Below are 72,089 nucleotides of genomic sequence, written 5' to 3' on the forward strand. Positions count from 1 at the left end.
GCAACAAATGTCCCAGCTCTCGAATCTCCACCAGATGGATCACGTCAGGCAGGCCCCGTAACACCTCTTCTCTCTATCCTCGTATGACTATGTACAGATCAAGTGGATGCCACTGCAACATAGCTAGGAGCTCTGTGATCTCAAGGAACCATCTCCTCGTATCAACGCCTATAATACTCAGCCTCCTTGGCCAAGAACTGTATCTCTGTCAATGTGTCCCAGAGTGGGGCACTAATTGAGGCTCTCTCTAACATGTTAGCAAGGGCCTCTGCTCAGCCTTGATGTTCTACTATTGTATCTTGCTCTGCCTGTAGTTGTGTAATCTGTCGTTGTTGTTCTAACACATGTGCTTGAAGCTCCTACACTGAGACCTGTAACACTCTGATCTGAGAATCATGTCAGTGGGTGGGCACCCTGATCTGAATGAGTACCTATGTCATGGTCCCTCTTAAACCTGTCCTTGTCCAAGGTGCTGGTGGAGGTAGAACATCAAATCTCCTCCTATGGGAAGGTTTCCTATCCTCCCCTATCCCTCCCATAACAACTAGCACTACACCTACCCTACCACCCCCACCTGCACCAAGAACGAGACCTCCTATGCCACCTACACCTCTACCATCCCCTCCACCTCTATCTCCACCTTTAGCTCAGCCTCTATCTCCACCACCACCTCCACCTCCATCTCCTCCGCCACCACCTCCACCCCCCTCTCCTACCTCCTCTCCCTCATCCTCCTCTCTTTGTCTTGGACCCCCTCGCCTTTGTGGCTACTCCTCCTCATCATCGTTAAAAGTTGGCAATAGCTCTGCCAAATTAGATATGCGTGCCATGACATGTGCCATAAATTAGGCTGAGAACTCCTCTGTCATCCCAACATACACTACCCCGACCCCATAATCCTAGATCTGTCCTGTTAGGGACATGTACTCATTTACAATTGCTCCACTATCTAGGGTAGGCCCCCACTCTGACACATCCTATCGCTGACGAGCATAAAAATAGGCTCCCTGTGGTATCCCCTGTTGTCTACCATACTGCCGATGAATGCGACTGTGCAATAATCGCTCAATAATAAAGGGTGTCTTCCCAATCAAGTACATCGACATATATACATAGAGCATCTCTAGCCCATCCTCTGCCCACACCTCACAATTCATATATGGTCTCCAGATGACCGTATCAATATCATCCAATGCCCTCCGCCAGTGCTCTAGTTTTCTCAACTTACACTGGACAACTACACTTGTATACCCATAAACATATTCCCAACCAACTGGCCTATCCTTATTTGCAAGCGGTCTCGACACAGGTATATTCTCCCAGGCCCACAATCGTAACAATGTCACACCAGCTGATAGACTAGTATATCCCAGATATACTACCTAGTGAAGCTCTCTGTATAGATGGGCCAACATGCAAGGCCCCCATGCAAACCTGTGTCCCTATGTCACCATATCCTACAGAATGAATCCCCATCCAACAACTAGTCCCTTCGATCTGTGGTTGGGACATAAAAACCCACCAATGAAACTTGCTAATACTGAAGGTAGTGGAGCGTAACCCAAATCCAAAAACTCTTGCCATGAGATCTCATAGCTACTAATCTCATCATGCTGAAAGATACGACAAAGATCCTTTGTGCCACCCTCCTTGGTCTGCTCATCAAGTAGCAAAGCCCCAACCACTGGAATCTATTGAATCTAATAATAGTCCTTCAGTGTGACTGTCATCTCACCAATCACCAGATGAAAGGTGTTCGCATCACTATGCCACCTCTTTGTCAAAGCTGTCAGTAACCCCCGGTTAATGATATACCGAGGCATGTCTAGCAAAGATGACAACCCACATCTCTCAATCATATCTCTGTGAGCTTGTGACAAGCATAGGATAAGTGTCCATGACCTTGGAAATTGCTCTTGAGATTGTAGTACACCAAGCTCTGCTTGCAAATCAACACATATCCAACATCAGTTCTCAATTCATTCACATCTATTAAAAACACAAATCACCTTACAAATGAGAATCACATCAAAAAGAACATCAGAAACATATTCACATCATGTCAGTGAATCAATCGATGCATCATATCAGAATCCATATCGAAATCAGACTCAAAGATCCATATTGAAATCAAACCCATATCAAAATCAGACTCAAAGATCCATATTGAAATCAGACCCATATCAAAATCAGACTCAAAGATCCATATCGAAATCAAACCCATATCAAAATCAGACTCAAAGATCCATATCAAAATAAGAATCCATATCAAAATCAAACCCATATAAAAATCAGACAAAGATCCATATCGAAACCATACCCATATCAAAATTAGACTCAAAGATCCATATCAAAATCAGACCCATATCAAAATCAGACTCAAAGATCCATATCGAAATAAGACTCAAAAATCCATATCGACATCAGGACCCATATCAAAATTAGACCCATATCGAAATCAAGACCCATATCGAAATCAAGACTCATATCAAAATCAAGACTGATAACACAATCAAGACTCATATCGAAATCAAGAATCAAATCAACTCAAAAATCTATATCAAAATCAAGACTCATATCGAAATCAAAATCCATATCGAACACGGACTCATATTGTCATCTGACAACATATCAGAATTAGACATCATCACAAAACAAGACTCACATCGGATCATGAACCATATCAGACCAATCAACACACCCATATCGGCATCTACACAACCTATCCAATCCATTTGATTCACAATGCATTTTTCACAACACTTTTTTTCCAACTTTTTACCCTATGCACTAAATCAGGGCTCGAAAGCACTAAGCTTCCACATATGCGCTAAACTTTTCCACAAATGCACTATCATACATACCCTATGTGCCATCTTTCTATCATGCGCTAACTGACCTACCCATTGTACTACCCTATTTACCCAACGCGCTAAGCTATCTTATGCGCTAATTAGCCTACCCATTGCGCTGCTGTTAATACCCTATGTGCTAACCTACCCCCCGACTGCGCTACAATGTGTCACTCAGACACTAAACCTACCTAGGGTTTGCTATGTGCTAAAACTCCTATCGTATGCGCTAGAAAACCTACCCTACGTGCTAAACCGACATAATCCGATCCAAAATTGAAAAATGTGACCAAAATAAATATAATTAATAAAAAATGAAGATGGATTTTGGTCACTTACTGGTGGGCCATATGCAGCGGGTCTTTGGTATCGCCTAACACACTCAAATTGGTGCGAGGAGTATGGAATCAACATCATCGTCAGAGCTCCAAATGTCGCAATAAAAAAGAGACAAGTGTGCAAATGATTTTTCAAAGTCACTTTTTACCTTTTTATAGGGTAAAATCAAAGGGTTAATAGGTGGGGCATGTATTTTACTCCCACTTTTTCATTTTTAACCTTATCAACATCATTTTTTTGAGAGATGAATCAATAATGTGCATACAACGCAATCAGTATTCTCATATCACAATTAATTTAAAAACTCTCATCAACTTGACAAATTTTCACTAGATCCTCGATTCATCTCTCGAGGGGGCATCATCAATATCGTTCATCAAATCTAAATCTAGGGCATCATATCAACAACTTTGGTACACATCATATCGATCAAATTTTGGCAGCATATCCAACAAATTTTCTTTGAATCAACATGTGCACACACATCACTTCAAAGAGGGGAAAAATGTAGACGTATAAATCTGACCACTTTCCTAAATAAATATTTAATATTTATTTTAACTCCATTCCTCCTATTAATTAAATTCTATTTAATTAATTTCTTAGTTTTCATCTATTTGATTAAATGAATTACTAAATTTATTTAATTAAATTCACCTAAACCTTTTCTAGCCTTTAATTAAATAAATCACTTTATTTAATAAACTCCCCTTTCTCCCTTTTTAATTAAATCTACATTTAATTAAATTGATCCTTGCAAATAAATAAATCCAATCTATTTATTAAATCCCCCACTTGTACTTATGCAAGTTGCATCTATTTTAGTTGAAATAAAGTAATTTTATTTTAATTAAAATCCTTTTCCCTCATCCACTTGCATTTTCCTATATCTCCCACTTGCCTCCTAAACCCCTTCTAGATTCTTCTAATCACTTCCAATTTAGCCTAATTCATCTCCTAATTATTATCACATTCCTAAGCAAAGGGAAGTCACTTCTCAAAGCCTCCAAAGTCTTCAATAACCATTAAAGGCTTTGTGTCTTCAAATGGTTAACCTCTAAAGTCTTCCAAACCATTAAAGGGTCTTACATAACCATTTATGGTTAACTCATCTTTGACCTTTGGTTAGAGACTTTCCTCTAACTTAACCATCCTTTTGACTCAAGGGTCTCACCAAGAATTCATGGCTTTAACCTTGGTTATCCTATTAACCCTTGCACAAGATTTTACCCCTTGGGTAAAAGCTTTATCTATTGAGTAATCCTAACCTAACCTTAACCCTTACCTCCTAGGGTAACCTTCATGTATCCTCAGGCATTTAATGCTTCTTGCATCTCCTCTCAAGCAACATCTTGTTGATAATTGTCACCATTTCATTGGTGAAAATTGTAAACATGGATTGATTAACTTTCAATCCTAGCCCTTGTTAAGATTATTCAATCTTAACCATCCATTGCCCTATTTTCCCTATAAATAGAGCTCTCATTCTTCATTTTTGATATATCCAAGTTTCATAGATCTACATTATAGTCTAATTTACTAAGCATTTTAGCCTCTCTTTGTTAAAATATCATCATAAACATTTAAAAGCATTTCATTTTCATATCAATAGTATATCCATGTTAGTATATCATAATTAGGATAATTTAGCAATATCTTTATCATATCACTATCTTCATACTAGCTTAAACATCATAAGTTTTACCACATCATATAGATATTAGAATGCATTTATGCATATAGATCACAATATCACTCATTCTTGGAGTTGTCATTCCTAAGTCATTTGCTCAATGATCTGAGAGAAAAACATTGGCTTTAGGGATCCTGTGAGATAGAGAACAATGGGACACCCCTTGAGAAGTTGAACTAATTTAATTAGCTCATATACTTGCACCAAGAGTCTCATTGGTGTGTGGGTCTTATGATATCGAATTATTCATTTTGGTCACTGCATTTTCCCGCATACAATAGATACAAACATTTGTGTTCTCAAATCTCTTTTCCAGTGCCTGATAGTGACATTCAAAGAATTTTAATTTCTAATTTGCAAAAAGACATTAGGGAAAAACTTCTCTTTTCTACATTTACTTCCTTTTCACAATTGTACATTACACTTCACAATTATCAACTAATTCTGAGTGAAATGGACCAATCTACTCCTATGGATCCAAGTGATAAGGGTGAGAGTGCTCAACAACCATTTGCAAAGTTCAAACCAACCAAAGGCTTCATTAAATTCAATGACACCATCAACAACAACATTGTGAATGCTACAACAAGTGTGCCTCCTATTTCTAATTTTTTCAAAAGAGAGAAATAATTTACTCCTTTGAATGAATCTTTTTATAGTATCATGTCTCAGTTGTTACAAATAAATATTATCAACTTCCTCCAATAAAACCAGTTGATCCTTCTAAAGAAACTTCACCTAACTTTGATAATAATTCTTTTTGTCAATTTCATCATCAAACTGGTCATGATACTGCAAAAAGTTTTTCATTAAAATGTAAGATTCAAGACTTGAGTGATAATAATACTATATCTGTGGCAGGTGTGAATGATAAGGGAAACAAATCAGTAGCTCCTCCTAATCAAAATCTTAAGATTTTCACTGATCATTTACCCTGTCATAGCTCTAACCTGATTGAGACTAAACACACTTATTTCTCTACCACTGATTTCACTTTCACAGTTCAAAATGTTGTTAATTTGGTAGAGAAACAATAAACACCTAAGGATCCATGTATGACATTTTATCCTAGTGAGACCATTAAGGCACCTGATGGCCCTTTATACATAGTTGCAAAGATCCAAGGCAAACCTTGTCGTGGTGTGCTTATTGATCCCTTTTGCATGGTTAATGTCATCACTAAAGAATATCTTTATACTTTACATTTGCATCAAATCTATGATGATACTAATATGGTTGTTAAGTTATTTGATGGATTTTCGTGTCCTACTATTGGTTTTATCATACTTCCTATTGAGGTTCATACTAAATCTATAGATGTCAACTTTGTTATCATTCCTTCATCTGAACAATTCCATGTGAAGTTAGGCTATCCTTGGCTATCTTCCATGAAGGCTATTTCTTCTCCAATACATAAGTGTTTGAAATTTACCTACAATGGAGAAATCATAACTGTTAAACATAGCTTATTTCGACCAACTAAAAGAAGCCCAGGTGTTCCTATTGATTACTTTTGGCCTCAACAATTTGGATCTCTCCCACCAAGAAGTGATGCTCTCTTTCAATATTATCAAAAATGAAAGAAAGATATGATCTTATGATTAAGCCAACCTAGAACTCCAACATTTGATATTCCCATTAGTCTTGAAGATGAAGTTCTTCCCCTAATGGATAGAATTAATCTTCCCCCTAAGGAAAATTCCCAACCTATTCCTATGGATGAAACCACACATTCTCCTAAGAAGAACACTAATATTCCTCCTAAGGTTAGATTTATACCTCCTCCTCATGATGGACTTGGTCTCCTTCCTACACCAAAAATTCCTCCTTTATATGGTGTAGTTCCACCTCCTTCCTCTTATAGAGAGAAGAGACCTGCCTCTCCTCTTGTCCAACCTGAAAGACCTCAACCTAACCATCCAACTACCAAAGATGATAACATTCCTCCTTCAACAAATATACCTCAATCTTCTCAGCTTTCGCTAAGACTAGACAGAATCGTTGTGCGAGAGAACGCTGATGAGAACATCGTGCTAGAGCTCGTGAAGTTGTTTCTCAAATCATTCAATCTCCCAAAACACCAACAATTGGCATGATTCTATTTTGTCCTAAGAAAGATGTTGAACCTAAATCTCTAAATCATAAGCTACAAAAAACATGTGATGGTTTTACTTCTATTCATGTTAGAGCTCCTCTTTTTATAAATCTTGATGAAGAAATAGGTGAAAATGTTATTCATAATGGCAATACAACTCCTAATGCTTCTAATAGAGAATATGAATATTTTGATGTTGCCAAACATTTATCTACAAAATTTTCAAAAGCCTTAATCCAATCTCCTAGAAAGGAACAAAGTGACTTAGCACATGAGCATAGTCCTTGTTTGGATCTTGTGATAGCTCCATCTGCTGTGCTTGATGTTGCTCCTCTGGCGTGTTTCCTGCCTTCTTGGAAATATTGATCAATAAGATCGGGAGGTGGATGTCATGCTATAATAGATGCATTAGTACCATAGATCCTCCACCTCTCTCCTTTCTTGCTCTTTTGTGACCATTCCTCTATGTGTATCCCTAGTCTTCTATTTGTTGTCCCTAGTGATGTCTACTTGAGGATGATGCAAATCATTGAGATCTTTTTTGGTCTCTTTCATGTTCACTCAAAAGACACACATGTTCCATTTCTTTGGGGAATGAGGACTATTAAATGCATATATATACATGATATACATGAGTTATCATACAACATACTAACCCCAAGGAAAGAGAAGCCACCTTGTGCTTGGTGTTTTGTGTTCATTATCCCTGGGTTTATTCCTCGATTGGGGGATAAATCCTTGCGATAACATGCTCCCTCTCTTTCTCTCTCTGAGGTGTACCCTACCTTAAAGAAATCTCTCTTGATAAGGCATGCACAATTGCTTTAACATGGGGGAATACACTCCACTTATATTTTCCTTCTTGATACTTAAAGTTACTTAGTAGACTTTGGCTTTGCTTTGTCATTTTTGGTATCCTTTCTTTTTATGACTCATAGTGAGGGGAACTTTACTATTTGCAGTCATGGTTCTCCCTCTTTATCTTCCATTTTACTTTCTCAATCAAAGTCGTAAGATCCTTAGTCCACTGGGGGCTTGGTGTATCTTGCCTCCTTGACGTGGTGAAAGTCTTTTGATCTTGTCTCCTTGTACTTTACCAGTAGTATTGGCATACACTTATGCTCCCGCTAAAGTGGGGGCTAAATGTAGCATCATAAAATTGCAACCCTTGCAATTTTCGACCGCATTTGGGTCTTTGCATTAGCAGACGACTCCCTAAGCCTGATTGGAGACTCGAAACATGCTCATTCCATCAAAAACTTGCATTTTCTATCATTTTGTACTCCCTTTTGCTGCTGCCTGTACTAAATCAGAACAGGATAGGGGTGTGGCACCCCTTTCCTCTCAAGATAGGGTCATGGCGCCCTTGTCCTGGCCCTATTTTGGGCCCCCTTTGGTCCCCCCTTGCATTGAGGTTGTGAATTGTTGAGCGGGAAAAGTTCTCCTATGTCAGCCTAAGACATGAAATTATATGAACACCCCCAATTAGCAAGTATATAAGGAGCACTTCCCCTCCTATTTTCATAAGCGAAGATAAGCGAAAAGAAGTGAAGTTGATCATAAGCAAAAATAAGCAATAAGCGAAATCAAGTGCAAGCATTCAAGCATTGAGAAATTCAAATCTCCTTTCCAGGCTAGGTGTTTCATTCAAGACAAGGATTCAACCATTGAAGAGGAGGTTTCTATCAACATTCAAGACATCCTATTTCACATATCCATTCAAGCAAATTCATCTACAAAGGTATCAACTTTTCAATTACATCTGCTCCTTGAGGTGGATTTACTTTAGACATTTCCTTTCATTTACTTGCAACATTTTTCAACCACTTGGTTAATTCTAAAATGGGGTTTGACCTAAAGGGAAACCCCCAATCCCAACAACATTTCCCTCTCTTTTCTATGTGTAGGTTGCAAGTGCGTGGCTTTAATTGCAGGTTTAGGCTTCAATTTGAGAGATGAAAAAACCCTTTTCGGCGCACGGTTTTTTTGGAGGACCGTGCACGGTTTCTGTAAATTTTTCTTAGATTTGCAAGGAAGCTTCATCTCAACATTCTACTGCTAATTCTAGGTGCACAACTTCATCCCGCATCTCTATCTCAAGCTATAATCGTTTCTTTGTCATTTTTGCACTTAGTCTCAATTTTCTTAATTCAACTATTGTATTACAAAAGAAGGTTAATTTACTTTCCTAATACCTTCCAAATTTACAACAATTTACTTAGTATTCAATCTCTTACCATTGGGGATTGGATCTAGTGAATTCAACCCCTCTTTTGAATGTAATGTGTGAAAAATTGAAGGGAATCCTTTGTGAAAATTTCATCCCTCTTTTGAGAGGAGTAAATCTTTCCACTTGATATCCCCTCATCATTTTTTCATATTACAAAGATTTACACCCAAGGATGTATACCAGATACCGCGCATCGTATTAATGGGAGAGTTGGTATATTATGATCTTAGTGAGCAGGGTGGTACTGATGTACTTCGTAGAGTTTTTGACGATGATGAGGTTAATGGATATAACATTGCATACCAGGAGATGTTAGATCTAGGTTATGCCACATTACCTACCGTGCTTGCCTAATTCATAAAGGGTTTCCTTTGTCCTGACCATAGGTCAAAGGGATTATCCATTGGATGGAGTCATATCCTTGAGTAGTTGGTTATACAGGGGACTTGATTTGCATGGGGATCTTTCATGTTGGCCCACCTATATTATGATTTGCATCGAGTACTGTATCAGAGATCAACTCATTATTGACAAGGGTGACAGTTCTCCAGATATGGGCCTAGGAGAATCTTCACATCACATGACCATTGGCAGATAGAGAGATACCTATAGGTAAGCCTTACGCACATGGATATTTAGGCATTATTGTCCAACAAAAGCTGAGCAAATTTGAGTATTGGCGACGAGTGCTAGATGACCTGGATATAGTGATATGGAGACCTTATAGAGATTGTGAGGTCTGGCCATAGGATGCAGTTAAGACTCCTTATGCATTCTTGACTCGAAACCTAATTGGATCTACACCATATGTTATTGAGCGATTCCTTTGTACGAGAGTGTTGAGACAATACAATAGGATACAAGGGATTCCATAGGGTACAACCCACTATGTGTGCATGAGACTTGATGTGTCTACTTGGGGGCCCACTATTTCATATGAGAAGGCATGCACAAAGTACCTATCATTAGGGCTGCAGGATTGGAACTATTTCATAGGTATCATAGATAGTGGGATGAATGGTGAGTATGCTACATATTTTTCCTAGATTGACTTGTCTTGATGAGTCAGAGCCAGCCTTTGATGAGGACAATGAGAGGCCACAACGCAGAGCTCTGAGATGGCTGAGGGATGGTGGGGGGAGAGGAGGTGGGGGTGGAGATGATGGGAGAGATGGATATGGAGGAGATGCAAGAGATTATCATGGTAGAGATGGAGATGGAGGAGATGATGATGAGGGAGATGGCAGAGTGGTGGCAGTGGTATCGACAAGAATGCTAGGAGCCAACAGTTCTAGACATGTTAGAGAGATACCTATGGATTGGGTGACCCAAGTGGTCAAACACAGGAGATCAGGAGGTTCCCCAGGTTGAGAAGGTATACATAGGGGTACCATAGGTTGAGAAGCCACAGGAAGAGGTACCACAACAAATCCTTATTAGGATGTTGTCTCATCAGTAACAGGCTCAGATTAGTGACCTGCGAGGTTAGGTTCAACAACTAGAGGATCAGCTGATAGAGAGAGACTCTCAGATAACCCAACTATAGGTCCAGATGGCATAGATATAAGTACAGGCACATGCACAGATGGACCAGGGACAGACATAGGCACAAACACAAATTTCCTAGGTAGAGGCTTGGATGGAATCTCTCATGACAGAGAGAGATGCAACTAGGAATAGGTGTCGGCAGGCCGAGGAACAGGTACATATGTTAGGAGGATCTAGTTCAGGGAAGGTTGCCCTGAAGATGATGCACCAAGAAATCCGGGAGGTTGAGTATTACAGAACCTTATACTACGCTGTTGTTCTTGCTGATCGAAGGGCTCCAAGATTTTCACAGATGAGCAGGAGATCGGGACGTAGCCAGTTTGAGAGCCGAGGAGTGATAGGTCCACTTTATAGAGATCCCCCAGGTGGGGACCCAGGTACATGGGTATCAATTGGTGTTACTAGACCTGTCACATCAGGACAAAGTTTCTCTCCACGTCCTAGTGGTCACACTGATATGGGACATTGATCCATTGATGTACACACCTTTTTGTAATGAGATATTGATGACTCCCATGATTTATTATTATGATGTATCTCATATATTTTTGTGATTTCATTATACGTCCGACATTGATTATTTTTTATGATATGATATGCAGTCGATTCTACTTGCTCTATATGACCTATGAGATTATGAATGTATTTTACTTGCTATATGATTATGTTGTGCATCTATTTACATGATGTATTCTTTACTTTCTATATGGTTATGGATTCTATATGATGGATGTATGATTCTCATATGATGATGTAGTATTTACATGATGTATAGGTATGTCCTATGTGATGCATGTAACATGCTTTCTATTTTTATGATGTTTTATGATTTTTCCCATGCATACTTATATGAGTTGGATGCAATGCAATGAAATGATGATGTCATTATGATACATGATTGATATAAGATGGATGTAATGCAATGATCTAACTGAATGAATGAATTATTGAATGATCTATATGAATGATATCTTATTATGAAATTCTTACATGTGATGAAATGAACTGACTTATCATGCAGGATGGATGAATTGATTATTTTTGTTAATGTCCAATGTACTCAATCACTTAATAAGAGAGATAACACCATGTTGAAGCTTTTGGCCTTGGAAAAGATGAGCTCTTGTGATCCCATGCAAAATTAAATGCAATCTAATTTAAATATGTGAATGTGAATGAAATGCAATGTTGTGATCGGACTGATCATTTGGTAATTTCTTTTTATCATCATTGAGCCTTTAAAATGTGGGAAGTGACTGCAAACATCAATGAAATAATTGAACCATGATGAACTAAGCACTACTTTCTTGGGTTTTGATATTGCAAGTTAGCACAAGCATCGTGGTATAATTGAACCTAGATGACCTGAGTATTGCTTGTGTAAAACAAGTAGTATTAACCATTCCTATGTGCAAATCCAAAATGTCCTCGATGATACTCAGATGATCATGTCCTGAGACAAATTTCACATTATTAATGATTAATTTACAAACAATAGACAAGAAAATATCATGTTCTTTCTTTGTTACTCTATTTAGAGACATCCTTGAGTCACTCAGGAATTATGATAGCGAAAATCAAGATAAAACAGTTGAACCATTATTGTCAAAGTGTTAAAATTATTAGTCAAAAGATATCATCCATTGATATGCATTTTCCATGTTTAAATCATAGTTGATAGTTGATGATTTGATCTTCTGTTCAACGTTGGATGTGTCTCAGTTCTCGCTTGACAAGTGTTTCCTAATTGTTGTTCTGCCTATTTGATTAAGCTTAATGAAAATTTTCCCCTAGCTAGGTTCAAGATTTTGCCCCCAATCTAGAAACAAACTTTATTATGGAAATACAATAATGATCCAAACTATGGTGAGATGGTGCTGCTTGATTATGTACAAAAAGCTTTATGATGGGTATATACAAATGCAACAGACGAATGCAGAAAGAAAGCATGAACTCATAGATGGAAGAGCTAGCTGACAGATAGCGCCTATTGCCAGGTTTTCACCATCTATTTTATTGCATTTTTCGTCATATTTAATTTTTTTCACTGTTTTCATTGTTTTTGGATTTTCTTCTTTTTCATTGTTTTTGGATTTTCTTCTTTTTCATTGTTTTTGGATTTTCTACTTTTTCACTGTTTTTGGATTTTTTGCCTTTATACTGTTTTTTGAATTTTATACTTTTTCACTATTTTTTGGATTTTCTACTTTTAGACATAAATTTTTTTCAAATGCATTGTGTTGATAGGTTCTTCAAACCACTCGCTTTCTAGTGTTGACAATTTATAAGCTCCGGATTCATATTTAGCAACCACGACAAAAGGACCTAACTAGTTTGGTTCAAATTTTCCCTTTTTCTCTCAATCTTGTTGGTTAAATGGATTTTATTTTAAGACAAGATCTCCCAACTGAAATATTCTTAGCTTGACCCAATGATTGTAGCTTCTTGCCATCCTTTGCAAATATTCTTTTAAGTGATCAGAATCATTTTGGTGACGCTCTTGTAGCAACTCTAGTTCTTGTAACTTGGATACTCTTTGTTCCTCATCTGAAATGAGTCCCTTTAGTGACACTCATAGAGAAGGTATCTCTACTTCAATTGGTAATATTTTTTCTAACCATACACAAGGCAATATGGAGTTGCCCTAGTGGGTGTACGGATGCTAGTGCGATAAGCCCATAGATTAGGATTCAATTGAATGTGCCAGTCCTTACCAACTTCATTGACTGTCTTCTTGAAAAAAATTCAAGATTGTTTTATTGGATGCCTAAGATTGACCATTCCCTTGAGGATATTAGGGTGTTGAGAATCTATGTTGGATTTGGAATCACTCACATAGTTTTTTCACATCTTGATTCTTAAAGGGTCTTCCATTATCAGTGATAATGGAGATGGGAATGCCATAGCGACATTTGATATAATTAAGGATAAAAGAAGCTATTTATTTCCTTGTCACTGTTGTTAAAGGAACTTCTTCAATCCATTTAGTAAAGTATTATGTGGAATTTGGGATGAACTTGTGTCCATTTGAAGATGAAGGGTGAATCTTTCCTACCAGGTCTAGACCCCATGCAGAAATGGCCATGATCTCGCCAAAGGATGCAACTCTTGTGCTGGTGCATGTATTAGATTGTCGTGAATCTGACATTGTTTACATTTCTTAGCATATGTGAAGGAATCACTTTCCATAGTGCACCAATAATAACCCAAGCGTATGAGTTTCTTGGCCAGCATAAGACCACTTTAATGTGTGGCACAAATACCTTCATGGAATTTGTTTAAGGCTTTTTTCAGATTCGTCACATTTGAGGCACTTGAGGAGAGTGTTATGCAGACCTCGTCTATAAAGGGTGTCAACGATAATGCTATAGTGAGAAGATTGACGAATAAAGTTTCATTTCTGGTTTCGTGAGAGATCTGGGGGAAGGATATTATTTTTCAAGTAAAGATATGTTGGGCCATAATGTGAGGATTTAGTTCCAGATATATTGCAGATGATTTGTGTGTCAGGGGAATCATGGGCTGGATAAAAGAGTTCTTCCACTAGGAATTCATAACGCTCTTGATTCTCTTGAGTTTGTAAAAGAGATGCCATTGTTTCCATGGCATTTGCTGCTTTATTTTCATTCTTTGGGATTTGATCAAAAGTGATCTCAACAAAGTATTTCTTGAAATCATCAACTATTTTCTTGTAGGGCATCAGTTTATCATCCTTGGTTTGATACTCATCATTTATCTGGTTGATAAATAGTTGTGAATTACCATAGATATGCAACTTTTTGAGATTCCATTCAATGGCCATCTTCAGACCAATAAATAGTGCTTCATACTCTGCAGTATTATTTGTACATGGGAGCTCTGCCTATATGATTTAGGAATAGTGTGGCCCTTAGGTGTTATGAATAGGATTCCTGCACCTGATCCAGGTTGTGTGTAAGAGCCATAGAAATACAGTTCCCAAGTCTTCTTGCTGACAGTGATGACATCTGGATCAGGAAATTCAATGTTTAATGGTGTATCATCATGCAAGGGCACTTCATCTAGTTGATCTATAATTACTTGTCCTTTTATAGCTTTTCGATCAACATACTCAATGTCAAATTCACTCAGCACCATGACCCATTTAGCTAGTCGACCTGTTAGTGTTTCTTTGCTTAGCAAATACTTTAGAGGATCGATCTTGGCAATCAGCTTCACTGAATGTGTGAGCATATAATGTCGCAACTTATGGATTGCGAACACTACTGCTAGGAATATTTCTCCTTAGTTGTGTAGTTCAACTCATATCCCACTAGAGTTATGCTGATATAGTAGATTGCTCGTTCTTTTCCTTCGTTGCTGTGTTGCACCAGGAGAGATCCTAGCGATACTTTTGTAGCTTAGATGTAAAGCAATAATGGTTTTCCTTCAATCAATGATGTGATGAAGTCAAGGTAGGGAGATCCAATGAAGGACATCTCCACCTTGAAGCCTATAACACAAAACACCATGCAAGATACCAGCAACCGGTAGATACAACAAGAGATAACCTGTAAACAGAAAGAGTAATCCTAACTAGTAGAAGTAACACATGATATAACCGATAAAAAAATAAAAATGAAAGCAATCTTTATGATATTTGATAAATTATATGAGCCCGTAGGATTTACACATGTTGGACCGCAACCCAGGATTATAAAATAATGCTTACAACATAAATCTAAGATCCACATATTACCTGCTCAGAAATTCGGCCTCTGGTAATAGTCTACACTATTCTGCACTAATCTAGACCTCAATCCTTCCAGACTTCAGTCCCCTCGAACCAAAATCTCTCTAGAAACTACATCTTTTCTTGATCTCTTCTTCCTACAACCTCCGTCCTCTAAGATTATTCTCAAAACTTTTCTTTATACCAACCGCAAGCAATAACAACTCGATCAAGTCGGTCAAAGACCAACCGGTTCATGATGAAACATGTAAACGATAACATGTCGGCCTAAATCACTGAGAAAATATTCAAAATGCATTGAACCTCACACAGACCTCTGGAAACATTGGTCAAGGCCCAAAACAACACCTCTCAATGATCTGCAAGTTACGGAAACCACCCGCAACCCGATTCATCTTTGCTCCACACTCTGAAGACCAACCGGTAAGAACACACCAACACCAGACCAATACTAGAATCAATATCTCACCAGAATCAAATCTAAAATCCATGAATCTCAAATATGATAAAGATAATGAACTCAAGGTGATAAATCCAAATCCATAATGCTAAAATCTCAAACATGAAGAAATGCAACGATCTCCAGGTAATTCCACTATGAACTGCTCCAACCGGTTTGAACTACTCTAGTGCTCCTGTTCCAATCGGATGAAATACTCCAGTGCTCATGCATTATGATACTAGTACTAGTGGAGTTACAAAATATTCCTTAATTTGAGTGAAGGCTTCCTCAAATTTGTCATTCCATCTGAATGGAACATTCTTGTGCAATAAGTGAGTGAATGGATGACAACGATCAACCAATTGTTCTATGAACCTTCTTATTGACTACAATCTCCCTTGTAGAGATCACAACTGGCTGATGTTCTTTGGGGATTCCATTTCTATTATATCTTTTACCTTTTCTGGATCAACTTCTATTCCTCGAGCCTATATGATATATCCTAAAAGATTGTCTGATGTGACCCAGAAAGCACACTTCTTTGGATTCAATCTTAACTTGTATTTCTCTAACCTGTCAAATATTTTGTCTTGAATTTATAGGTGTTCTTATTGGTGTAGGAGAACCCTTCCAAAATATTTCTCTTTCTTTTTTGTTGTTGGTGTCATGCTTCTTTAGAAGCCATTGTACATGAATAAGAGCTATGAGCTCATGTGTGCTAGACTAGGTCCTAGTTAGGGTCCTAGTGGAGATCTTAGGGGTCATAAGTGAAGATTGTGTTTTTCTTGAAAATGGAGGGTATGTGTGTCCTTGAAGTGTTTAGGGGTCCTTTCTAACATGGTTGTGTCCTTAGGTTGGCCCAATGTGGGTCTAGGAGTCATAAAAAGCAACATTGGGAAAGTTGCTCAAAAGTTGCATGACAACTTTTAAAAGTTGTCAAGCAACTTTTCCACCATGATGTCAAGTTCTTTAGCTTAGCATGGAAAACCCTAGTTTGGGCACATAGACTGAGGTATAGGTAGTATAAGTACTTGCAAACCCTAAATGAAAGGGTTGGATGTCAGACTTTGTACGACCCTAGCAAAAAGATCAGACTGAGACTGTAAAATTGTTACCAGTCAGTTTGAATGAAGAAAACAAGAAAGTTAATGGATTGAGAAATGTCCAAATCTATGTGAAAATTTTGTCATGGTGTAAATACTTTCATTTCAAGTAATTAGTTTAGGTTTTTATTTGCAGATTGAGTGTGTTTGTAAATAGTCTGTAAATTGTCTTCTTACTGTCCAGTTTTGGACAGGATTGTGTAAATGGCTGCTTAACTCCATTCCCCATTGTGGAACCACCATGAAACCATGGAGAATGAGAGTGAAGACCTTGTACAATACTACAAAATAAGAAGGGCCCTTGAAAATGCAGGAAGGCCAAGCAAAGACCTACTCCTAGGCAAGACTGGACAGTGCCCGGTTAGGAGAGGTTAGATTGCAGAGGTCTTGGAGAGCAAGGTTGGATAGAGGAGAGTAAATCCTTTGGAGGAAGTGTAGAGGAGTGTTATAAGAAACATTGGTGTGAAGGAGGAGCCTCCACAAATCCAAACAAGGTGGATAACACACAAAATCTTCAATGTGACCCAGACAGACTACAAAACCCTCACAAAAACCCTTAAAAACCCCAAAATTCGCCCTAGGCACTGTACGACCACTTGGAGGCCCAAAACCTAGGAAATCCTTGAGCGCTTGCCAATTGAATGGTAGTCCATTTTGGGAGTTAGGGTTGTTTATGCATCATTTGTGAGAGAAATCCCTAAAGGACCAGTTAGGAGGCCTAATTGGTCCTAATCCTTGTAGCCCTATTTTGTAAGCAAAAACACAAAATAGAGAAATCGGTAGAAAGGATGAAGGTAGAAACTTCTTGGGAGCACATGGAGGGATGTAAAACATGGTTTGAGACCTAATTTAACCTTGCTAAGACCTTTGAAAGTGTGAAGCAAACCTTAGCCCTTATTAGCCATAGTAAGGGGTTTGAGTCTCATGAGTAGGTGAGACCTTAGGAGCAGCAAAGAAACTCATTGGTGGGTGGATTGGGCAAGGTCAGGGGATTCCTCAAGCAAAGGAAGTCCTAGAGACCCTAGGGTGTGAGGAGAACACCAAGTGATCCAGGAAAGGATCCAAGAGCATAGACTAGGCTAGTCTATCCCAAACCCTATCCCATCAAATTGGTATCAGAGCAAGTGAAAGACTTGTTGGACTGTGTATGTCTCTATATACTGGTGAATCAGTAGGGGAGAGTAGAATGGTTACTAATGCAAAGTTGGCTAGAGAAGTAGAAGAGCAGAAGGAGAGGAATAGACTCCTTGAAGCAACTATGAGTGAGATAAGGGATAAACTGGAGGAAGTGGTGGATCAGAGAACACATGAACCCTGGGATGAAGACACCAAGGGTAAAAGCAAGAGAACTATAGACATAGATGACATAATTCCTGAACTAGATCCCTTGTTCAATGAAGAACCTTTTGCAAAGGCTATTAAGGCCTTGAACACCAAAGCCTTTGAAGGATTGCCACATTTCAGTGGAAGAATGGACATAGACACTATTATGGAATGGATTGAGGGCATGGAAAACCACTTTGAGTACGAAGGAGTGATAGAGGCACAGAAGGTTAAAGTTGCCAAATCAATATTAAGGGGAGAAACTTTGACATGGTGGAAGTACCTGCAAGAAGAAAGGGTTCGCATGAGAAAGCTACCTATTGCAAATTGGAAAGCCATGGTGAGTAAGATTAAGGAGAACTACTTACCAAAGGATTATGAAATCCAGCTTCATAAGAAGAGACAAGGATTGAAGCAAAAAGATCTTGATGTAACTTCCTACACCGAAGAGTTTCAAAAACTTTGTCTTAGATCAAAGGTTCAAGAAGATGAATCTATTAAGGTGGCTAGGTATCTAAGCGGCCTAAAGTGGAACATTCAGGAGGAGATAAGCCTATGGACTCCTACTACTATTCAGAAATGCCATCAACTTGCTGTCAAGGTAGAAGAGAGGAACAAAAGGAAAGGAGACTCTAATAACAGGGGTAGATGCAAAGGTAGAGATCAAGTGAATCACCGAGGTGGTTACCAAAGCAAGACAAATGAGCAGAGAAACCAAGGAGAAGCCAAGTTGACTGAGCATGGTAGTGAAACCAATCTCAGAGGAGGACATTCTAGAGGAAGAGGTGCACAAGGTGGTCCAAATAGGGGTAGAGGTACTGGCAGAGGTAACTCCTATTTTGCAACTATGAAGTGTTACAATTGTGGACAATTGGGACACCCGACATATAGATGCCCTGACAAGCCTACCACATCAAACAGTGGAAAGAGGGTTGTTTATGCACAAGAAGACTCTTCAAGTAGCAAGACACCAGATGTGGACCAGATTGAATCAGAAGTTGGTGAGAATCTGATGTTCAATAGGATTTTGATCAGACAACTGGTTAAGGAGGAACCCAAACATAGGAGAGCATTGTTTAGGGTGAGATGCAAGATTCTTGGTAAAGTGTGCAAGGTGATAGTTGATACAGGCTCAACTGACAACATCATCTCAGAAGAGGCAGTTAGGAAGTTGAAACTCACAAGAATACCCCACACCAATCCTTACAAAGTGACTTGGTTGAACAAAGGACAGAGTGTGCTAGTTAATGAGTAGACTTGGGTAGAGTTTTCTATTGGAGGATACGAGGACAAGATCCTTTGTGATGTGTTGCCTATGGATGCATGTCACTTATTGCTAGGAAGACCCTGGCAATTTGATAGGAAGGTGATTTATGATGGAGAGGAGAACTCCATATCCTTTAAGAAGGACAACAAGACCTTCAAGATTCAGTCTTTGACAGAGGATGAAGAGGGCACTTCAAAAACACCTAGTGTTTTAATGGCTACTGGTAAAGAGTTACTAAATTTGCTACATGAGGAGGAGATGGTGAAGTGTGACATCTTTGTGAAGCCAAGTGAGAAAGCAGACAAGTTGTAGGTAGAAGTACCCAAGGAGGTGAAGCAAATGTTGCAAGAGTATAAGGATATAGTGAGTGATGGAGCACCTGCAACACTCCCACCAAGAGGTCCATAAGTCATCAAATAGACTTTGTTCTTGGTGCATCCTTACCTAACAAGGCTGCATATAAGCTCACACCTGATCAGAATAAGGAAGTAGCAAGGCAAGTGCAGGAGTTATTGGAACAAGGACTAATTAAGAAGAGCATCAGCCCATGTGCAGTCCCGGTAGTGCTAGAATCAAAAAAAGGAGGTAAGTGGAGACTATGCACTGACTCAAGAGCAATCAATAGGATTACCATAAGGTATAGGTTTCCTATTCCTAGGATAGAGGATCTAATGGACTGTTTAGGAGGGGCTATGTATTTTACCAAGCTAGACCTTACAAGTGGTTATCACCAGATAAGAATTAAGGAGGGTGATGAGTGGAAGACTGCTTTTAAAACCACAGATGGATTGTATGAATGGCTTGTGATGCCATTTGGGCTTACTAATGCTCCAAGCACCTTCATGAGGTTGATGAATGAGGTGTTGAAAGAATTCATAGGTAGATTTGTGGTGGTGTACCTAGATGACATTCTCATCTATAGCAGAACCAAGGAAGAACACCTTGAGAATTTGAGGTTAGTTTTAGAAAGGTTGCATGAGGAGAAGCTATCCATCAACCTTGAGAAGTGTGACTTCTTGAAGAAAGAGATGGTTTACTTAGGATTTGTGGTGTCTAAAGGAACCTTGAAGATGGATCCAAGCAAAGTGGAGGCAATCTTGAATTGGCCTACACCTAAAATAGGGACTGAGGTAATAAGTTTCCATGGATTGGCTCAATTCTATAGGAAATTTGTGAGGAATTTTAGTGGTATATGTGCACCAGTCCATGACACCATAAAAGGAGGTCTTAAAACTAAGTTTAAATGGACTGAGTAGGCAGACAAAGCATTTCAATTGTTGAAACAGGAAGTAGCCACAAAACCCATCCTTATCCTACCTATGTTTGATAAGATATTCACCTTGGAGTGTGATGCAAGTGGAGTTGTAGTAGGTGGTGTGTTGAGTCAAGAGGGAAGACCTATGGCATTTTTCAGTGAGAAGCTTAATGAAGAAAAGAAGAATTACTCAGCCTATGACCTAGAGTTGTATGCATTAGTGCAGTCTCTTAAAAAATGGAGACATTACCTACTTCCAAAAGAATTTGTAGTGTTCACAGACAATCAGGCATTGAGTTACATAAACACTCAAGAGAAGCTAAGCAATAGGCATTTGAAATGGATGGAATACCTCCAATCCTTCTCCCTCACCATCAAGCATAAGAAGGGGCAGCTTAATAAGGTGGCAGATGCATTAAGCAGGAAGTTGTTGACAGTTCAAGAGTTACAGTTGTAGAGCATAGGAATAGAAGGTTTCAAAGACCTCTATGAAGGAGATGAAGACTTCTCAACAACTTACAAGGTTTGCAAAGAGTTTGAGAACCATTTCCATGGTGAGTATGCAGATTACACTCTCCAAAATGGTCTCTTGTTCAAGGGTAACCAGTTGTGTGTACCAAGAGGATCCATGAGGGAGAACCTCATCCAAGAGAAACATAATGGCAGTTTAAGTGGACACTTTGGAGTTAACAAAACCTTGGATTTAGTGCAGAGATACTACTATTGGCCAAAGTTGCCAAGAGATGTGAAAAGATATGTAGAATAGTGTGGTGTATGATAAAGAGCCAAAGGTGGATCAAGCAATGCTGATTTATATCAACCATTACCTTTTCCTAAGAGACCTTGGGAATGTATAAGCATGGAATTTGTAGTAGGACTTCCCAAGACTAAAATAGGTATGGACATCATCTATGTGGTAGTAGATAGATTTTCCAAAATGAGTCATTTTATCCCATGTAAGACTACACATGATGCAAGCTATCTTGCACATCTCTTCTTCAAAGAGATTGTTAGGATTCATGGATTCCCTTTAAACATTGTTTCAGAAAGGGACAACAAGTTCATGGGTCATTTTTGGCAGACATTATGGAGGAGACTAGGAACCAACTTGTCATTTAGCTCAGCTTACCATCCACAAATAGATGGTCAAACTGAAGTCATAAATAGGGTGTTAGGTAACTTGTTGAGGTGTTTAAATAAGGAGTATGGCCAAACATGGGACCTAATCATTTCTCAAGCAGAGTATGCATATAATGATAGTGTGAATAGAACCACTAGTAGAAGTCCTTTTGAGGTTGTCTATGGCAGACATCCAAGAGGAGTATGTGAGTTGAGAGACCTTGGTAGTTTGGAGATGAAGAGTGGGCAAGCAAAAGACTTCACTTAAACCATCAAGGAAGTTCAAGAGTAGGTTAAGAAGGCAATCCTTGAATCCACTCAAAAACTGAAAGCCAAAGTGGATGAGAAAAGGAGAGAAGTTCAGTTCAAGGTGGGTGACTATGTGATGGTCCATTTGAGCAAAGCTAGGATGCAAGGAGGCAAGCCTACCAAACTGCAGATGAGAAGGGTAGGACCTTGTAGAATCTTGTCATAATATGGTAAGAATGCCTACAAAGTTGACCTGCCTTCAGATTTAGCTATATCACCAGTTTTTAATGTAGTTGACCTGATCATATACAAGGGTGAGATAGCAGGGCAGACTGAGAACCAAGCCAAGATACTGCAGGACCTTGATGTTAATGTCTTACCACAGGTGAAGAAGCCTAAAGTAGAGGAGATCTTGGAATCAAGGGTGAAGAAGACATCTAGACACTAGGTCTACATGGAGCACTTAGTGAAATGGGCAGATCAACCAGTATCTGAAGCTACATGGGTGGAGGAGAGCAGGTTCAAGGCACTTGGAATAGACCCGACTCTCATCTCTTCTTCTATTTCTTAAGTTTTGTGCAGAGGGGGAGTATGGTGTAGGAGAACCCTTACAAACTCTTTCTCTTTCTTTGTTTTGTTTGTTTCATGCTTCTTTAGAAGCCATTGTACATGAATAAGAGCTATGAGCTCGTGTGCGCTAGACTAGGTCCTAGTTAGGGTCCTAGTGGAGATCTTAGGGGTCATGAGTCAAGATTGTGTTTTTCTTGAAAATGGAGGGTATGTGTGTCCTTGAAGTGTTTAGGGGTCCTTTATAACATTGTGGTATCCTTAGGTTGGCCCAATGTGGGTCTAGGAGTCATAAAAAGCAACATTGGGAAATTTGCTTAAAAGTTGCATGACAACTTTAAAAAGTTGTCAAGCAACTTTTCCACCATGATGTCAAGTTCTTTAGGTTAGCATGGAAAACACTAGTTTGGGAACATAGACTGATGTATAGGGAGTATAAGTACTTGCAAACCCTAAATGAGAGGGTTGGATGTCAGACTTTGTACGATCCTAGCAAAAAGATCAGACTGAGACAGTAAAACTGTTACCAGTCAGTTTGAATGAAGAAAACAAGAAAGTTAATGGATTAAGAAACGTCCAAATCTATGTGGAAAGTTTTTCATGGTGTAAATAATTTCATTTCAAGAAATTAGTTTAGGTTTTTATTTACAGATTGAGTGTGTTTGTAAATAGTCTGTAAATTGTCTTCTTACTATCCAGTTTTGGACAGGATTGTGTAAATGGCTGCTTAACTCCATTCCCTATTGTGGAACCACCATGAAACCATGGGGAATGAGAGTGTAGACCTTGTATCATACTAAAAAAAAAGAAGGGCCCTTGAAAATGTAGGAAGGCCAAGCAAAGACCTACTCCTAGGCGAGACTGGACAGTGCCCGGTTAGGAGAGGTTAGATTGCAGAGGTCTTGGAGAGAAAGGTTGGATAGAGGAGAGTACATCCTTTGGAGGAAGTGTAGAGGAGTGTTAGAAGCAACAGTGGTAGGAAGGAGGAGCCTCCACCAATCCAAACAAGGTGGCTAACACACAAAATCTTCAATGTGACCCAGACAGACTACAAAACCCTCACAAAAACCCTTAAAAAACCCAAAATTCGCCCTAGGCACTGTACGACCACTTGGAGGCCCAAAACCTAGGAAATCCTTGAGCCCTTGCCAATTGAATGGTAGTCCATTTTGGGAGTTAGGGTTGTGTATGCATCGTTTGTGAGAGAAATCCCTAAAGGACCGGTTAGGAGGCCTAATTGGTCCTAATCCTTGTAGCCCTATTTTGTAAGCAAAAACACAAAATAGAGAAATCGGTAGAAAGGATGAAGGTAGCAACTTCTTGGGAGCACATGGAGGGATGTAGAACATGGTTTGAGACCTGATTTAACCTTTCTAAGACCTTGGAAAGTGTGAAGCAAACCTTAGCCCTTATTAGCCATAGTAAGGGGTTCGAGTCTCATGAGTAGGTGAGACCTTAGGAGCAACAAAGCAACTCATTGGTGGGTGGATTGGGAAAGGTCAAGGGATTCCTCAAGAAAAGGAAGTCCTAGAGACCCTAGGGTGTGAGGAGAACACCAAGTGTTCCAGGAAAGGATCTAAGAGCATAGACTAGGCTAGTCTATCGCAAACCCCATCCCATCACTTCTATAGTGTACGATTTTGCTATTATATCATCCACATAATCTTCCATGCAGGTATGAATCATATTATGGAAAATGGTGGTCATTGCAATATGATAAGTAGCCATGACATTATTGAGCTTGATGAGCCTAAACAATGGCTCTATTTTTATAGATTTCTGATATAATACTCCTACCTAGGTCTTATGATTAGATGACATTTGGATATAATGTTTTCTTAAGATGATACCTTTCAAGTGTTTTTGAAACTGGTTTAATCTATACCTAAGGATGTCATATAGTTGTTTGAAATGATCTGTCTATGCAAATATCTAAAGTTAATTATAAATATGGTTTATGTTATATCATGTTAGCATTAGTGTATACACATGTTGTTGTGCGTGTTAATATCTTAATACAGGGTCAACAAAGGTGAAGTAAAGACAAATGGTGGTTCAAAAGATCATCAAGTATATAACCGCAATGCAGACCCAATCAAAAGAATGCAGTTATGATCGAGATCAATTGACTGGTTCTTCTACAGATTGATTTATGAAAACATTTATAAATGTCCCTAGTGGATCTCAGATATAGGAGGCAGTCATGCTATATTTTCTCAGTTGCAGGACAGATGTTGTTTTGCTATCCTATGCAAACTTCTTCTTCTTCTTTTGTTGATAATTCCTGTTCACCTATTCCGTAGGAATATGGACAGTTAGTTAGAAGTTTTCTATCAGCTTTCCTATAAATAAAAGGATCTCTCTCCTCTCGGGGATAGCAGAGAAAAAGATAGTATTTTGCAATACACAGTTTTCTGGTGTTATCTATGCATTTTTCAGTCAAGATAAAATAAAGAGATCGATGTGATTTTGGATAATTAGATAAATGTAATCTAAAGTTCTGGAAATACTCACTCAAGGGGGCCCACTTGGTGAGTAATCCTTTGTATGTTTTAACTAGTTTTCATACTTCTATAATAGTTGTTTCTGCAATTGTCTATTCCCGTAGCCATAGGAAACAGTTCCTGTGTCTGTTCCTGCAACCACGAAAACAAAGTAGTTCCTGCTTCTCACCAAAAATTTATCTTTTAACAACAATCGTTTAAAGAAATTTCCAATTTTAGGATTAAGAATTAGTTTATTATTGATTCCATGTGTTTACTTTAGGAATAATTTCCTTTCCTGCAGTTATATAAAATGGTTGCAATATGAACTTGGTGCACATATAGTGCTGGCCCATTTCAAATTTACATCCCTGGTTGATAACTAAATGAGCCTTTTCCATAGGAAAATTTAGCTATTCAAGGATATTCAATCTCTGAATTGTGTTTTATCACCTAGTTGCCATTCTAGTTGTGAGGACCAACATTTTTGGCACTGTTACTAGGGATGGTGCCAAGCTAAGAATCTATTGTAAACTATTATTTTCAAGTTTTTTAATTAGATTTTTGAATTTATTTCATTAATCTATGTGCATAGGAGGAGAAGAGATGCATTAGGAAGATTTCTTCCCTCACATTCTACTCAAGATATAAGATCAGATCAAGTACCTGAAGTAAACCCTTTTGTAGAAACCTATGTGCTAAATGGTAGTGTCTTTAATTTGTCAGAAGGAGACCTATACTTCTTGAATGAACCCCCTAAATAAAACATTTTACCTTTAGTTATTTATCAGGGACCAATGGCAACAAATCCTCCACCTCCACCTTTAAATCCAACATTTGAGTTTCCCATTCCTGACTTGCATGATAATGCAAATTTGAAAAACATACCAGCCTCTTCACTTCCAAAATTTAATGGGATGGTAACAGAGGATCCATACACCTTTTTGTTTGAATTTGATATCCTGTGTAGGAGTTATGATTATACCACTAATGCTCATAAACTCAAGTTATTCCCTGCTACTTTGAAAGAAGCTGCTTTGAGATGGTTTATGAGTTTAGGAAGAAATGTAATCACTACCTAGGAAGGAATGAAGACAAACTTCTTGGATAAATATAAAGAGTATTGCAGAGGAATGGACTAACATGGTGATGATATCTTCGGAATGACACAAAAAGAAGATGAAAGCCTAGAAGACTATTTGGAAAGGTTTTTTATTTAGTGTCAGCAAATCTAAACATAGTAACTTAAGTGAAGACTCTATGAAGCTGATCTTTCTGAGGGGCATCAATGATGACTGTATTGACTCCTTAGATCTAATGGGAAGAGGAGATATTACTCAAGTTCAATGGGATGACATCAAACAAATCTGTTAAAAATATTCAAGAGCTGTAGCAAAAAGGGGAAGATACTATAGGTCTGGTTCTTCAATTGCCAAGTCAACTTCAACAGTCTCAAGAATGGAAATAACTCATCTGTTGAAGGATTTTAAAGAAGATATAATTAATAATATGTCTGCCCAATTGGATACACTGCAGGAAAAGAAGAAGCATGAGGAGGTAGAGGCTATGCTTGCTGAATTTTGTCCTCACTGTTGGAAAAAGAAGAAGGACTATAGATGCAAACTGTTAGCTAAAATTGATAGCCAACAGAGTTCCCTAGATTTCAAGCCTGTCTATGGAGATGATGAATAACTTCTCTATGTTGCACAACGGAGGTCTTGGCCTCCAAGACAAGGTATGCCACATGATCCATTGTCATTTTCTAATCCTTATATGAATTTCAATGCACAAAAAATTCAGTGGCAACCTCCATATTCCCAAAATTTTGGAAATTATACTCCTCAAAACCCTTCACTTAATTATCAGAATTCCTCATCTCAATGGTAGTAGCCACAAGGGAATTGGTCTCCTCCTCAAGGTAACTAGCAAGAGTCACCACAATGGAGGGGAGGACAACAATGGGCAAACCAGTCACCAGGTTTCCTGTAGCCACAACAATAGTCCCAACAACCAGCTTTAATGCCACCAGCTCCTAATGCTACTCCATCCAAGCCAACCCAATCGCCAACTCAGCCTGTTCCAAATCCAAATAATAAACCACAACAACAACAAGTCTTTTCAATTGATCCTAATAACTATCCTGCATATTCTCTCAATATAAGTGATATTCATTTGAGACCAGGGACAACATTGCGTACTCCATCTCCTCCAGTCATAACAAAGTTACTAGCAGAGGAGACTGCTCAAGAAAGTATGCCTGATAAATCTAGAAATCTTGAGCAAGTTTAGCAGTCAGAAACCCTGGACTCCCCCATTTCCTCAAAGATTGCAATTAGAAGTATCTAGGCAACAAGATGATATAGACTTTGATCTTATTGATAAACTAAAACATATATGTGTTAAAATTCCATTGTTTCAAGCTATTAAAGATATTCCCATATATGGAAAAGCTATTAAAGAAGCATGTTTGAAGAAACCTGGAAGGAAGAAAAAGGATCCAAAAATAGTGCATGTAGTAGGACAGTTGGTTGATATTGTGTTGGGAAAAATAGCAGTCCCTAAATATTCTGATCCAGGTAGCCCTATCATAAATGCATTGATAGACCTGGGAGTAACAATAAATGTGATGACTAAGGATGTCATGCAACAACTCAACATTACTAATCTTAGATCAACTCCAACAGTCCTGCAGCTTGCTGATAGCTCAACTATTTGGCTTGAAGGAATGTTTGAAGATATTGTTGTCACATTAGATTCTTGGGAATATCCTGTTGATTTCACAATCCTCTCTCCCAAGGAAACATTAGGAGGATATCCAATTATTTTGGGAAGACCTTGGTTGACAACAGCTAATGCATATATAGGTTGTAGATCTAGAGATATGACAATTTCAGATGGTATTACTACTAAAACACTTGCACTCTATTCTCCAGCACAACCTCAACTTGATCAAGAATGAGTAGTGTGGCCAGACATAGGAGAAGAAGTAGAGGAAATTAAATATGTTCAACAACTAATGATGTTATCAAGGGACCCATTCATTGCACTTCAAGAGGATGATACATTACTTTCTAACATCATAAGGAATCATTATGGAGAAGCTCCAGAGTCAGTGGGTATACCATTAAGTCCTCGACATACCCTTCTTCCATCTGCAAGCTTATTAAATTCTCCTGCAACCACATATATGTTTCACACATTGCTACCACAGGAGATTCAAACCTCTTGTCTATCTGAAATATCTAATGCAGAATCAATAATTCCAATAGAAGTTGTTGTAGGGAGAAATTTGAATATCAATGGTCAATTGCTAGCAAATCAAAGATTTTCATTAATAGAACTACTCAAAGCCCAACAACAAGCTTTTGTATGGGATTATCAAGACATGAAAGGATTAAATCCTACATTGTGTACCCATAAAATTTATATCAAAGAGGATTGTAAACCAATTAGACAACCTCAACGAAGGATTAATCCTTCTTTAAGGGAAATAGTTAAAGAAGAACTACAAAAAATGCTTCATGTGGGATTCATCTACCCTATTTCAGATAGTCAATGGGTTTCTCCTCTGGTTATAGTTCCCAAGAAAGGAGGAAAATGGAGAGTTTGTGTGGGCTATAGGGAGCTCAACACTGCTACTAAAATGGATCATTTCCCACTACCATTTATAGATCGACTATTAGACTCTCTAGCAGGTAAGCAATACTTTTCATTTTTGGATGGATTTAGTGGTTATAACTAGATCATAATAGCTCTAGAAGATCAGGAGAAGACCACCTTTACCTGCCCTCGGGGCACATATGCGTATTCAGTCCTCCCTTTTGGTTTATGTAATGCTCCTGCAACCTTTCAAAGGGCAGTTCTAGTATATTTTCAGACATATCCCATAATTGTATTGAAACTTACATGGATGACTTCACTACATATGGAGCTAGATTTAAGGAGGCATTACAAAAGCTGACAAAAGTATTGCAATGATGTGAAGATCATAATCTATCCCTCAAAAGTGAAAAATGTTTTATGATGATGCAAGAAGGAATAGTGTTGGGGCATCAAATCTATCAATCAGGAATTCAAGTAGATCCAGCTAAAATTGAGGTAATACTTAATATTCCTACCCTTGTTAAACAAAAGGATGTGATAAGTTTTCTAGGCCATGTAGGGTACTATAGGAGATTTATCAAGAACTTTAGTCAAATAGCAAGGCCATTGTATTCTTTATTGATAAAGGATGCTGAGTTTGAATGGAGAGTTAAATGTGAAGATGCATTTTCTAAACTAAAAGAAGCCTTAACTCAGGCCCCTGAACTTAAAGGACCTAATTCGTTAGTTCCTTTTCACATTCATACTGATGCATCGGATTTTATAATAGGAGCAGTTTTGGGGTAGAAGCAAGGAGTTTTGGAAAATGCAATTTATTACATTAGTAAAAATTTGCGAGGACTAGAACTGAATTATACTGTTACTGAAAAGGAGATGTTAGCTGTCATCTATGCCCTTAATAAGTTTAGGCACTATATAACAGGATATCAAATATTTGTACATACTGATCATGCAACCATCAGGTACCTCATGAACTAAAGCTCCATTACCAGTAGATTAGCAAGATGGTTGTTATTAATGCAAGAATTTGATATTACTATCATTGATAAGCCTGGAAAAGAAAATGTGGTGGCAAATTTTCTATCAAGGATTCAAACACCAGACAATAGTGAAGTCATTAATGACGCTTTTTCAGATGAGCATCTATTTTCTATCATTTCTAATAGTCCATGGTATGCTGACATAGCCAACTACCTCACAGATAACAAGACACCCCCATATTTCTCACCCAAAGAAAAGAGATTGCTGGTAGAAAAGAGTTTCAACTTCTCTTGGATTTCAGATTGCTTTTTTTACACAAGTCTAGATCAGGTTATGAGGCACTATGTAAGGGAAGATGAGACATATGACATCCTTCATGCCTATCATGATGAACCTTATGGAGGTCATTTTGCAGCCAAAAGAACAACTTTTAAGATATTAACTACAGGGTACTATTAACCTTGCACAAGGATGCAACTCAATACACCAAGAAATGTGACAAGTGTCAAAGAATGAGCATACCAACTCAGTCTAATGAAATGCCTCTACACCCTCAGTTGGTTGTTAAGCCATTTGACAAAGGTGGACTGGACTTTGTTGGGCCAATCGATCCACCATCCAATGGTCGCTCCTATATTCTTATTTGTATTGATTATGTTACTAAATGGGTAGAGGTTAAATCCTTCAAGCATGCCCGAGGTGGCCGAGTTCTTATATGAGGAAATATTCACTCGGTATGGAGTTCCTAGAGAAATAGTAACAGATCAAGGGGCACAATTTACTTCTACTCTGATCAGAGCCCTGGTTAATGAATACAATGTCAGGCACAGGAAATCCACTCTTTATCATCCACAAGCTAATGGACAAGAAGAGGTTACTAACAAGGAGCTTGAATCAATATTGACAAAAACCATAGCACTCAAGAAGAAAGATTGTTGTAGCAGACTCTTTGAGGTTGTATGGGCTTATAGAACCACCTGGAAAACTACAATAGGGTTTACACCATTTCAAATGGTGTATGTAATAAAAGAAATGATTCCTATTGAGTTTGAACATAAAACTTTAAGAACAACTATTTCCTTAGATATGACACTTTTTGCAGCACAAGAAGAAATGATCCTACAGCTTAATGCTTTGGATGAAATAAGGAAACCTGCCCTATAGCATATTGAATCTGTTTAGAATCAGTGCATGAAATGGCATGATCGCTATATCAAGGATAAATCATTCAAGTCGGGTGATTGGGCTCTTCTCTATGATTCCATGTATAAAGATAACTTAGGCAAATTGCAGACCAGATGGTTAGGCCCTTATGAGATAGTTGACACATTTTCTAATGGTGTTGTTAGATTATCTACCATAGATCCTGTTAAGTTTAAATTATTAGTCAATGGTCATCTTCTATGCCTATACCATAAACCTTTGAGCGAAGATGACTTCCTATGACAATTTTCCACTGCCCAGCATGCCGAGATTCCTGCAGCCACTAATGATGGCTTGGCTGTCACGACTCTATCTTAATCTTTGTCACATGATCCTGATAAATACTTCTGCATCTTGAGGGAGTACTTTTTTGCATAATAAATATCTCATTCTGTATTCACTCATTCCTTTCCTTTCACTTCATCCATTATCGCATTGTTTTCCATGTATGGCGACATCATCTCTTTCAATTGTAGTCATTCTTGCATGATATAAGGTATGCTCGCGTGTCATTATTTTTGCTACATGTGTATAACTAAACTATATTACTTCTCATTATGATATTTTACATACGGTCATTTGTATTAATCCTCCTCTGCATGTGTGGACACCTATCAAACCTTAGGTTGGGGTGGGGGGAAGTACACTGACAATTACTCTAGCAGTTAATTGTGATGTCCTCTCGGATTGCGTTTTATTTTTCAAAATTTCTAGTTTGAGGTGATATCTTGTGTTCTGCTTGTCTGTTTGTTTAGAGTTATTTTTAAGATTGCAGCTAGGTTTCGACCAAGTAAAAACATTGAGTATGCTATAGTATAGAACATAGTGCAAAAACTGAGAAGATTTATGCCATTTTAAAAGTTGAAAGTGTTATTACTATAATGGGTGGTCCACCTATTCGACATGAGATGACAGTCCATGAAGTTCTCCTTCAGGACCAGGATTGTGAACCAGTATTTAGGAACAGTGGATGGCTGGATTATTTCTTAAAGTTTACAGAGTTTAATGAAGAAATTGCAAGGGAATTCACCCGCACACTATCAAATGGAGAAGCTTAGGTAAAAGGTTTAAGAGTAGTGGCTACAAAGGAAGGTATAGCAGAGGTACTTAGAGTCCAAGGATGCACATAGTATCAGGGCAAAATTTACATGTCCAGGAGATCCCCATTGGTAATAGATAGGCGAGGAGCTAGGCGAGAATCCCTTCTGCTTGAATGGAGAGCAGTGGTATTGTATGTCTTAAAATATTTAACTTGCGAAGGAAGGTTTTCATGTTTGCATTCTCATCACTTCAAGCTCCTAAGTCATCTGTGCCATAGAAGAAGGATGAATGTTCCAAGATTATTATACAACCTTCTTTCTATAAGTGCAATAGAGACTCAAAAAGGTAGGCCTCACTTTGTTTCTCACCATTGTCTAATTAAGCTTTTAGTTGAAAAATCCTTGAGAGATATTTCTGCAATGCCCTGGAATGAATTTTTTGAAACCAAAATGTTTAGGGTAGAGCACATAGTTATAGAGGAACCGCTTCCATCTCAAGAACAAGAAAACCTTATAGAATCTAGTTCCCCTCTTTAACCCTCATCCTTGTTGAAACCCTCAGAACAAAATCTTCTGGTAGTAGAGGAACCATTACAAAAAGAAGCTGAAGCAGGGGTTCCTCCTCAAGGTTCAAGAAAAACTAGGGCTACCACATGAAAGGAAAAGGGCAAAGAAAAACAAGTTGATATAGAGCATAAGGACAAGAAAAGTAGAAATGAGAATGTACCCCTTCTTGCGGCCAAGAAGAGAAAAATTGTAAAACCAGAGCCTGCAGTAACTGTTGAGGTAGTTGAAGAGGTGGCTATAGGAAGTAGCCCTGCAGTCGAAAAAGGGAAAGTTTGAAGAAGTAGTGGTAGGATCCGTAAAAAGCATAAAAGACAAGACCAATCAACCAAGCCAAAAATTACCATCTTGATTGACTCCCCAGAACGAGATCAATACAACCCTCTTCATCGTGATATCCCTCCTTCTCCATCTAATGAACCTCAAATTGAACATGAAGAGGAGGAAGATCTACAAAATATGGGGGAAGAGCAAGAACTGCAGCTTCAGAAAGAAGAGAAGCTTCCGCATAGAGAGCAACCATAGGAAGAAGTAGATTTTGAGAGACTAAAAAGTTTAGCATCTATTGTAGAGCAGGTTATTGAAGTAGGAAGTAAAGTAGAAATGAAGAAACCCAAGGCACTTGTTCATAGAGCACCTACCTCTCTTACTAGTCATGTGGTGGGACTTGCTCTTTATGAGGATTGGAAACTAGAGAAAGTAAAAATGCAGATGATAATCGACTGGCAGAAGAAGGTTATTGAGCAAAAGAATGAGGAAATAGCCCAGCTTAAAGCTAAGGTAGAAACAATAGCCACCATGGTTCCACAACTGATGCAATGCTGAGATCCTCCTCATGTCTACTCTCTATATTTGAAAGAACAACACATCAATTTCCAAATGATGAGGATTGTTAGGGATTTCTCATTGCAAACACCAGAAGAATTTTACAGTTCTTTTCAGACGTCTCCTACGACAATCAAAAACTTACTCTGTGAATTGTATGTCCACAACTATGTTGTCCATAATGATGTTAATTGGAACCCTCTCCTTTAAATTGGAGATATTTAGTTGAGGGATCTTATGTCATGGATGGAGAATGAAATATCAAGGGGAGAGAAGTTTTAGGTGCATCATAGGGAAGAACTTGAGCTTTCATTGCCCTTAAGGGTTGAATCAAGAGAACCCGAGTGATTTTACTTTGATTGGTAAAAGATTGTTTATGAACTAGACTATGCAAACCAGACTATGCAAAGGAAATCCTACCCCTGAGGGAAGAAGTGTATAAAGAATATGAACAAATGGCTCCAAGGGAAGGACATGAAGCAAAAGAATATATAGTTCAGTATTGGGATAGCCTAATAGATGAATTAAAGAAATTTGAACCACACTCTGTTTAAAATTACCACGCAGCATTAAACAAAGCACCCAAGTACATGCACTTGGGAAGAACAAAGAGACAACATTGGCTTCCCCTCAGTTTTTAGCCTCCAATCCTCCTATGGCCACTGATGGGCTGTAAGGATAGTGACCCACCATACAATGAAGTAGAAAAATGTACCAGGTGGAAGAGATTGGAGAAAATGAAAGGATTCTACTGGAGCTTAAAGAATGACAGTTATGGGCAGGTTACTCCAGACAATTTCTGAATTAATGCCAGAATTCAAAATTTTCTCATTGCTAGAGGATCATCAAGAAGTTAGGTTAGGGGGAGATGATAAACCTAAACGATGGCTCTATTTTTATATATTTATGATATAATACTCCTACCTAGGTCTTATGATTAGATGACCTTTGGATTATAATATTTTCCTAAGATGATACCTTTCAAGTATTTTTGAAATTGGTTTAACCTATACCTAAGGATGTCATATAGTGGTTTCAAATGATCTGTCTATGCAAATATCTAAAGTTAATTATAAATATGGTTTATGTTATATCATGTTAGCATTAGTATATGAACATGTTGTTGTGCGTGTTTATATCTTAATGCAGGGTCAACAAAGGTGAAGTAAAGACAAATGGCGGTTCAAAAGATCATCAAGTATATAACCGCAATGCAGACCTAGTCAAAAGAATGCAGTTATGATCAGGATCATTTGACTGGTTCTTCAACAGATTGATTTATGAAAACATTTAAATATGCTCCTAGTGGATCTCATATCTAGGAGGCAGTCATGCTATATTTTCTCAGCTACAGGACAAATGTTGTTCTACTGTCCTATGCAGACTTCTTCTTCTTCTTTTGTTAATAATTCTTGTTCACCTATTTCGTAGGAATGTGGGCCGTTAGTTAGAAGTTTGTTATTAGCTTTCCTATAAATAAAAGGATCTCTCTCTTCTCGGGATAGCAGAGAAAAATATAGTATTTTGTAATACACAGTTTTCTGGTGTTATGTATTCATTTTTCAGTCAAGATGAAATAAAGAGATCAACGTGATTTTGGATAATTAGATAAATGTAATATGAAGTTATAGAAATACTCACTCAAGGGGGCCCACTTGGTGAGTAATCCTTTGTATGTTTTAACTAGTTTTCATGCTTCAGTAATAGTTGTTTCTACAGTTGTCTGTTCCTACAGCCATAGGAAATAGTTCCCGTGTCTGTTCTTGCAGCCACGACAACAGAGTAGTTCTTGCTGCTCGCTATAACTTTATCTTTTAACAACAATTGTTTAAAGCAATTTTCAATTGTAGGATTAAGTATTAGTTTGTAAGAGATTCTGTGTGTTTACTTTAAGAAGAATTTCCTTTCCTGCAGTTATATAAAATGGTTGCAATATGAACTTGGTGCACATACAGTGCTGGCCCATTTCAAGTTTACATCCCTAGTTGATAACTAAATGAGCCTTTGCCATAGGAAAAGTTATCTATTTAAGGATATTCAATCTCTGAATTGTGTTTTTATCACCTAGTTACCATTCCAATTGTGAGGACCAATAGAGCCCAAAAGGCATGACGTTCCAATGAAAAGTACCCCAAGGGCACATGAATGCTGTTTTCTCTTGATCTTCAAGGGATATCTTGATTTTCTTGTACCCTGAGAAACCATCCATTAAAGAGAAAATTTCATGATCTGTTGTAAGATCTACAATGATGTCAATGCTTGGTAGTGGAAAATCATCATTTGGGCATGCCTTATTTAGGTCCCTAAATTCTGTGCACACTCTGATACTCTTATCCAGTTTTGATACATGTACAATATTTGACACCTAGTCTGGATATGCGGTTGGTCTTATGAATCCTACATCCCATAGTTTCTTCAACTCTGCTTTGACTAGAAGAGCAATGTGTGGGTGCATCTTCCTTAGTTTTTGCTTGATTGCCTTATCTTTTGGAGCGACATTGAGGTGATGCATGATGAGATCTAGATCTAGTCCTGACATATCTGTTTATGACCAGGAAAAGTTGATTTTCTTTCTCTTGAAGAAATCATTGTAGTCTTTTCTCCCTTGTTCCAATAAAGATGCTACAGGATGAAGAATCTTAGGATTCTCTAGAGTACTAATGTTGATTGCTTCTATAGGTTCAATCAGGATAGCTGATCTCTCTTGAAAATATTTTAGGATGGTGTCAAATCTTCCATCTTTGGGGACCTCAAGGAGGTTTTCACCCTCAGATACACCCTTTATTTTATCTTTTGATTGATCTAATGTTGCCATAAAATGGTTTTCAACATTAGACCCTCTTTTTAATTCTTTAGTTTCACTTTTGCAACTGGAAGATTTGGCACCCCCCTGACTAGAAGATGCGTTATTAGATTTATTGGTTGAAGCTCTTTTGGGTGTTACGGGTTCAACAACATTGAGATATATGGCTATAGCATGGTCATTTGGGAAGGTTTCAACTTTACTAATTCTGGTGGTGTTCAGTCAATAAATTGTAGGTTTACTAAGGGTAAAGGATTGTCTGATTGGTTAATTTAAAAAAAATCAATGGTCATGGAGTAATTGTTAAAGTTTGTTGTTGTTTCAGTCGAGTTAAGGATATCACTCTCCTCAGGATATGTTCTCCCGATCACCCTCTGATTGGTCTCAGTGAAGTTAGAATCATTAGTTTGTGACTCCCATTCAACTGGCCTATATTCTGATGTTTGGCCTGCATACACATGGACTAAATTGATATATATATCTTTTGTATCACAAGATTCTTTAGAAGATATTTCAGAATATGTATCAAATTCCCACTCATGTGAGTCAGTTTCACTGCTAGCTTGTAATCTATAGATTTGTTCACATAGATTGTGGGTTGCTTCTTCTATTTTCTTTTCCATTGCTTTTCTTCTCTCATATTCAACTTCATCTGGATTGATGGTTTCTTCTACTAGTCTGGCTATTAGATCTTCTTGCCTTACATCAGTTTCTTATCATTATTTTTCTGGCCTACTAGATATTTTCTCTTCTTGTGATCTTATGTCCTCTTATTTTTATTTTTGATTTGCGACTAATTCCACCCTTTGAATTTTCAACTCCTCTTGTTTTATTTTGTTCTCTTCTTCTTGTTTTCTAGCAAATGTTTCCTCTCTTTAGATTGCAAGTTCCTCTTGCCTTCTTTCATCCTCATCTTTTTGTTATCTAGAATGTGTTTCTTCTTCTTGAGTAACTTGTACATACCCTAATCCCAATTTGTCTTTAGCCATTTGAGATTTAGGTCTTATGGGTTCTAGAAGACCTTCTTTTCTTTTTCCTACAGGACATGTTCCAGTGTATCCCATTTTCTGTAGGATGGTGAATCCTTTTCCATATTTTTCCATGGGTATACTGACATTATTGATTTTCTGCTGAACTTCTTCATCCTTATATAAACATTGTAGCACATCTTTGTCCTCAGTTTCTATAGATAATGTCCCTACTCTAACAAAGGCTCCATCAAATATCTGAAGAGATTTTTGTGGGATTTGTGATTGTGAACTTGTTGGTTTTCTATAAGATCTTAGGGAAAGTAGCATAGATTGTAGAGAATACTCTCCCATTCCTTTGTCATTTAGTTTCAGTTTCTTATCAAAACTTTCTAAGGTTGATGCCAACAGTTTTTCTTGGGATGATGAGATAGGAGAGATTGCTTCTTTGTTATGAGGAATTGTGGCATCCTGAGCTAACCTCAGATTGTTGCAATACTGAGTCGAATCTATTAAAATTATTACCTCTTGTCCATTATAGGGGAATTTAACACATTGGTGATATGTTGAAAGAACTGCATGCATATCATGGATCCATGGTCTTCCTAGAAGAATGTTATAGGATAGATTCAAGTCCAAGACTTGACAGACTATATCTTTTTGAACTGGTCCTATCCTAAGTGGTAATATCATTGTTCCATTAGAGGATCGCTCTTCTTCATCATATGCTTTGATAATTATTTTCTTTCTAGGATCCACTACTTCTTCTAAAAAACCTAGGGCATGCACTAAACTCGATGCAAAAATATTTAAGCTTGCTCCTCCATATAAGAGAACACATTTGACACGCGTTTTGTGAATGAGAACTTTAATGTGTAGTGGAGCATTGTGGGGATGTTGTAGTGACACGTCGTCATGTTCTGTGAATGATAGGCAATGAGGAGCTATGAGGTGTCCCACCATGGTTTGGAATTGATCAACATCCAAGTCTTTAGAGACTCTGGTTTCAATTAGAGCCTTTTCTAATATTTCCTTATGCGTTGGTGAGAGTTTTAGTAGCTCTAGGATTGATATCTATGCGGGAGTCTTTAGCAATTGATCTACTATGTTATACTGCCTCAAGTTAGATGTTGCATTATTTGTCACAGCAGGGAAGGTTACCTTAGCCTTACTTCGAGTAATGACATGTGTTGGATCTGCTGGCATTTTCTCTTTGACGATAATGACATTTACTACATTATTGTAGGCGTGAGCATAGTTAACTTTTTCTTTCCCTTTGTCATTTTAAGTATTTGATGTTTCACCTTTTTCATAATTGGGCAGTGGAGTTTTGAAGGCCATATGCGATTCATTTGTTTTGTGCCCATCCACTATGATGATGTCTATTAAATCTTGAATAACATGTTTGAGTCTTTGACAATCATTGGTTTGATTCCCTTTGTTCCTATGAAACTCACATAAATGACTATCATTCCACTAACTTAGTTTAATTTTGGGCTCAAAATATCTTGCTTCTGGTAATGTGATTAATTTGTTTGCAACAAGAGTTTTTAAGGCTGATTGCAATGGTTTACCAATGTTCATAAATTTTCTGCGTATATTAGGAAAGAATGATTTTGGTTTAGCATTGTTGTCCTGATTACTCACTGGTGCTCTACTTGATAGATTGAAAATAGTTTGTTATTGTTTAACGTTATTGTCACCTACTCCATCATTCACAACTTTTTTATTTGTTGTCCAAAATTTTGGTTTATCATTATTATGATTGTTATTGTTGAAGGAGTTTGAGGAATTATTTCCTTCTTTATAGAGTTTCAATTCTCCTTTTTTAACCATAGCATCCTCAATTTTGAGGCCATTTTCAATCATATTTGCAAAACTAGGATGACATTGTAACTTTAGTGCATAACTCATTTCAATTGTGAGATTATCGATGAATATGTCCATCTTTTCATGATCTGGCATTGGTCTAGGATATCTATTGAATAAACATCTCCATCTCTATAAGAAGGTCATGAAAGACTCTCCACTCTTTTATTTAATATTGCACAAATCCAACATAGTTATCTCATGTTGTATGTTATAAGAGTATTGTGAAATGAATTTGTTTACCATCTCTTCAAATGATCTAATCCCAAGTGGTAATTTAGAAAAGCATTCCATTCATTGTCCACTCAAACTTCCGGGGAATAATCTCACGAGATATGTTTCATTATGAGAAAATTCCAAGCTCATTGTGCAAAACTCTCTGATGTGATCTTGTGGATCCATTTTTGCATCATATTTATCATATATTAGGATCTCACAATGTTGTGGAAATGGCTCCATGTTCAAACTTCTATCAAAAGGATATAGACAAATGTCTTCTAAAGAATATCTTTTGGCACTTGTTCCATTTTGCATATCCTGGATCTATTGTTGTAGGGTTTGTATTTTTTGAGTGAGGTTTAAAAGAGGATCATCGACTCAATTTCTCCTCGTATCATCATGAGTTCTTGTGTCATCATGATTTCTTCTTATATCATCATGAGTCCTTCTTGTGTCATCGTTAGTTCTTCGTGCATCTTCATGAGTTCTTCTTGTGTCCTCAGGAGTTCTTGTGTCATCCTTCTTGTGATTGAGAGTTTCCTCATTTTTCTCATTGTCATTGTGAGTGTCATTTTATCCTCCCCTTTGTCTTAAATTGTTTATGTCAAAATCTTGGGAAGTTTATCACTAGATTTTGCTAACATTAGGAAGTATTTCTCTTTTTCGCCCTCCAATACTTTCTCCATGAATTTGTCAAATTTAGGATCTTGTTGGATTTATCTGATGTGTTGATCAGCTATCTCTTCTTCTATTTCATTTCCTTGTTCCATTTCCTCGTGATCTTCTGCCATTTTAGGTGTTTCTATATTTGTTTCTTTGGGTTTTTGTCTCTAAGCCCTAGTTTTTAACAAGCATACACATGTTTTGAATACTTTGTGAGGTTTCAATTTTCTACAATGTGTCTCAATAAGTGATCGATTATTGAGGTAAATATGATAAATTGATACGTGCTTCTATTTAGAGATTGGGATAATCCTAATCTTTGTTGCAAGGCCTTCATTCTTAGAGGTTCGTTATCGAACTCGTTTCCATGATCATGTAGATAATGATGATAGCAGGGTAAGAATACGCGATGTTCCAATAAGAGTTTGCGATTGATGTGGAGAAATCTTCTCCTTTCAAGATCGCTTTTAGACTAAGCTTCCTCTTTTTTTTATACGACACAAAATGGTCATTCAAGTATTTGTGAGTTTGTAAGTTTTTCAATCCTAGTTTGGAGTACAAATTTTGTGGTTTTGATATGGCCAATTTTAATAGGAACGATATATCCTATGATAGAGAACGAGGTTAGTTTGATCAAGCATTGTAGTTTCGTGATAAAGGATGATAGATCTTGTTGATAAACTATGTTTGAGAGATCAATTTATCAAAAAAATGTGATGATACACTTTGAGATGTTGGATCTTGAACTTGTTGGAGATGAATACTTGAAAACCTTAGTGTGTCAATTTTTAATTTGCTTTGATAGAAGTTAACCTAATTGAGTACCCCGAGAAGATGACCTAATCACTATGTTTGACTACCTGAGAAATGGGTTGTTTTTGTTTTCTTATTTTGATGGAATTTACCAGAAACACTGACAAAATGATGAGCAACATTGCTATACTGACTAGGAACGCTTCTATAATGTCTAGAAATGCTAAGAAATGGACCAAAAACATTGAGGAACAAACCAAGAATGCTAAGATAGAGACCAAAAATGCTATCAGACATACCAGGAACGCTGAGACAGAGACTAGAAACACTATAAGACAAACCAGGAACTCTAAGATAGAGACCAAAAACACTATTCTACAATTTAGTGAATCTAAAGTTCAAAAAAGTGAAGTTTAGAATCATAAAATGGTTGTTTGAACTTAGAAAGTTGTTGTTTTTGCCCCAAATATTTGATTTTCAGAATCAAACAACTGATGTTTAGACCTAACAAGTGAAAAATGGGAGATCTAGTGTTGAAACATGAGCAAGTTGACATTAAAACCAAGAGAGTTGTAGTTTTGACCAAGAGAGCTAAAATTTGAACCAGGAGAGCTGACATTTGGACCAAGAGAGCTAAAGTTTGAACCAAGACAGTTGAAGTTTGGACCAGAAGAGCTAAAGTTTGAACCAAGAACTTTGAAGTTTAAAATATTGATGTTGGAACTCAAACAATGGTTGTTTTAACTCCAAGAGTTGATGTGCAGACTCAGACAAGTGACGTTTAAACTTAGAAAGCTCAACCTTAGAGAAATAATGTTGAAATATGAAAAAGCTAACATTCACACCAAGAGAGCTGAAGTTTAGACCAAAAGAGCTGATGTTTGAAATAGAAGAGTTGACGTTAGGATTGAGAGAGCTATTGTTTGGACTGAGAGAGCTACTATTTGGACTGAAAGAGCTGATGTTTGGACTAAAAGAGCTACTGTTTGGACCAAAAGAGCTATTGTTTGGACCGAGAGAGCTACTGTTTGGACCAAAAGAGCTATTGTTTGGACTAAGAGAGCTACTATTTGGATTGAAAGAGCTATTGTTTGGACCGAAAGAGCTACTGTTTGGACCGAGAGAGCTATTGTTTGTACTAAAAGAGCTAATGTTTGGACTGAGAGAGCTATTGTTTGGACTGAAAGTGCTAATGTTTGGATTGAGAGAGCTACTGTTTGGATTGAAAGTGCTAATCTGTTGTAAAATGTGTAAATTTGACAGTTTGAAGTTTTTGTTTGCAATTTTTGTTGATTTTGAATGGATGATATCTTGACATGATTCACAAACACATAATCCAGATTGTCTTTTTTCCCAAAGGACACATAAAGTGTATGTTCAAGAAGCTTTAAAGAAAGCCCAAGTTTTCACGAGTTTTGAATAATTGAAAACACACCATTCAGTCTATCCTAAGGAGATTGGCTTCATTATTAGTTCTCAACCCACACTTGGTACCCAATTAGCTCACACAAGCTTATCACCCCCTAAAGGGTGCCCATGTTTTTACCTTTTTGAGAGCTAGTGGAGTCCCATTATGAGCCTAGCAATAAGGTCTCAAAATGGGAGTTTACACATACACTCAAGAGGGACATATGGTGAGTGTCTTCGGGAGAGATTCTTCCCCCTCCCTGAACTGAGAAGATAATAATGTTCGGAGGTAAACCGGGTAGCTTCTAATTTTAATTGGAACTAGTAAGGGATCCTTCGGTGCATCAGGGTATAACTCAATTAAGAGGTCTCCCAGCCTTGAAAACCAAGGTTTGATATACCCGAAGGTATGGAGGAGAGCTATTCCTAAGCACTATCGTTGACTTGATTTTCATTAAATCACATTTATTTTATAATGGGTTAGAATACTTGGTGTTAGCCATTCCCACTTAGGTTGTTCCCCTCTCACTAGCCTTATGAGCTTCTTGAGAGGGTGGGCCCGCTAAAGATATGCACTATTGAAAAGAAAAGATGAGTCTAGCTTTCTGATCACCTAAGAAAGGTGAGAGCATACTCGCCTATCATCAAAACACATAGGACATATTTGTTCATTTCCATTGTAATTAATCTATGTGCCTAATTTATCAAAAACAAGTGCAAATCCCGTGGATACAAACAAAGTTAGTAGTTTATATTGCATGCTTTGACGACGAAATGGTTTATAACTCCATTTTTTTAAAGCGAAATAGGTACCTGCAAAATCAACAAACTGCAAATTAGGTTCAGGAAAATGACAATCCAAATGCAAAAATGTAGAATAAGAAATTGAAATTAAAATTAAAACTAAGAACATTGTCAAATTAACCAAAAACACCATCCAATTAACCAAAAATGCTGCTTGGTTGACCATAAATGCTGCTCTGAACCCTAGGAACACTGTAAAACAGACCAGGAATGCTACAAAATAGACCATGAATGTTGTAAAACATACCAAGAACGCTAAGACATAGACTGAAAATGATGAAGTATAGACAACACAAAATCAAAGTTGAAAAAGTTCCCCTGAACGCCATTTAAGGTGATGGGACGCTAAAACAGAGACCGAGAACATGAACTTGGAACTCATAAGAGCCAGTCTGTGCGTTGAAAGAGCTAATCAACCTATCAATGAGATTTCCTACAAGCAAACTTATTAAAGATCAAAGGGGCTAGGCCCCATGGTGGGTGCCAATTAATGTGTTGCTAAAATTAGGGTAAATTTCAATAAACAAGCACAATTAATGAGACAATATAAATGAAATTATGAAGCACATTGAAAGCTAAATAAAAGAAAGCCAAAAGCTCCTTTGAGATGTCCCATCTTCCTCTATTTTTGATGACCTTGAAGGTATTGGATTGTTGGCTCTCAACAAAGAAATGACCTCCAAAGTGGTACTTCAAAAGTTGAGTAGCTACTTCATGATAATGAAAGTGATTTCTTGCATGATTGATTGATGTATGATTAGCTAAAATGATGATTTATGCTACATGATTGATAAATGGAAACTAAATTAACATGCTAAAAGATAATCTAAACATTCTAATATTGATCTAATTGTCAAATTATGCTAAATGATTAAGATATAAAATTCCTATAGTAATGATGATAAAATATAGGATGCAAGGGATATTTTTTGCTCCAAAATGAGGGGTATTTATAAGATTTCCAAGGCCAAAGCTAAGGTGGCAGGAATCAGCGGTCTGGATTCAATTTGAAGTTACCAAGGGATAGGTTTGAGGAAGTTGGAGAAGAGGTTGGGAATGGACACATGTCATCTCTATGGTGACAAGTGTCAAAGAACCTTGCTCATGAGAGGGCAAGTGTCCAAGGGACAAGACATGTGGCAAAAGTGCCATGTGTCTCAAGGAGGGGATATCCAACCCATAATAAGTTAAAATAAAAGAGGTTAGGATGTGTAAGATAGGATAGGGTTAGTTAGACCCAGGATTAGATGGAATGGGTTAGGTTAGGGGGTGATTAGAAGTTAGGATCCATGTGCTCATTTGAAATTAGAAATTCAAATAATTAAGAAAATGGATAATTAATTTCAACAAACTTGGATTCGTTAATCTTAATTATAGCATTAGAAGAATTGATTTAAATGAGGGGAGGATTAATTAATTTAGATTAATTAATCAAAGGGGATTATTGAAATTAACAATATAATTAAATCATTTATATTTATTTACAAGTAGATGAATATGGAAATTAATCAAAATACTTGCGAATTTAATTAATTTAGAAGGGGGATTAATTAAATAATCATGTATTTAATTAATTATCTTCAAACCATTTTTAGGTGTATACACATATTAATACATTTGTAACCATTCCCAACTATTCCAACCACCACATAATCATATTTTTAACAAATACAACCAATTTGACAAATATGTCAAAGTTGTTTGACAACTATTTGAGCAACATTGACAATTTTTTCATTTTTGTCATCTAATCACCCAAATCTTTTGATAATGGTCCTAAATGACCCACAATAGCCTTATATGACCTTATTGACTCAATAAAACCAAAAGAAACCAAAATTGGACAAATGACAATAATTTGACTCAAAGGGTGCATTCAGGATGCCCCTGCATCATTAAAGGATCAATATAGATCTACGTGGTCTTGGATAATATGTCTCAGACCTAGATCTATATCTGACCTAGATGGTATTGTTGTCTATGTGATCTTAGACAATATGTCTCAAACACATACAATACTTACTATCATGCCCAAGCACACGGTGATACTTACAAAACTTAGATCCATCATACCAATGAGGGTACAGTTTATTGTCTAGGAGTAGTCAGATCTCAGGAAGGGTTACCAGGTTATCTTTTAGAAACTTTTGCGACACTTAGATAAGAATCGAATAATTTATTAAACCCCTGATCTTAGTAATGCCTCTATGTGCTCTTCTCCATTGCTTGAGGAATTATTATTACATTGCTAACTGATTTGTTTGTCCTGTACCCACTTGAGGAAGATGCATATCAAATTTATCAACACGAGAATTCAAAGAAGAAACCTTGAATTGAGGCAACATGTGCTAGTAATCTGTGAGTGTGTTGTAGATATTAGAGAAAGACAGATACTTGTTAAAGTAAACTTTCTCCCTAAGTGTCAACTACAAACTATCAATAAACATCCTCTTAAGATCACCATCGGACAATACATAAGGGATATTGGAATATACATGTTGATTTCAAGAAATGAAATCTGTGAGCTTCTCACTAGGTTGTTGCTTATATAGTAAACAATGTCAACGATAGTTATCCTACTACCAATATTTTCCTAAAACCTCTAAAGAAACAAATCCATTGATTGATCAAAAGAATGAATGTAATGATCAAGGGGAGATCCATACTATTTTAGTGTGGTACCTTTGAGAGGCTAGGAGAAACTATTAACAAAAATATGATCTTGGTGATTAAAAACATTACAAATACTAATGAAAGAGATGATATGCAATTGCGGATCACCATCACCATTAAATTAGTTGATTTTTGGAATATCAATCCCTTGGAGTAGGGGTGCATTAAGGATATGGGGCAGGTGATGATTAATTCATAACATTGATTGCTAGCAAAGATCTATGTAACAAAAATAACAACCGAAGTTGAAGGTGTGCTAATTGCAGCAACATGAATAGTGGAAGTAGAAACAATAGAGTTAGGTAGTAGAATGGTACACCCAAAGAAGTTTGAGAAACATTAATACTCAAAATAAGATTACCAAATATAGGATCAAGGGTAGGGCCTACATCTATCATGTGAACTAATACCCAAACAATGTGATGCCCAATTAGGGACATGCAATATCAGATTGACTATCCCGAGGTTTAGGAACAATAAAAGTTACACGTGCCTCTACAATCATTGTCAATGCCCTACACACCTTAAGGTCCCTATAATCTAAGATTAGCATGCCTCCTAGATTGTTAATACCAGAATTGGACTGAGGGAGAACATTCGCTCAATCAAGGAATCCTTTGAATTCCATAGGTTCTCTTGTAGGGACTGAATCTGATCAAATGAAGTTGATAGAGAAGACTCATGATAAATAGTAGGAGACCTAGGAGGGGTATTTATTGGAGTGTTATACTGAGAGCTACGTTGAGCATTATATGGAGAAGAGGCTCCTATAACTATAGGAAACGATCAAAGAGAAAAAGGATATATGGGATCTACATTCCCTAAGAATATTAGAATAGGTTTTGTGGGATAATAATGAATAGGGGGAATGTTGGTTCTTGAGATTCATCTCATCATAATTCAAGAGGCTGTTTGGGTCCTAAAAATCATAGACGAGCTCTACAACACCTGAATGACCTCAAGAATGAGCAAGAGAAAGAAAAATATAAAAAAATGTTTTTTTAAGTTTAAAAAGTTTTGAATTAGGGGGAAAGTTTCATGTCAGGTTCACCAAAATGTAGAGGAGGAAAATTGAAACACTACGAAGCATGGTCAAACCTTATGAGGACTTGAAATCCAACTCTCCACTTTGAGAAAACCTCCAATGTACTACAACCTCTAAGTTTTCTCACTAAAGGGGAAAATGTGTATGCAACTGATGTATGCTAACTAATAAAAATATTTAGACAATAGAAGATGGAAACATAGGTTATGAGGACCACCTAGACAAATTAGTATGCTCTCTTCCCAGGATGCACATGCGAATCAAGGATGACAGTACAACGTACAAATTTCAACAGGTCCATGATATGAATCCCATAGCCCAAACAACAATGTCCTTTGCTAATACTATCACACATAAGACCAAGGATAAAATGTTTGGGGTTTTTGTGTTTAGAGGTTTGCCACGATCAAAACCTTGTTTAGGTGTTTCCAGCTCCATAGACAACCTAGAGACAAGATTGTGATAAAAATGATAATGGAAATGAATCAAGAAAAATGAAAAAAATGATGTGTTATATTAAAGATGATGAAACAAGAAACTAGATAACCCCTTGAATAACAAGAAGTGTAGCAACTTGGAGTGAGGAAGGTAGTGATATCCAAATTAATAGAGCTTCAATACATAAAAATTGGTGAAAAGTGGTGAACTAGCGTGCTATGAAAATGGTGTGGATAATGCAAGAGAGCTTCATGAATGCCAAAGGTAGTCAATACATTAAGCTAGAGCATGAAAATGAATTGCAAAAAGGAAATATTAAGGGAATGGAATTTATCCTCACACTGATGCAAGTGTAGAGAGGCATTACACTACCTAAATCAGTGGATCCGCTCTATAGATTAGAGAAAACGCTTTGTTCTTTAGTGGATTTTTTCAAGTTCAGTGAATTTGCATTGCATTCAATAGATTCACATTGTGTTCTAGTGAATTTACAACCAGGTATAAAATCCATTTTAAATCAATTTATGTGCAATTTTTCCTTATAATTTTGGGGGTTTAATAAAAATTTCTTCAAGAGCTATGCCCCCCGAACCCCAACAAGTGGGGGATCAGACAACCCCCCCACACCCCCCTTATCATTGCGTTAAGTGACCCAACCCCCTTGGGTTAACTTGCTGATATCTTTTTGAGATTTTTTGGCATCCAATCATTGTTGTGCAACTTGAAATTGATTGCCAAAGAAAAAATCTAAAACTACTAACATATCTTTTGCAGGTTTGTAGCCAGAGACAATATTTTTTATCACTAATCTAAGAACACTTTAATTTCTTAAGGGAAAGAATGACTATCTTCCGTCTTTCGTGCACTTGCAATTTTTTTTTTCTTGACTTAGTGTGTGCATATCCTCTTGTTGGATATTGGTTGATATGTTTTCATTGATGTCAATATATGTGGAGATTGTTGGGAAGTTTTGTTAACATATTCTTCTGTGTATTCCAATATTGCAGTTTGATGGAATGAGTTGATTTAGCCTGTGTGTTGCAGTTGAGATGATGTGGTTTAAAGGGTTTCTAGTATGTTGTTTGTAGATGGTTCATTCCCATTTGTAGAGGTCTGCATGATGATTTGATCGAGCTATGAGATCTGGTATTGGGGATGTTATGTAGTTGTTCATGTTATTTGATATTCTGGTTTGTGCTTCATATTGCTCTAAAATTGCTATATCTTTAGTTGCAGATGCATGGGATGTGTTTTGGACGTTGATGTGTGTCCTCAGTTCTATTGGTTCATGATTTGGAAATCCACAAGAAAATTTTCAGGTTGACAATCAGTTATGTTGATATTCTTGAGCTTCAATAATATGATGATGATGATGATCTTAGTTGTTGCAGTTGTTGTGGTGCAATTCACATTGCTTGTGAATATCTCTAGATAGTTTTCTATGCGTATTGGTGGTCCGCATTGATTATTGTGTGTGTTATTGAAGATCTTCTTTGTTCGGTGGTATTCTTAATGTTATGTGACATTCTTGGTGGTTGTAGCGCGTTACAAATGATTGAGGCGTAATTGTTGGAAGTGTTGCGTATTTGCGGTATTGATTTGGGTCTAGACTATGTCTTAGCTGACATTGTTTTGGTCTACATGTATTGTTGTAGCATGTGAGGATATTATTTTGTTATTTGTATTGAGGGTTTAGCCGACCCATATTTTATGGGTTGAGGGTTTGTATAAATAAATGCAATAATCATGCAAGATGAATGTCTGCGAATGTCTGTAAGTGTGTATGACCAAGTTGTATGTGCAAACAAGTGATTTGATCTTTCAAAAGTGTGAAGGAGAGAAAAGTGTTGCAGAGCAGACTATGTGCTTAACTGGAACTGTACTCAAGCATATGGAGATACTGTTTTCATAATTCACCATGGGTAGGCTCCCACCGTGGTTTTTATCTTAACCGGGTTTTCCACGTCAAAAATCTTGGTGTTATGCGTATAGTTTAAGTGATGTTGTTTCATGCTTTAACTGTTAATCATTAGATAAATTTTGTGGTTTAAGTTGCAATAAGTTTTTGTGCAAACTGATTCAACCCCCTCTCAGTTTGTTGCATTGTTGCCAACAATTTCTATCAGATCTAGATCCTTTAGAAGAATATTGACCACTTGAGGAGATCTAAAATGGAAACCTTTTCTTTCAAGAAGGATAGTCTGGGATTTAATGGAACAAAATACACTCTCTAGAAGAGTCAGATGCAATGTCATTTGAGATGCATTGGAGAAGAGTACTAAAAGATTACTAAGAATGTATATAATGTTCTATAGAATGGTCCTACTACTCCAGATGAGATAAAGGAAGCAAAATTCAATATTAGAGCTTGATGCAGGAGCATCCCCAGTCTATGAGCAATCTTGCATCAACCAAAAATATTTCCTTTCAGTTTAGTTCTTGTTCTATTCTATGTGTTGTTTTCTGTGTTCCTACCGATACGTTCTGGTGGTGGCTTGCTTTTCATTGTAGATTGTATTTTTAGTTTCTAGGCTGGTTTATGTGCTTAATTCCAGATTTTTTAGTCCATTTGGATTCTTTTCTAGCAATATATTACTTCCGGTTTGACTGTTTCTCAGTTTTGGGGCAGTTTTGGGCTTACCAGTTGGAGATTCTTCTTTTTCGGAGTAGTTTCTTATCGTGTGGATATATTTTGGGTCTTGATTAATATTCCTAAGTCCTTGGGTGACCTTCTTGTTGATCCACACTTCTTGGTGGTTCTTTTCTAAAGAATTTCCTTTCATTCTTAGGGCCAACCTATTTACACGTTTCATTTTTCCTACATTTGTAAATGTAATCTTTTGTGGTCGACCCGAATATGTTATGGAGGGTATATGTAGTGTATTATGTAATCATTTGTAGGATAGTAGAGATCAGAATAAGGATTTAGATTCATGATTAGAGATCTGGTTGACTCTGAGAGTTCCGAATGGATTATTTTTGGCATGTTAGCCTGTATGTAATTAGTTGACTACCAGATGTTCTATGATGACTATATGATGATAACCGGTTGGTTACCAGAGGTTCTAAGACAATAATATGATATTTTTTTGTAATCTTTATTTGTTTTATTGTTACTTTCATTGTGTTACTCTTGCTGCATAAGCTGATCAGTTCTCTTTTGAGGATTCACTGATTATGGCTGCATCAATTGGTATCAGAGCTGGTTATGAACTAGTTGGTGGAAGAGTTGGTTGTGAACCTTGAGGAATTCCTTTGGGTGGACAGATCACTAATTAGGGGTAGGTTGCATGTGTGTTCAATATATCACGGAGTGAGAGGCAATTGAAACTGGTAGTCAGATCACTGAGTTGAGGTAGTTCACCAGAGCGGAGGAGGAGATGCCGCCCAGAAGGATGAACCCTTAGAGGGTAGAGAAGATGATGGAGGATTTCAAGAATGAGATGAGGAACAAGATCCGAAACACATTGGCTGGTTTGTGGAGGAATCCGTATTTTGAGGATGAATATGAAGAAGTTGGAGAAGAGCTTGAGGTGGAAGAGGATGAAGGTCTAGAAGATGGAAAAGAGGAAAGATTTCTGATAGTAGTGGCACAAGCAAGTAAAGTTCATAAAGTGGAGGTTTCAAAATTTTCTAGAACGTTGAATGCGGAGGGTTTGATTGATTGGATCAGAGAGTTGGAGGATTACTTTGAGTTTGAGGATGTCAAGGACCCGTAGAGAGTCCGGTTGGCACAAACTTAGTTGAAAGGGCATGCTGCCTTATGGTGGAAAGAATTGCAGAGAGACAAAGTGGAGAATGCTGAAATGAAGATCACCCGGTGGAGACAGATGGTTGGAAGATTGAAGGCCAAGTTAATATTAGGAGTCTATGAGTTGGAATTGTTCAAGAAGTTGCAAAACCCAAAATAGAGAAACATGACTATGAAAGAGTATACTGAGAAATTATACAAGGTGATGATTAGATCTGGACATAGAGAGATGGATAGAGAAAGGTGGCAAGGTACATAAATGGAATTGCATTTAACATTCAGGATGAGATGAGTATGTTGAGGGTTTCCATAGTTGAAGAAGCTTATCAGTATGTTTTGAAGGCTGAGGAGAAGGTGAGAAGAAGACAACCAAATAACCCTAGAGGGAAGGAGAGATTTAAGGGGCAGATGAGTATAGAGAAGCAAAATGTTGAAGAAGAATCAAAACCTAAGTGGAGTAAAGAACCAGATCAGAAAACACAGAGAAAAGGCAGTGGCAGTACCAGCAGAGAATTTTCCAGCAAATGTTTCAAGTGTGGAGAAATCGGACATAGATTTTATTAATGTAAGCAGGGAATGGAAAGAAGTTGTATGGAAAATGAGGAACCAGAAAGAGAAGTTACCGAAACTGACTGTGCACCAGAGCAAGGAGAAACCCTTATTTTTCAGAAGAGTCATGATGGAGCAGAATAGTGAAGATACTGGACCTACTGAGAGAAAGATCTTTTATGGACTATGTGTAAATTAGGTGGTAAGTGTTGCAAGGTTATTGTGGATAGTGGAAGTACTAATAATTTGGTATCTAAGGAGATGGTAGTGAAGCTTGGATTGAAGAGGCTTGAGCACCCTTGTCCTTAGAAGGTAAGTTGGTTACAAGATGATCAAAAGTTAGAAGTCAAGGAGCAGTGTTTGGTGAATTTTAATATTGGACCTTTTAGGGATGAGGTCTTGTGTGATGTTGTATCTTTGAGTGCTTCTTATGTCTTGTTGGGAAGACCCTTGATAGTTTGATAGAGGAGCTATTTATGACTGTAGAAGAAAGCTAATCACTATTGAGAAGGATGGGCAGAAGTTCACATTGGCTTCTTTGAAGGAGAAAGATAAGAAGGTGAAGAACCTGAGTCTTGAGAGAAGTGATAGTACTGAGAAACCGGTTGCAGAGGTTATACCAGAAGGTGGCATAGGTTTGTAGAAGGGTCTGATAGATAAACCTGATAGACAGATAGAACCATATGACATAAAGCTTATGGTGACAAATCGGATGAAGTCTTGTGGCAGAAAAAAATTAGAGTTGTAGAAGAAATAGAGCAATAAGCAAAGACAATGTAAAAATCTAAAGCAAAGGAAGAGAAATGAAGAGAGTTTGGAGTTAGAGAATCTAGTTGAGGTTCCAGAGGAGTTAAGGAGGAGGTTTACAGATAAGGAAGATGTTTGGATTAGAAATGAGCATTGGGATCTATATCCCAAATCCTTTTCAATTTTCATGAGTTGTCTCTCATGGAACATCTCTTTCTACCTAGGGTGTTTGATACAGGGGCATCCCCGGTCTATGAGAAATCTTGCATCAACCAAAAATATTTCCTTTCACTTTAGTTTTTGTTCAGTTCTATGTGCAGTTTTCTGTGTTCCTACTGGTATGTTCTGGTGGTGGCTTTCTTTTCATTGCAGATTGTATTTTTCAGTTTTTAGGCTGGTTTATGTGCTTAATTCCATATTTTCAGTCCATTTGGATTTTTTCCATCAAGATATTGCTTTCAGTTTGACTATTTCTGGGTTCCGGGGTAGTTTTGGGCTTATCGGTTGGAGATTCTTCTTTTTCGGAGTGGTTTCTTAGTGCGTGGATCTATTTTGGGTCCTGTTTAATATTCTTAAGTCCTTGGACGACCTTCTTGTTGATCCACACTTCTTGGTGGTTCTTTTCCGGATAATTTCCTTTCATTCTTGGGGCCGACCTATTTACACATTTCATTTTTCCTGCATTGGTAAATGTAATCTTTTGTGGTCAACATAGATATGTTCCAGAGTGTATATAAAGGGTATTATGTAATCATTTGTAGGACAATAGAGATCGGAATAAGGATTTAGATTCATGATTAGAGATTCGGTTGACTCTGAGAGTTCCAAATGGATTGTTTCTGGCATGTTAGCCTGTATGTAACCGGTTGACTACCAGATGTTCTATGATGACTATATGATGATAATTGGTTGGTTACAAAAGGTTATAAGACAATAATATGATCTATTTCTATAATATTTCTTTTTTTGTGTTACTCTTGCTGCATAAGTCGGTCAGTTCTCTTTTGAGGATTCACCGGTTATGGTTGCATCAGAGCTAAGGAAGCATTGTTGAGTGCCTTGTTAGATTCTGAGATGACTAATGTGAAGGACTTAGAGACCGCTCATGAGATCTAGTTAAAATTAGAGACCTTGCATGAAGGTGATAGTCATGTGAAGATTGCTAAGTTGCTGATCTTGAAGGGTAAATATGAGAACTTGAAGATGAGTGAAGACTGTAGACGTATAAAAATGACCATATTCCTAAAATGAATATTTTATGTTCATTCCTCTATTTAGTTAAATCTAATTTAATTAAATTACCTACATTCTTCTATTTTATTAAGTAAATTATTCAATTTACTTAGTTAAATTCACTTATGTCATTTAATTGAATAAATCATTTTATTCAATTAAACCCCTTCTCTCTACTTTTAATTAAATTTATATTAAATTAATAGTTTACCCCAAATTGAATAAATCTAATTTATTCAAATTCCTAAATTACAACCGAATTGAAATAAAACAATTTATTTTAATTAAATCCTTTTATTCCTCATCCACTTGCAAAATCCTACATCTCCCACTTGCCTCCTAAACCCCCTTCTAGACTCTTCTAATCACTTCTAAATTAGCCTAACCCATCTCCTAAACATTGTCACATCCATAAGCAAGGGGAAGTCACTTCTCAAACCCTCAAAGTCTTTGAAAACCATTAAAGGCTTCAACAACTTAACTTTGAAAGTCTTCCAAACCATTAATGGTTAACTCAACCCTCCAGCATGATTAAAGACTTTCTCTAAACTCAACCCACATCTAACCTAGGGGTCTCATCAAGCATTCATTGCTTTGACCATGGTTATCCCTTTAACCCTTGCACAAGAGTTTATCCTTTGGGTAAAAGCTTTATCCAATGGATAATCTTAACCTAACCTTAACCCTTACCCCCTAGGGTAACCATGAGGTCTTCTCAAGCATTTAATGCTTCCTACTTCTCCTCTCAACTGGTCTTATATTGACAATTGTCACCATTTCATTGGTGGAAATTGTGAACATGGATTGCCAACTTTCAAACTTGACCCTTGATTAACTCTTTCAATCCTGGCCATCCATTGCCCTATTTTCACTATAAATAGAGCTCTCCTTCCTCTATTTCAAGGATCCATGCAAGCTTTAGTATCTCATTTATGCTCAATTTTATCAACACATTTAGCCTCTTTTGTATTAGGAAATAGTCTAAATAAGCATTTTTAGAGTATTTTCTTTATCATTATCTTAGAACATCAACTAGTATATCATGTTAGGATAGTGTTTCTACTAATCTTGTCATCTTATAATCTAGTTTGTTGCATTTGTAGAATCATGCATAGCTTAGGATGCATTTCCATAACTAAATCAATCTAAAGCATCCCTCATTCTTGCATTTGTCATCCCTAAGACACTTTGCTCGGTGATCTAAGAGCAAAGGCATTGGCTTGAGGGACCTTGTGAGATAGAGAACCATGGAACCATCCTTGGGAAGTTAAGTCATTCTTCATGACTCCATAACTTGCACCAAGAAGTCATGTGGGTGTGTGGACAAGCCTCTTGGAGCTTCATTTTCACATTTTAAGTTTCATAGCCCCACTTTTCCCACACACATTTTTGGCACCCATTGTGGGGCACTACCCCACTAATCAAATCGGTTTTTAAAAATAATCACTTTTGCAGGTACGCGGGAAACATGAGTCAGCACATGGGGAACATCCCTTAGCGCATCGAGTTAACATTCTAGCGCATCATGCTCATTGTTTGGTGTGTGGGGTTTATACTCTAGCATGTCAAGTCCTTATCTTAGCGCATCATCTTAACTGACCTTTCCTATAGGTCTCAGTATGGAAGGAAAACAAAGCAGCGCATTCGAAAAACAGAGTCGTGCATCGGGTTTGTTTGATAGCGCATCCAACTCATCTTGTAGTGCCTACAGTCTGTCCTGTAGCACATAATAGACAGAAAACAAAAATGAAATTGTAACCGAACTTAAATTTAGACTTGTAGAAGTCCACCAAAACCCGTATTTTTCTAACTGTTTGATTGGAACTTTTGTAGGACTTTGACAATTTATTGCAGGCAGAGCTTGATTTCATTTGTAGAATTACGAATGGTTTTAAGTTTTTAGTAACTTAAGTTAAGTTAGTTAAAATTTAGAGTCATTTTCAATTCTTTTTGGATAAAATTGAATTCACCTTACTTTGGGCTGTAAAAAATGAACCACAACAACAATCTTTTCTTGCTTTTCTAGGAGAAAAATTCTCAATTTGGGCTCTAAAAAGAACAACACAAATTTTCATTTTTGCAAAATCAAAGGGCTTAAAAAGAATTTCACCATCCTTTGGTGTATAAAAGGATCCAATTTAGGTTTTAGAAAAGTAAAGAATCACACAAAGTTCAAAGGTCATTTGAAACCAAAGAGGGAAGATCTTCCCCTTTGGATCGATTTATTTTGTTGACCAACAATCGATTTATTTTGTTGATGAAACATCGGATTTACTTTGTTGACCCTTTCTTTTCAAATAGATTAGAAAATCATTGCCATGAAAGGTTGAAATAAACAACATATTTTTGTGGAGCAACATCTCCATATAGATCTTAGAAAATCATTGACTTGAAAGGTAAAAAGAACCTTGTTTGCCTTGTCTCAAAAGTAGAAGGTATATGCTCTCCCCTTAATTGGGTGATCGAAAAGCCAGACTACTCTTACGCTTTTAGTCATATAAAATTTAAATCCTTTAGCAGGCCTACCTTCTTGAGGGGTTGAAAAAATCTTAAAGCCATTTATGGCCGGTGTGAAGGGAACGACCTAAGTGGGGAACGACTTTGTTGCCAAGAGTTCCAACCCACTATAATCAAAAGTGGAGGTTGATGAAAGTACCTTCAACGGTTTTGCTCAATGATTATCCTTCCTCCAGTATCCTTGAGATATGTAAATCCTTTGTTCTAAAGGTTGGGAAGCCTCCCGAGGGAGTTTATCACTGAAGACCGAATGGGAAGCTTGATTACAAACCATAGTATAGAAAATTTGAGCCGAGTCAGTAACTAGACATTTGCAATATCATAGTGCAAGGGTGGGGAAGAATTCGCCCCCAAGATCACTCACCATATATCTCCCAAGATAACTACTCAATTATGAAGCAATTCACTTTGAGTTAATTTCTGGCAAAAGGCAAAAAAACGGGCACCCCCTAGGGGGTGACACGACTATTTGAGCTTACAGAGTATCGAGATTAGTGGGCTATGACATTGCTTATGACCTTTGAATAAAGAGTCTTTTTGAAGTGTATTCTTTGTATCCAAAACCTGTTAAAACATTGGGGATTTGAACACATCCTCACAAAACATACACTTATTGTTTAGATTAAGCAAAAATGGTTGTCTCTTTGGTGCTGTGCTTTCATTTGTTATCTCAAAAAATCATCTATCAGTACTAAAAACTCAAAACAAACTTCCAAACTTGTAGAAAACAACCAAGTCAATACTTTCAGAGTAGTTTTAGCACATAAGAGCAACTTCTTAGTGCATAGGAACCATCTCTTAGCACATTAAACATTCTCTTTAGTGCATCAAGTCTTAACAGTGACCCTTCATCACAAATCTAAAATCAACAGTAGAAGTTAGCGCGTTCGGAAAATAGTGTAGCGCGTGGAAGCATCAACTTAGCGCGTTGAAGACAACCTTTAGTGCATAAAGTTTAACTATTAGCACATAGGAGGCCCATATTAGCACATGACCTTCTGAGAAGAAATTGAAACAAAGTTAGACAGTATAAATTAGTTAGAGCGTAGAAGGGGGAACATAGCATGTAGGGTCTTTTCATTAGCGCATTGGGAACTTTCTATAGCGCATCGCGTCTTTGTTTTAGCACGTAACGGAAACCAGAGAAATAGGGCGCCGAACAAAGGTCAAATTGGAAAATTTTGAAAACATTTTCGGAAACCTCCTTTCATTAGCCTGAGCTTCGTCAAAACAGAATACCAAAAATAGAGTATCAAAATTTATTTCCAAAGTAAGTTTCTCATCAAACAAAAGTTGTCCAAAATCTAAAACTGGTCGCATGATAAGCATATCTATCCTATCAAAATCAGTAAACCTCATCACAGATATCAAATAGATCCTTCAAATCAAATGGATTTTCATCCCAAAAACAGACTTGTTCTAAAAACTCCAAGTTGTCAAATCGAGTTTCCATATCAGGAAAGCTCTATTCCATATCATTTGACGCACTTTGTCGTGAGGGGGCATCTAAACCTTCACTTGATAAAGTAAAGCTTAAGTTTCCAAAACAAGATAAACTAAATCCAATACAACTCAAAGGAAACCATTGATCACTTGTGCATGACTAATCCTCATATTCTGAGAAGAAAGAATATTTATCATAACATTAAGTTGAATAAACAACAACCAAGTTCTTCGAAACTTGCCAAAAGAAATAAATTTTTATACATCAATTGTCAACTCTTCGTATCTCATCGAACATTCCTTTGTCATGTATGATTATATATTCAGAACAAATCAAAAAAATTTGACAAGGAACCTTTGAAGACTAGAGCATTCTGTCAAAAATTCGCATTTAGTCAACAAATAAATCGTGGAGGAAAGATCAATCCAACATTTTTTCTCGACAAGTGCATCACTTACAACATCCCCTGATTTGAACCACAAACCCCTGAACAAAACATTGAAGAAGAGTTCATTCCTTTTGTCACAGAAAGATTCTACTAGATGCCTTTTGTTACTTTCTCTCAACAAAACAAACAAAGTAAAATGCAATTAGAATCCAGCATGAATCGGAGATTATCAAATCCTTTCAAGCATCCGAATCTAGAGGATGCCAAAATTTCTGAAGAACTTCTTCAAGAATGTCAAGAAAGTGCTTCATTTCAAAAGTTTGTGGAAAGACTCATGGAAAATGACAAGGAAAAATACCTACTCATGCTCACAAGAAAAGGGGTTAAACTTCCTGAAGACTTTGACACAAACATGTTTAGAACAAAATCTCAATATTACAAATATCAAGAATGACAACGAGAAGGAGAAACACGTGACCCTGAACAAGATATCCCTGAAAAAAACATACCTGAACAAAATACACCAGGACAAAACATCCCTAAGCAACACATCCCCGAGCAAAACATGCCGTTCCATACACCATTTCAACCTAGGATTAATGCAAGGGAAGAACTCTTCCCTCGGCAAAATAATGCATCTTTGATTGCCCTTACTCAACAAATGCAAATGTTACAAAGACAAATGCAAGACATACAACAAGGGACAACAGTAAGGTATTTATTAAATGAAATTTGTCCTTATCCGTTTGACAGAAGATTGAACATGATACCTTTTCCTCCAAACTCAGATGTTCCCAAATTTCACAAATATGATGGAAAAAGCGATCCCTGTGATCATGTTCAAGAATTCTGCACAATGAGTCTTGAATTCTCTCATGATGACACCTATTTGATGAGGTTATTCCCAATAAGCTTGGGAGGACAAACAATGGAATGGTTATCCAAAATCACACCTCCTGTCAGATCATTTGATGAACTAGTCAACAAATTCATAACATAATATTCCTATAACATTCAACATGCTATCACCATGTTAGACGTCTGTAACACCAAATAGAAAAACAATGAAACATTCATGGTTTTCCTTCAACGATGGCGGCATATGGTTTCAAGATATCCCTGAAAAGGAGAAAATGGAAATTTTCATTGACAACTTGAATGGTGAGATGAGTTACAGACTCAAGCTCCAATGCATACCATCTTTCACTAAATTGATTGAGAATGGAATCCAAGTAGAAGAAGCATGTGTCAAGAAAGGAACATTGAAGTTCTTCAAAGAAGGAACAAGTTCATCCAATTACAACAATCAAAACAATAACAACTTAGACAAATCCAGATTCTGGACTAGAAACAAGAACACTGGTAATGAGGGAGGCACTGAAGCTAATGAGGCTAAATCCAAACAACCAGTATTGGCTTTATCAGGAAATCCCCAAGCTACAAATAATCCAAAGGGTGCTAACCAAGGCACTAACACTTATGCACCCAATACTAATCAAAATCCTCTCAACACAAGAAACACCAACAATGCTCAAAACAATCACACAAATCGAGGACTTAATAACAATTCGCGAGGTAACACCAACAATTTTCAAAAACGTGTCTACACACCATTGGGACAATCAATGGAGTCAGCATTCAGAGAACTCCTGGCAAACAAAATTATCTCTTTACCAGCAATCAACAACTATGAACCATAAATCAAACCACTTTGGTGGAATGACTTGCACTTTTGTGATTTTCATCACAACAAAGGTCATCAAACAAATGATTGCATGAGACTGAAAAACATTGTTCAGGACATGATTGATAGAGGTGATTTAACGGTGGATGGTCTCAAGACAAATGGTGACCATGGAGCCTTTAAGAATCCTCTTCCAAACTATAACAAGGATGGAGCTTCAACCTCGAACGATACATGTGGAGCTTGTATCAATCACATCTACAATAACACCATCAATCATATATCAGCTGAGGACAATCAATTCAATGTCATCACAATCTGAGATCAACGTGATCATGAATCTGTCAACGTAACAACTAGAGCTCAAAAATATGTCTTGAAGGGACATACGTTGACAACAAACACCGTACCCAAAATTCAATATGATCTAGTCAGCCAACTGCGCAAAAATCCTACTCAAATATCTATACTAGAGTTGCTGAAACTTTCACCAAAACACAAAGACATATTGGAACAAGTGCTATTAGAAACGAATGTACCTCAAGATCTGGATGCTGACAAATTCCAAGCCATGGTCGCTCATATGACAGGGCCTCATAATCTCACTTTTTCTGAGCATGATAATATCTCATTGAGTCATCCACATAATACTCCTCTCCATATTGAAGTCATAGTCTATAAACACTGAGTAAAATGAGTATTAATAGATGGAGGAGCTGGACTTAATATATGCACCTTAAAACTTATCCATGCATTAGGCTTCTCGGAGGAGTCTATTGATCCACACAAAAAGATTACTATAAAGGCATATGATGATGAAGAAAGATCCTCTAAAGGAACATCGGTGTTGCTGATTCAAGTCAGACCCATACAAAGAGATACTATGTGCCAGGTCTTAGACATAGACCTCACATACAATATCTTATTAGGTTGACCTTGGATACATGATATGCAAGCAGTACCTTCTACATATCACCAGTGTGTCAAATTCCCCTATAATGGGCAGGAGGTTTCTATATCTACTGATCACAATCCATTTTAACATTATAATGCAATGGGGGCAGCCCAGGACAATTTGGTTCCACATAATAGAGAGAAATAGAATTCCGCAGCACTAGATCTTCAACAAGAGAAGTCTAAATCATTACCTAGAGATTTCAAGCAGAAAATGAAAATCAAAGAATAAGGCATGGGGGAATACTCTTTGGAAACCATGTGTTTGACTAACTTACCCACATCACCTAGATCTCATGGATTACCTACAACATCAACACATCAAGCAACTCAGCCCATCACCAAGTTCGATGGCACGTTCATTCAACTCGTCACTTTAGCACATGAATCCGAGGAAAAGGATATCCTCAGTTGGCTATACAAAGATGAGGAAGAAGACATAGCAGCTATTGTGGAAGTAGCTATACCCACACACCTATATGGAAAAGGCTACTTAATCATGCAGCAAATGGGATACAATGGAAAAGGACCTATTGGTAAGCGTTAGGAAGGTGTCACAGAACCATTGGATCCTCCTTCACAATTTAGTAAAAACAAAAAGGTATTAGGCTTTGAACTCACTCTACTACCAAAGAAGGTACCACACAAATATCAAAAACCTCAGTGGAAAGCAAAGAAGGAGTACAAAGAAGAATCCTGGCAAGAAGCACTATTTGAGACAGCAGAGACAATCCGTAAGGAATGTGAACATCAAGAAAGGAAGCAACATCAAGGGGAGTCCATCATTCACAAGAAGACAACATCTACATAAGTCAGTCATATTCAAGAACAAATATCCAACAAAGTAGTATCATCTCCTAATAACATCATTCCTCCCTAAGGAGGGACAGTATATGAACAAATACAAAAGGTCGAAGCAGGATCTGACACAGAATCAAAGAAAACTATCAATCTTGTCTCAATCATCAAAGACCTATTCTCACCATATAACATACTAGTTCACAACACTAATAGAATCTGGGATGATACCTCTGAGACTAATTCCAATGAATATGAATGGGGTAGCTTCTCAAATGCTACTGAAGATACCACTGAAAATACTAGTTCTATATCCCTTTCTCAAGAAGAACATAGCACAAAAATTAGACTACTTGAATTTGGACCACAAAATATCTATGACGCTAAGGAAAATGAGCAACAACATTATGAACAAGTCTATACAGAAGATGATACCATCAGAGACCTTGATAGAATCCTTGACTTCTTTAACACCCAAACCAATCACAATGAAACCTCTATCCTGACACTTACAGCAGTAGAGCTTGATCCACCAAACCATTCCTTACCACTTGTCTTTCCGGACCTCATAGACTGGGACGAACCCGAAATTCATGATATACCAATTTTCCTGAATGATGAATCCATTATCCATTACTTATGTACAGTCAACCCGGAAACAGACTCTATCAGTGAACAAAATAGAAATGTCTACAATCAGGAGGGTGCCAAGTCTCCCAGTCGCAAAAATAAACCAAATAAGGGATCTATTGCTGAAAACCAGTCAATGGCAGCTATGGATCACAAAAAAGTAAAAATAAAGGATACATCTGAGGGTGAAAAGATTTTTAAGGCACCTAAAGATGGGAGACTTGACACTCTTCCTGAACATTATCATGAGCGATCACCCATATTGATTGAGCCCACTCAATCAATCAACATTGGTACTATAGAAGCAGCCAAAAACATACATCTGGCAGATTCTCTAACAGAGGAAGAAAGATCAGAATTTATAATTTTTTTTAAAGAAAAGAAAATCAACTTTGCTTGGTCATATGTAGATATGCCTGAAATTGATCCACAATTAATCATGCATCACTTGTCTATGGCTCCAAGAGCTAAGCCAGTTAAGCAAAAAATGTGAAAGATGAATCCACATGTGACACTCATGGTCAAAGTTGAACTAAAGAAACTATTAGATGTTGAATTTATTCGACCTATTGACTATGCGGAATGGATTTCAAACATTGTGCCAGTTTCAAAAATGGATGGCAATATCAGAATATGCACAGATTTTAGAGATGTCAACAATGCCTATCCAAAGGATGACTTTCCTTTACCAAGTATTGACATAATTGTAGACCTCACAACAGGCCATGCAATGTTATCACTAATGGACGGTTTTTTCAAGATATAACCAAATCAAGATCGCTCCAAAGGATCAAGATAAAACAACATTCACCTATCATTGGGGAACATATTGTTGGAATATCATGCCTTTTGGCTTAAAGAATGCTGGGGCAACTTATGAATGAGCAATGACAACAATCTTTCATGATATGATGCATACCTTCATGGAAGACTATGTGGATGATTTACTAGCTAAATCCTTCACCAGAGTAGAACACTTAAGCATCTTAGAAAATATTTTTGAACGATTGGAAAAATTCCAAGTCAGGATCAACCCTAAGAAGTGTGTCTTTGGGGTTACATTAGGCAAATTGTTAGGCTACATAGTCTCAGAAAAGGGAATTGAAGTGGATCCAGCAAAGGTACAAGCCATCATGGAAATGCCACCACCAAAGAATATCAGCCAACTCAGATCTCTACAAGGACGACTATAATCAATCAGGTGATTCATCGCTCAGCTAGCAGATAAAAGTCTACCATTCAATCATCTGCTACATAAAAATGTACCGTTCAGATGGGAAGCCAAGTGTGCAGAATCCTTCTATCAAATCAAGCAATATCTGATGAACCCACCAATCCTAGTACCACCAATAGCAGGAAAGCTACTCATTCTATACATTTCAACAATAGATAAATCTCTGGGGGCACTGTTAGCACAAGAAGATCAACAAGGCAAGGAACGAGCAATATACTACATCAACAGGACATTGAACGACTATGAGCTCAATTAAACATTTATTGAGAAAGCCTGTTTAGCTGTGGTCTTCACCTCTCAAAAATTCCACCACTACATGCTAGCTCACACAATTAAGCTAGTCGCAAAAATTGATCCTCTCAAATATTTACTCAACAAAGCAGCTCTTACAAGCCAATTGGCTAAATGGGTCATGATTCTTAGTGAATTTGATATCCACTACACGGAGCGAAGAGCTATCAAGGGACAAGTAATAGAAGATCAACTAGCAGAAGCACCATTACCTGGTAAACAACCAATGGAGATCAAATTTCTAGACAGTGACGTTCTTGCTATCTCTACAAAACAATGGACCCTATACTTTGATGGATCATTTACCCAACACGGCTTAGGTGCCAACATTTTATTCATCACTCTAGAAGGACACACCATACTAAGATCCTACAGACTTATGTTTCCATGCACAAATAACGTTGCTAAGTATGAAGCACCGGTCATAGGAATCAAGATAGTTGTAGAATGGAAAATCACAGAACTAAAAGTCTACGGAGATTCACAATTGGTTATCAATCAAATCAATGATGACTGTCAGATGAAAGATGACAAGTTGCTACCCTACAAAAGAATGGTGGATGCCTTCAAATAGTACTTTGTACACATCAGCTTTGCACAAATACCATGGTTGGACAATAGAGCAGCCAATGCAATGGCTACTATCGCTTCACTACTGCAAATTCCAGAGCAACAGTCTCATTATGAATTCCTGGTAGAGCAACTATTTTCCCCAGCCTATGACAATTCCGCATCCCAAGTCATCTATGCCTTAACTAGTTCAGACTCCCCCTTATATGGAATGATATATGAGTATCTTAAGAATAATATCCTACCCATTGACTTGTCCCGAAACCAAAAACATAACTTTATCAGACAAGCTGCCCATTATACCCTTACTGCTGATACTTTGTACCGTCGAGGTCTAGATGGTACTCTTCTTCATTGCCTTGATTGTAATGAATCTGACTCTGCTTTACATGAGCTTCATGAAGGTATTTGTGGCACACATTCTAATGGTACTACTCTTGCTAAAAAGCTTCTAAGAATGGGATATTACTGGCTAACAATGGAAAAAGATTCTTATCACTTTGTGCGAAGCTGATGTGTACAAAGTACTATTTGAAGTCATCCACCATTCTTTTGTAGGGTAGAAACTTGTCATCTTTCGTCTGATAGTCATCATTTATTTGATTGATAACCAATTGTGAATCTCCATAAACTTTTAGTTATGTGATTTTCCATTCTACAACTATCTTGATTCCTGTGACCAATGCTTCATACTTAGCAACGTTATTTGTGCATGGAAACATAAGTCTGTAGGATCTTGGTATGGTGTGTCCTTTTGGAGTGATGAATAAAATGCCGACACCTGAGACGTGTTGGGTAAATGATCCATCAAAGTATAGGGTCCATTATTTTGTAGAGATAGCAAGAACGTCCCTGTCTGGAAATTTGATCTCCATTGGTTGTTTACCAGGTAATGGTGCTTCTGCTAGTTGATCTGCTATTACTTGTCCCTTGATAGCTCTTCGCTCTGTGTAGTGGATATCAAATTCACTGAGAATCATGACCCATTTAGCCAATTGGCCTATAAGAGCTGCTTTGCTGAGTAAATATTTGAGAGGATCAATTTTTGTGACTAGCTTAATTGTGTGAGCTAGCATGTAGTGGCAGAATTTTTGAGAGCGAAGACCATAGCTAACCAGGTTTTCTCAATAAATGTGTAATTGAGCTCATATCCGTTCAATGTCCTGCTGATATAGTATATTGCTCGTTCCTTTCTACTAGGGTAAATAATGTGTGTGGGAGAACCATGGAAATGTATCTCTTTATTATCTAACCCTATGCGCTAGGGTACACCTACGCGCTATGTGGCTCTACCCATGTGACCTCCTAGCATGATTAGATACTTTCTCTAAACCAACCCACATCTAACCCAAGGGTCTCATCAAGCATTCATTACTTTGACCATGGTTATTCCTTTAATCCTTGCACAAGAGTTTATCCTTTGGGTAAAAGCTTTATCCAATGGATAATCTTAACCTAACCTTAACCCTTACCCCCTAGGGTAACCATGAGGTCTTCTCAAACATTTAATGCTTCCTACCTCTCCTCTCAACTGGTCTTATGTTGACAATTGTCACCATTTCATTGGTGGAAATTGTAAACATGGATTTCCAACTTTCAAACTTGACCCTTGATTAACTCTTTCAATCCTAGCCATCCATTGCCCTATTTTCACTATAAATAGAGCTCTCCTTCCTCCATTTTAAAGATCCATGCAATCTTTAGTATCTCATTTATGCTCAAATTTATCAACACATTTAGCCTCTTTTGTATTAGGAAATAGTCTAAATAAGCATTTTTAGAGTATTTTCTTTATCATTATCTTAGAACATCAACTAGTATATCATGTTAGGATAGTGTTTCTACTAATCTTGTCATCTTATAATCTAGTTTGTTGCATTTATAGAATCATGCATAGCTTAGGATGCATTTCCATAACTAAATCAATCTAAAGCATCCCTTGTTATTGCATTAGCCATCCCTAAGCCACTTTTCTCAGTGATCTGAGAGCAAAGGCGTTGGCTTGAGGGACCTTGTGAGATAGAGAACCATGGAACCAACCTTGGGAAGTTAATTCATTCTTCATGACTCTGTAACTTGCACCAAGAAGTCCTGTGGGTGTGTGAGCAAGCCTCTTTGAGACCACTTTTTCACATTTTGAGTTTCATAGACCCGCTTTTCCCACACATAAAGACGAGAACATTACCTCTTTTATGTAGAAACTAAATGAGCTTGTGTGATGTGGAATCAGATGTGTCAGTGGAGTTTTAGAAGAGTCTGAGATTGTTGCTAAAGTGTTGAGATCCTTGCCTCCTCCTTACAAACATAAAGCTACTGCTATTGATGAGATCTAGACTGTGACAAATGTGACAAGAGACATGTTGATTGGTAAACTTGTTGCTTTTGAGCTAAGTGAGTTTGGAGACTCTCTTTATAAGATTAAATTTGCATTCAAAGCTACTATTTTTGGGAAGCAGGGATATGATCTGAGATAAAGTTCTACAAGAGTGTCTAGATATGAGAGAGATGAAAGAGATGGAAGATGAAGAAAGAGAGCTTGAGGAGCTTAAAGCACTTATTCCCAAAAGATTGCCTAAAGGCATCAATAAGTATGAAGGGAAGTTACCTCTTAAATGTTTTTCATATAATAAGATAGGACATTTTGTATCAAGATGTCCAGAAAGAGATAGAAATCCTAAGAAGCCATTTAAACCATATAAGCTTAAAATCAAATAAGTTTTATTCTGTTGTTGATGAAGGTGTGACAGATGATGAGTCAGATAAGGATAATTTAGGAGATGAATTTGTGTTCATTTCTATCAAGGAAGATGATCCTGTAACTACAGATTCTACAAGCTACATTAATGAGGAAAAAGATTTAGTTTCTAAAGTTGAGGAGAAAGATGAATGGGTAATTGACAGTGGTTGCTCTCATCACATGATAGGTGACAAGAGTAAATTTGTAAACTTTGAAAGGTATGATGGTGGTATAGTAATATTTGGTGATAACAAAGCTTGTGTAATCTATGGTAGAGGTTATATTTCTCTTGATGATAAGAATAATACTGATGATGTGTTGTATGTTGAAGGTTTAAAGCATAATATTTTGAGTGTTGGTCAGATGGTTGATAAGGGATATAACTTGCAATTCAAGAATGAAAAATGTGAGATCTTGAGTAGCTTCGGAATTGAGATTGCATCAGGTACAAAGACTAAAGGTAATATCTTTCACTTGAATGTTGGTGGTAAAAGTTGTTTGATTGCTCAGATTGATGAAAGTTTGTTATAGCATAAAAGGATGTGTCATGTAAATTGTGATTGCATGGTTAAGATAAGTTCTACTCAAGCAGTGAGAGATCTACCAAAGTTAATAAAGCCTTCTAATCCAGTATGTTAGGAATGTAAATTAGGGAAGAAAACAAGAGTTACTTATAAGAGAAAATAGTATAATTCTAATGGATTGTTGGATCTTGTGCATACTGATCTATGTGGTCCTTCTAGAGTGAGAATCTTGCAAATTGACAGTTATTTCATGTTGCTAATTGATAACTATTCAATGATGACATGGGTTACCTTATTAAGGGAGAAGTTTGAAGCATTGGAGAAGTTCAATATTTTCAAGGTTAGAGTTGAAACTAAGATTGGATTGAAACTGAAGTGTTTGAGATTTGATAGAGGTGGAGAATTCACTTTTGGTGAGTTTAATGCATATTGTGAAGAGCATGGAGCTAAGAGACATATATCTACTCCTAGGACACCACAATAGAATGTTGTTGTGGAGAGAAAGAATAAAACAGTTCAAGAAGCTACTAGAACCATAATGATTAAAGGAAATGTTCTGCATGTATTTTGGAGAGAAGTTGTGAGTACTGCAGTATACACTCTTAACCGGGTAAATGTCAAAGGTGATACTAGTAAGACTCCTTATGAGTTATGGTTTGGTCATGTGCCTACTGTTAGATATTTTAGAATTTTTGGTAGTAAATGCTATATCAAAAGAGATGAAGATCTTGGAAAGTTTGATGCTAGACGTGATGAAGGAATCTTTCTTGGTTATTCTACTAAAAGTAAGGCCTACTAGTGTTATAATAAAATATTGAAAAAGATGGTTGAAAGTGCTAATGTGAAGGTTGATGAAGGTGATGTGAGATAGATTATATCTTGCAGAAATGATTCTGATGATCAAGATGCTAGTTCAGATAAAGGAAAGCAATTGCAGACCCAACGTCAAGTTCAGATTGCTCCAAAAAAGCTTGAGAATGAAGGTGCGGATGCTAATGCAGAAGAAAGAGTTCAAGAACTTAAAATTCAAGAATAACCTAAAACCCCTAGGTATGTAAGGTTGAATCATTCAAGAATTGTAGACACTTAAAAATAATTATTTTAATTATTTTTAATTCTTGACATGATTAATTTATTAATTATGCCAATTTTTAATTCTCCTCAATATTAATTAATTATAATTAATATTGTCACTATAGGCCGTTGATTTATTTATTTAATAAATCAATCCCCTTTTATTCTTCTAAAAATCCTCAATATTAAATATTCTCAAATTCCTCCTCTTAACTAATTAATTTCAATTAATTAGTTAACCTAAGTGATTCCTACAAATCACCTTTTCCTAATCCACCATTTACCTAATAAATTCTTCTAGAAACTCCCCAAGCTCACTTAGCATTATTCTTCTAATTTTTAATTCCCTCCACTCATTCTCTCTCCTAGTCAAATCCTCCTACAAATATTATCTACCCTAATCCCACCTAATCTTTCCTCTAATCCCTCACCTAATGAGTTGCTAGTGGCTAATCATCATGATTAGCCACAAAGTCAACTCCTTGTCCCTTCCATCCAACCACTCTCCATAAATGCCCTTTTCCTAGGTGAATGTGAGATTTTCAAAATCTCACATTCCTCTAGGCATCTCATCTTCCAAGGAATTTTTAATTCCTCCTTATTCCTCCAATCCCCATGAGCATCCCTTTTGAAGAATTTTTTAATTCTTACTTTCCATCCCTCAAGAAATATCCTATCCCTTTCTCTTCTCAAGGCACATTGGGAAGTCTTCCCAATGAACCTTGAGGAGTGCAGAGACAAGAAATGCCTTTAAGACATATCTCTTGGTCTCCACACCTCCTCTTGGGCCTTGTGTGGGCTCACAAGGAATCCTGATCCTCCATCTTGGGTCAATCCCAGTCCTTCATTTCTCCTCCTCTCTCCCTATAAATTGAGGACTCCATCCCCTCACATTTCATCTCCATTTTTAGAAAGTTCATGCTACTAGTTTGTGCCTAGGAGACCATATTTGCACCCTTATCATGCCAAAGTTACCCCTCATCCATACTTAGCCATATTATCCATCTCATCCTTCAAATCTGTCACATCCATTTATGCACAATGTTGGAGAGTTAACCACATCAAGCAATCTAGGAGCAAATTGACATCACGTTGGAGGCATTTGGGCACACTTCAACTTAATCCAAGCTCCATCCGATGAAGAAAGTAAAGGTTTGCAAGGTAAAAGCATTTGTCTTCATTAATTTTTTATGTGTTTTAGTGTTTTGTTTGTATGCTAACCATCTAAATACACCTTGCTTCTTTTTCCCATCTTCAAGAATAAAGGTGTGATGACTAGGATAATGCTTTGTTTGATTTCTAAGATTGAACTAAAGAATGTTGATGAAGCATGCAAATATGAAAATGGGATTATGGAAGAAGAATTGAATTGGATTGAGAAAAATAATACATGGATTCTTGTTCCTAGACCTAAGGATAAAAATGTAATTGGAACTAAATGGGTGCACCATAATAAGTTGAATGAATGGGGTGAAGTTGTACAAAATAAATCTAGACTTGTTTGTAAAGGTTATTCACAGATGAAAGGAATTGATTATGAGGAGACTTTTGTTCTGGTAGATAGAATTGAAGCTGTTAGATTATTTCTTGCCTATGGTTCTCACAAATATTTCAAGGTTTATCAAATGGATGTCAAATAAGCCTTTCTTAATCTAGTGAATTGGAAGAATAAGTCTACATCAAGCAATCATATGGATTCTAGTTGATAAATGAAAAGGACATGGTTTGTCGGTTGAAGAAAGCATTGTATAGATTGAAGAAAGCCCCAAGAGTCTGGTATGCCAGATTGTATAAGTGCTTGATGAAGCTTGGATTCAATAAAGGTATCGTTGATAGTAATTTTTATTTCAAGATTGATCAGAATAAGATTTTGATTGTTGAAGTTTTTGTTGATGACATTATATTTGGAGGAAATGATTGCCTATGTAAGAAAATTGCTAAAGAAATGCAGAATGAATTTTAGATGTCTATGATTGGTGAAATGAAATTCTTTTTGGGATTGGAAATTACTCAGTTGGATATAGGTATTTTCATATCTCAATCTAAGTATGTGAAGGAATTGTTGAAGAAATTTGGTCTTGAAGACTCTAAACCTGTTGGTACACCTATGGTGACTGGATGTAAGTTGATAAAAGATGATGACTCTCTGAAATATAATCATACCAGATATAGATTTATGATTGTTGGTTTGTTATATTTGACTTAGACTAGACCTGATATAATGAATGTTATGTGTCATGTTGCTAGATTTCAAGCTGATGCTAAGGAATCTCATGTTACTGCTGTAAAAAGGATATTCAAATATTTGAAAGTGACAGTTGATTTTGGTTTATGGTATTCTAAGAATGATGACTTTACTTTGACTGCTTTTATAGATGTTGATTAGGAAGGTGATGTTGATGATTGGAAAAGTACTACAAGTGGTGCCTTCTTTTTGGGTAAGAAGTTGGTCTCTTGGGCAAGTAAGAAGCATAATGTTATCTCTTTATCTATTGTAAAAGTTGAATACATTGCTACTGCTAGAAATTGTACTCAGGTAATTTGGATGAAGCAAATGTTGAAGGATATAGGAGTTAGTTATGATGAGCCTATTGCTATATCTTGTGATAATTCATGTGCTATCAACATTTCAAAGAATCCGATATTGCATTCCGAAACAAAACATATATAAATCAAGTTTCATTTCTTGAGAGAGAAGGTGAATGAGAAATAAGTCAGATTAGAGTATGTATCTACAAAAAAATAGATTGTAGATATCTTTATGAAGCCTTTGCCTAAAGATAATTTTGAGTATTTTAGAGAGAAGTTAGGGGTGATTTCCCCTCTTGATGAGAACTAAAATGCATGGATTTGCATCAGTCCGGTGAACTTTACACAAATATTTTATGCTCTGGATTGATGAGTGCAACTGCTACTCAGGGGGAGTAGTTAGTTTCAATGTTGGTGGTTCAGATGTTCAGATTTATGAAGCTAATTCAGGGGGAGAAAATTGTGATGCTTGAGCCTTTGTCGTTTATGTCAAAGGGGGAGAGAAGCATGCAAAAAACTCTATGAGAGATTAGAACATTTTGAGATTTAAATTGTTTGTTAAAGGGGGAGTTGATCCTTGTGATTTTGAGGGAGATTGTTGAGAGTTGATTTTTTTCTTTGCACTAGTTGTTTTTTACATTCATATATTGTCATCAATGCCAAAGAGGGAGATTATTGGATATTGGCTGATATATTGTCATTCATATCAACATATGTGGATATTGTTGATGAGGAGATTGTTGGGAAGTTTTGTTAACATATTATTCTATGTATTCTAGTATTGCAGTTTGATGGAATGAGTTGGTTTAGCTTGTGTGTTGTAGTTGAGCTGATGTAGTTTAAAGGGTTTCTGGTATGTTGTTTGTAGATGGTTCATTCCCATTTGCAAAGGTCCGCATGATGATTTGATCGATTTATGAGATCTGGTATTGGGGATGTTATGTACTTCTTCGTGTTATTTGGTATTCTAGTTTGTGCTCCGTATTGCTCCAAAATTGGTATATCTTTAGTTTCGGATGTGTGGGATGTGTTCTAGACATTGATGTGTGTCCTCAGTTTGATTGGTTCATGATTTACAAACCCAAAAGCAAATATTTTAGGTTGACAGTCAGTTATGTTAATATTCTTGAGCTTCAATAATGAGATCATGATGATGATCTGAGTTGTTGTGGTTGTTGTGGTGCAATTCACGTTGCTTGTGAATATCTCTAGATCATGCTTTATACATATTGGTATTCCACATTGATTATTGTGCATTTTATTTAAGATCTTCTTTGTCCAATGGTGTTCTTTGTTGGTGC

Source organism: Cryptomeria japonica, chromosome 4, assembly GCF_030272615.1.
Source record: "Cryptomeria japonica chromosome 4, Sugi_1.0, whole genome shotgun sequence".
In the NCBI taxonomy this organism is placed as follows: Eukaryota; Viridiplantae; Streptophyta; class Pinopsida; order Cupressales; family Cupressaceae; genus Cryptomeria; species Cryptomeria japonica.